This window comes from Anomaloglossus baeobatrachus, chromosome 12 (genome assembly GCF_048569485.1).
Source record: "Anomaloglossus baeobatrachus isolate aAnoBae1 chromosome 12, aAnoBae1.hap1, whole genome shotgun sequence".
Taxonomy (NCBI): Eukaryota; Metazoa; Chordata; class Amphibia; order Anura; family Aromobatidae; genus Anomaloglossus; species Anomaloglossus baeobatrachus.
Genome location: NC_134364.1, coordinates 101302159 through 101373263, shown reverse-complemented (window position 1 = coordinate 101373263; position 71105 = coordinate 101302159). Strand labels below are relative to the sequence as shown.

The window sequence follows — 71105 nt, the reverse complement described above, 5'->3', positions numbered from 1 at the left end:
TGTGTGAATAGAGGCCACATTGTAGGATACTGTATGTGTGTGACGGGTGCAGCCTGGAGCGGAGTCGTCAGCGGCAGCACAATATATTGCCGCCAGCCTGAGGTTTACTATGTGCAGTTGTAAACAGTAATGAATATGTGCACAGAGCAGAGATAGTGTTACCCATGGGTAAAGTAAAACACAATGTACTGATTACATTCCATCTATATACAGTCATGAGAAAAAATAAGTACACCTTCTTTGAGTTCTATGGATATAATAAAAGAAAACTCTAGAATATTTCTTTATACAGAGACGGGGTCAGCTCAATGACTGCAAGATACTGGTTTGTTGTGTTTCGTTTCCACTTTGGTCTCTTTTATCTAAAGGATATTGTTCCAGAAGTCTTGCGGCTTGTCCAGATTCAACTTTGTAAACTTTATATCCATGCCGCCATGTTTTTCTTAGAAAAGGCTTTCCTTTGGTAACCCTTCCATAAGAGCCATACTTGTTCTTCTCTTTCTAATTGTTCTATCATGAACTTGAGCATTTAACATGCAAAGGCCTTTAGAGTCTGAGCTGTAGCTCTTGGGGGTTTTATTTTCGCAATTTCTCTGAGCACCGAATGTTCTGATCGTGGGGTAAATTTGCTGGGACATCCACTCCTGGAAAGATTCTCAACTGTCTAAAATATTTTCCTCTTGTGAATAATTTCTCACTTGCTGATGAATTAAAGGCATTTGATTAGTAGAACCTGGCTGCTGCCCACCTTAATTATCATGAAAGCAGAAAGGGAATACTTAACTTTTCCCACAATACTAATGCATGTTGCTCCAGTTTTTGCTGGATAATGACATAATGTAATTTGTCCTGTGGTGTTCTTTTAAGGTTGTATGTACCTACTTTTAAGAACTTTTTAAGAGGTAGTTTCTCTACCAGAAGTGGGGGCAGGTCCTCGTCTATGTACAAAAAGTGGGGGCAGGTCCTTGTCTACCTACAAGAAGTGGTGACATATCCTTGTCTATCTACACGGAGCAGGGGCAGGTCCTTGTCTATCTACAGGAAGCTGGGCAGGTCCTTGTCTATTTACAGGAAGCGGGGGCAGGTTCTTTATTTACAGGAAGCGGGGGGAGTTCCTTGTCTATCTACAGGAAGCCGAGGCCGGTCCTTGTTTATCTACAGGAAGCGGGGGCAGGTCCTTGTCTATCTACAGGAAGTGGGGGCAGGTCAGTGTCTATCTACAGGAAGCGAGGGCAGGTCCTTGTCTATCTACAGGTAGCGGGGGCAGAACCTTGTCTATCTCCAGGAAGCAAGGGCAGGTCCTTGTCTATCTACAGGAAGCGGGGGCAGGTCCTTGTCTATCTACAGGAAGCGGGGGCAGGTCTTTGTCTATCTACAGGAAGCGGGGGGAGGTCCTTGTCTATCTACAGGAAGCGGGGGCAGGTCCTTGTCTATCTACAGGAAGCGGGGGCAGGTCCTTGTCTATCTACAGGAAGTGAGGGCAGGTCCTTGTCTATCTACAGGAAGCAGGGGCAGGTCCTTGTCTATCTACAGGAAGCGGGGGCAGGTCCTTGTCTATCTACAGGAAGCGGGGGCAGGTCCTTGTCTATCTACAGGAAGTGGGGGCAGGTCCTTGTTTATCTACAGGAAGTGGGGGCAGGTCAGTGTCTATCTACAGGAAGCGGGGGCAGGTCCTTGTCTATCTACTGGAAGTGGGGGCAGGTCCTTGTTTATCTACAGGAAGTGGGGGCAGGTCAGTGTCTATCTACAGCAGGGGTGGGGAACCTTTTTTCTGTTGGGGGCCATTTGGAAATTTCTACCAACCTTCGGGGGCAGGACAAAATTATCAATGTTTAAATGACCCTGCTATATTGGGTGAAACAATTAATTAACTGGGGGCATGGGGCTGGGGGCACAGGCACCACACGCGGGGCTGGGGGCACAGGCACCTCACGCGGGGCTGGGGGCACAGGCACCTCACGCGGGGCTGGAGGCACAGGCACCTCACGCGGGGCTGGGGGCACAGGCACCACACGGAGGTTGCGCTGCACACAGGACTGGGGGCTGGGCTGCACATAGGACTGGGGTGGCTGCACACAGGATTGTGTGGGGGGCTGCACACAGGACATTGGGGGAGGGGTGCACACAGGACTGGGGGAGGGGTGCACATAGGACTGGGGGGGATGCACACAGGATTATGTGGGTGGTGCACATAGGACTGGGGGGGCTGCACACAGGATTGTGTGGGGGGTGCACACAGGACTGGGGGAGGGGTGCACACAGGACTGGGGGAGGGGTGCACACAGGACTGGGGGAGGGGTGCACACAGAACATTGGTGGGCACACTGCGCTGAGAGTTTCATGCAACTCTGGGGGAGAGGGTTTACAGAACTGGGGTTTAGGCACAAAGCATTGGGCAGGGCACATAGCAGGAGAGGGTCCTTGTCTATCTACAGGAAGTGGGGGCAGGTCCTTGTCTATCTACAGGAAGTGGGGGCAGGTCCTTGTCTATCTACAAGAAGTGGGGGCAGGTCCTTGTCTTTCTCTACATGAAGTGGAAGGTGTCCTCTTTATAAGAAATGTGGGCCAAACCATGTCTATACAGGAAGTGGGGGCAGTTCCTTGTATCCTTACAGGCAGTGGGTGCAGGTCCTTTTCACTATAGGAAGTGAGGGCAGGTCCTTGTCTCTACAGGAAATTAAAGCAGGTGCTTATTTTGCTACAGTAGATGGGGCAGCTCTTTGTTACTTCACAGCAAAGTGGGCAGATCCTTGTTTTTAAAGTGGTTTTGGGTATTTATCTCTCTGCTTCTGTTTGTCAAACTGCTGTGAGGTAGCGTCGTCGGCTGCGCTGCAGAAGACACGGGATCCAGGCACCAAGGTTCACAGCACACGGTTTATTCCAAAGAAAAAGTCCACAATAGTACATATGTGCCTTTCCGGCAGAGAACTCAGGGAGATGTGATCACTCCCTCACACCCGGCACACCTGCCCTCCTTCCTGTTTCCATTTAACCCTTCCTTAAGCCTGTAGGGAAACAGCATTAACCCTGTAGTGGATTTACTTCCTATCATGGAGTGAGCACAACCGGGGCGAGACATACCGGCCGTCATAGATAACCCCGGTCACAGTCTCACATACCCCCCCCCTCAGTTCAAGCGAGCGGGGTTGAACTCCTGCCATCAAACACGGGCCGCGGGACAAGGCATCGGCGTTGCCCTGCAACCTACCGGCCCGGTGTTCAACCGTAAACCGGAAGTTCTGCAGAGAAAGGAACCACCGGGTAACCCGGGCATTCCGTTCCTTGGCGGACCTCATCCAGACCAGTGGAGAGTGATCCGTCACCAAGCGAAACTGCCGTCCCAGCAGGTAATAGCGTAGGGACTCCAAGGCCCACTTGATCGCCAGGCACTCCTTCTCCACTACGCTATAATTCCGCTCGGGAGGGGTGAGCTTCCTACTTAAGAAGGTGACGGGGTGTTCCTCCCCCTGAACCACCTGAGACAGCACTGCCCCCAGGCCGACCTCCGAGGCGTCAGTCTGTACTATGAACTCCTTCCGGAAATCAGGGTTTACAAGAACGGGCTGTCCGCACAGGACCCCCTTCAGGGCCCGGAAGGAGTCCTCGGCCTGCGGAGTCCAGCGCACCATGACGGACTTCTTGCCTTTGAGAAGGTCCGTCAAGGGGGCTGATAGTCCCGCAAAATCTTTTACAAACCTCCTGTAGTACCCCACGATACCCAGGAAGGCCCTAACCTGCTTCGTGGTCAGGGGTCTAGGCCACTTCTGGATCGCCTCAACCTTGTTAACTTGGGGCTTAATCACTCCTTGGCCTATTACGTAGCCCAAGTAGCGGGCTTCCGTGAGTCCCAACGCACATTTCTTTGGATTGGCTGTCAATCCGGCTGTTCGAAGCGCGTCCACCACCGCTTGTACCTGTTCCAAGTGGGTCTGCCAATCGGAGCTGTAAATAATGATGTCATCAAGGTACGCTGAGGCATACGCCTGGTGGGGTTCCAGCACTAAGTCCATCAACCTCTGGAACGTGGCCGGAGCGCCATGTAACCCAAAAGGCAAGACAACATAGTGGAAGAGACCCTCCGGCGTAACAAAAGCGGTTTTCTCCTTGGCGGACTCCGTTAGTGGCACCTGCCAGTACCCCTTGGTCAGGTCGAGCGTGGTAAAATATTGCGCCTGTCCCAGCCTATCAATCAGCTCATCCACCCGGGGCATGGGGTAGAGATCAAACTTGGATATTTCGTTCAATCTCCTAAAGTCATTGCAGAACCTTAAGGAGCCATCGGGTTTTGGTATTAGGACAATCGGACTAGCCCATTCACTCCGGGATTTTTCGATGACCCCCAGGCGTAACATTGTCTTTACTTCCTCCGATATGGCTTGTCGTCGAGCCTCCGGTACTCGGTATGACTTCAGGCGTACCTTCAGGTGGGGCTCGGTGACAATATCATGTCGTATCAGACTGGTCCTACCGGGCAGCTCGGAGAAGACATCGGGGTTCTGCTGAACCAACCGTCTGGCCTCTCGCCTCTGTGTCTTGGTGAGGGCTTCTCCAATCCTTACTTCCGGTTCGTCCTCTCCGGAGGTCGCTGGAGCCGGATGTGAACGACCCGAAGAGGAGGGAGGTGGGGAAAAAACAGCCATCAGGCTTTCCCGTTCCTGCCAAGGTTTTAATAGGTTGACATGGTATATTTGTTCAGGTTTCCGCCTACCGGGCTGCAATACTTTATAGTTAACCACCCCGACTCTTTCCTTTATCTCGTAGGGGCCTTGCCACTGAGCCAAGAATTTACTCTCCGCCGTGGGAATCAATACCAACACCCGATCCCCGGGATTAAAGGTCCGCACGGTGGCTTGTCTATTGTAGCGGCCGCTTTGCGCGGCCTGAGCCTCCTGTAAATGCTCCTTCACAATTGGCATGACCGCGCTTATGCGGTTCTGCATACCCAAAATGTGTTCAATCACACTTTTATGGGGGGTGGGCTCCTGCTCCCAGGTTTCTTTTGCCAGGTCCAACAATCCCCGGGGATGTCGCCCGTATAACAATTCAAAAGGCGAAAACCCCGTGGATGCCTGTGGCACCTCTCGTATGGCAAACATCAAATAGGGAAGCATCATATCCCAGTCTTTCCCGTCTTTGGAAATCACCCTTTTGAGCATGGTTTTCAGGGTTTTATTGAATCGTTCCACTAAACCATCCGTCTGAGGATGATACACAGACGTACGCAACTGCTTGATCTGGAGTAGCCGGCATAGCTCTTTGATCACTTTAGACATGAATGGGGTCCCCTGATCCGTAAGGATCTCCTTGGGCAACCCCACCCGGCAGAACACAGCAAACAACTCCCGAGCTATAAGCTTGGCTGCAGTATGTCTGAGAGGTATCGCCTCTGGATACCGGGTGGCATAGTCAACGATCACTAGGATATGCTGGTGCCCTCGAGCAGACTTTACGAGGGGCCCCACCAGATCCATCCCTATCCGTTCAAAAGGGACTTCTATAATGGGTAACGGTACCAACGGACTGCGAAAGTGGGTCAGGGGTGCGGTAAGCTGACACTCCGGGCAGGTTTCGCAGAACCGTTTTACCTCCCCAAAGACCCCGGGCCAATAGAACCTTTGCAATATTCGCTCCTGCGTTTTCTTGACCCCTAGGTGACCACTCATCAGGTGTTTATGAGCCAAGTCGAGGACCCGCCGGCGATACGGCTGGGGCACCACCAACTGCTCTACCCCTACGCCCCGTATTTCATTTACCCGGTAGAGTAAATCCTGCTTAAGAGCGAAATGGGGGTATCTTACCTGGGCACCAGGCAGCTGTGCCACCCCGTCAACTACTGTCACCCGACTCCGGGCATGTATTAATGTAGGGTCCTGGAGTTGGGCTGTCCCAAACGTATCCGGGGACGCCTCCAACTCCGGGATGGGCTCGACCGTCTCAGCCTCTCCTGCCAATACCTCTAGGGGCGACCTATCAGGTTCACATCCTGTCCCTATCATGGGGACCCCTACGGCAGGCGTCCCGGATTCAGGATTGTAGGGCTCAGGTCCCGGACTGACCAATATCTGAGGGGACTTAGGAGGTCCCTTCCATAAAGTCCAAAAATAGGGCAGATCCCTTCCTAGGATCACATCATAGGGAAGAGTATTAATAAGTCCCACCTCATGTTGCACCTGACCGCAAGGTGCTGTGATGGTGACTATCCCCGTGGGATAGTCTCGGCGGTCCCCATGTATGCAAACCACCCCCACGGTACGTCCTGTGGCCTTTACTTTAGCCCTTAGGGTTGATCGCACAAGGGTCACTAAGCTTCCGGAATCCAACAAGCCTGTAACCGGACATCCATTCACCTGAATTTGGCACAAGTGGGGCTCAGTCTCTGGGTAGACCAGGTCAGCGGTACACACCACCTGAGCATACATTGAACCCCGCCGGGTAACCCCACAATCCATGGGCTCCGTGGTGAGTGGACACTGGGCTTCCATATGTCCCACCCGCTGGCACCGCCAACATCTAATAGGGAAGGACACCCCCTTGACGAGTTGTCGTTTAGGGTACATAGTTTTCCGGACCTCAGGGACGGAGGGTGCGGCTTCAGACGGGACGGTAGCGGACTCCCGCACCGGTGTCAGCGGTGGGTCCTTGGCCCTAGGCTTGGAGGGGCCGGACCGACGGGCGGTACGCAAAGTCTCAGTGTCCCGTATCAAGTCCTGCGTAGCCACATGCCGCTCTACCAGGGACACTAATTGGTCCAGGGTACTCGGGTCACCCTGTCCGACCCACCGTTGAATGGTGACGGGTAAAGTGCGCACAAAACGATCCACTACTACCCTTTCCACCATTTGCGCCGGGCTCAGAGTGTCAGGCTGCAACCACTTTTTTACAAGATGTAACAAGTCATAGGCCTGGGAGCGTACGGGTTTGGCTTCCTCAAAGAACCACTGATTTACCCGCTGAGCCCGTACATAGGTATTCACCCCCAACCGAGCCAGTATTTCGGCTTTCAGGGTCACATAGTCAATGGCATCCCCGGTACAGAGGTCCAGGTACGCTTTTTGGGGTTCCCCCGTCAGATAGGGTGACAATACCTCAGCCCACTGCGGGGTCGGCAGCTTTTCCCGCTCGGCCACCCGTTCAAACACCGCCAGGAACGCTTCCACATCATCACCCGGGGTCATCTTTTGCAACGCTTGTCTCACCGCTTTCCGGACGCTGCCGTCGTCACCTGGTCCCGGGGTTGTTGCTGCCGGTCCGGCACGGATCGACTTGGCCAAGAGAACCATCTGTTCTTGGTGCCTTTTTTCCTGCAATTGCAAGGCTTGCTGCTGACGTGCATTGGCCTGCTCCATCTGTTCTTGGAATTTTTTTTCCTGCACTTGCAAGGATTGGAGCAGGTGTGCATTGGTCTGTTGCTGCTGTGCATTAGCCTGTTGCTGCTGTGCATTAGCCTGTTGCTGCTGTGCATTAGCCTGAGCCAAATGCTTTATTATGTCCTCCATGGCGTCGCCGGGTTTGGGCTGTAGTATAGCCGCTCGAATCCAGGACATGCGCAGCTGGGTCACCAGGGATGGATGCTACACCTCACCGGCTGTCATGCCCGCCGATTCTCCACCATATGTGAGGTAGCGTCGTCGGCTGCGCTGCAGAAGACACGGGATCCAGGCACCAAGGTTCACAGCACACGGTTTATTCCAAAGAAAAAGTCCACAATAGTACATATGTGCCTTTCCGGCAGAGAACTCAGGGAGATGTGATCACTCCCTCACACCCGGCACACCTGCCCTCCTTCCTGTTTCCATTTAACCCTTCCTTAAGCCTGTAGGGAAACAGCATTAACCCTGTAGTGGATTTACTTCCTATCATGGAGTGAGCACAACCGGGGCGAGACATACCGGCCGTCATAGATAACCCCGGTCACAGTCTCACACTGCATACATGCATAAAGGAGAGGCCGGCTTTTAGTTTAAGATAGGCGAGCCACTGGACAATAGTAGAAGCGATAAATGCTGGGAAGTTAAAGAAAATGACGTTCCAGTACCTATAGTGCTGACAGAAAGCGGATTAGGGAAATCACACACCTAAAAAAAAGTGCATTGGAAGTTGCAAAGTTTGAGAATCAGCACAGTACCTGGAGATCTGAGACCGACCTCTGCACCAAAAGCAGGTTTACCTTTAGGCCCCCTTCACACGTCCGTGAAAAACATGCCCGTGTGTTACGGGCCGTTTTTCGGGAATGTGTCCCGTTTTTGTGTCCGTTTTTATGGTCCGTGTGGCATCTGTGTGAATTGCGTATGCTAGCCGTGTTTGTGTGTAGAACGTCCGTGTGTGCGTGTGGAATTAACGTGTATGTGTACGTGTAATGTCCGTGTGTAATGTCCGTGTGTGTGATGCACAATGTCGTTTATAAATGTCGGCTGACAGCAGACAGAGTTGTGCGATGAGAATGAACTCGGGTGAACTTCACCCGACTTCATCCTCATACCGCGGCTCTGTCTGTGTCGAGTACTGATTAGCGGTCACCTGTGAAGGATTCACCGGTGACCGTTAATCCCCCGAGTGACTGAAGTTTCCCCCCCTCTCTCATACTCAGCGATCCCCGATCCCCGGCGCGGCGCTGCACGGCATTCACACCGCTGCGGCGGCTTTTACTATTTTGAAAAAGCCGGCTGCTCATTAAACAATCTCCTATTCCCTGCTTTCCCCGCCCACCGGCGCCTATGATTGGTTGCAGTGAGACACGCCCCCACACTGAGTGACAGGTGCCTCACTGCACCCAATCACAGCAGCCGGTGGGCGTGTCTATACTGTGCAGTAAAATAAATAAATAAATAATTAAAAAAAAACGGCGTGCGGTCACCCCCAATTTTAATGCCAGCCAGATAAAGCCATACAAAGGCTGAAGGCTGGTATTCTCAGGATGGGGAGCTCCACGTTATGGGGAGCCCCCCAGCCTAACAATATCAGCCAACAGCCGCCCAGAATTGCCGCATACATTATATGCGACAGTTCTGGGGCTGAACCCGGCTCTTCCCGATTTGCCCTGGTGCTTTGGCAAATCGGGGTAATAAGGAGTTAATGGCAGCCCATAGCTGCCACTAAATCCTAGATTAATCATGTCAGGCGTCTCCCCGAGATTCCTTTCATGATTAATCTGTAAATTACAGTAAATAAACACACACCCGAAAAAATCCTTTATTAGAAATAAAAAACACAAACATATACCCTGGTTCACCACTTTAATCAGCCCCAAAAAGCCCTCCATGTCCGGCGTCATCCAGGATGGTCCAGCGTCGCTTCCAGCTCTGCTGCATGGAGGTGACAGGAGCTGCAGAAGACACCGCCGCTCCGGTCACCTCCACACAGCAACTGAAGGGAATAGCACGATCAGCTGAGCTGTCACTGAGGTTACCCGCTATCACCGCTGGATCCAGTGACAGCGGGTAACCTCACTGACAGCTCAGCTGATCGCGCGGCTGTCTTCATTTGCCGCGTGGAGGTGACCGGAGCAGCTGTGTCTTCTGCAGCTCCGGTCACCTCCATGCAGCAGAGCTGGAAGCGATGCTGGACCATCCTGGATGACGCCGGACATGGAGGGCTTTTTCGGGCTGATTAAATTGTTGAACCAGGGTATATGTGTGTGTTTTTTATTTCTAATAAAGGATTTTTCGGGTGTGTGTGTTTATTTACTGTAATCTACAGATTAATCATGGAAGGTATCTCGGGGAGACGCCTGACATGATTAATCTAGGATTTAATGGCAGCTATGGGCTGCCATTAACTCCTTATTACCCCGATTTGCCAAAGCACCAGGGCAAATCGGGAAGAGCCGGGTACAGCCCCAGAACTGTCGCATCTAATGTATGCGGCAATTCTGGGCGGCTGCTGACTGATATTGTTAGGCTGGGGGGCTCCCCATAACGTGGAGCTCCCCATCCTGAGAATACCAGCCTTCAGCCGTATGGCTTTATCTGGCTGGCATTAAAATTGGGGGTGACCGCACGCCGTTTTTTTTTTAATTATTTATTTATTTATTTTACTGCACAGTATAGACACGCCCACCGGCTGCTGTGATTGGGTGCAGTGAGGCACCTGTCACTCAGTGTGGGGGCGTGTCTCACTGCAACCAATCATAGGCGCCGGTGGGCGGGGAAAGCAGGGAATAGGAGATTGTTTAATGAGCGGCTGGCTTTTTCAAAATAGTAAAAGCCGCCGCAGCAGTGTGAATGCCGTGCAGCGCCGCGCCGGTGATCGAGGAACGGTAAGTATGAGAGAGGGGGGGAAACTGACCGACAGACTGTGAGAGAGGGACAGAGAGACCGACAGAGAGACCGACCGACGGACTCAGGGAGATTGACCGACATACACAGAAATAAAAAGAATAGCCGACATCACTAGAAATAAAAACACCAAACGGACACGGACTATAGGTAGATGCATACGTGTTTACTAACGTGTGTGCACATACCCATAGACTTTCATTGTGTCCACGTGTGCGTGCTCCGTGCAGATAACGGACATGCATCCGTGCAAAACACAAACACATACGGATCACGGACACGCACACACGGACATAATGAAATAACGCACGTGTGACCACAATCATAGATTAACATTGGTGCACGTTTGGCCGTGTCTCCGGTATATACGGAAACGGACCAAACACGCACGTGTATCACGGACGTGTGAAGGGGGCCTTAGGCTGTGTTTTCCTATAGCATTTTATTACGACAGTAGTGAAGAGGTTACTGAAGTATAGAAGCTGTTCTCTAACGGGAGGGGGGATTCATAACTAACAGGAAAGGGTGGATAACAGCACAATGAGGGCAGCCGGTCACCTGATTCCCCAAATCCGCCCTTGTGCCGGTGAATAGAGCCGGATCACCACCCAGATACTGTTCATCAGCACAGCTCCATGTAAGTACTCCATGTGTCTTTTCAGACATCTACAACTGCACAGGTGAATGCATCTCATACCTGTGCAGTGGGGTGACCCTTCACCTTTGCATTATGAAAGGTAAAAGCTAGCAGTACTCTGCATTTTTTATCCTTTTTCCAGTTGCATAGCAAAAGTAAAGAAAACAGTCAGCAAGCTGCTCTGTATTACCTTAATTAATACAGCTGATCGGCATGTGGGGCTACCTGCTGTAGTTTTCCAGTGGAATCAGCATGTAAATTGCTTTAACAAATAAAATGTCTCTTACTGAAGTGGTTTGCAATTCCCCTATGGTAACATTTGCAGCCGCATCAACGACAAAGCAGATTTCCTATTCCAAACCATAACGAGCATTTAGTCAGTGGCTTTTCCTTGATTTTCAGCATGGAATGCGCTATAAGGCTAAATTCACAGAGGTTTTTTTATGGGGTTTTTGGAGCAGATCCTTTCAGAAAAACACTTCCTATTCATTCACTTTAAAGTTCATATGAGAAGGTTTTTGAGCCTTTTCTTTTTTTTTTTTATTCTCAAGAGGTATTAAATAAAAGTACTCCTTGGAAGCGGATCCCGAAGGAAACTTCTCCAACTAGACACTTTCATACGAAAAGGCTGGAAAAAAAAATAACACTTCAAGAAAAAAAACTTTGTGAACCCTTCTATACCGCTTTGCGTACATGTAGTTTTTGGAGAAGGAATTGGCTTTGCTCACTGTATATTTTTCGAGGAATTTTTGGAGCAGAAACTCCAAGTATTTGAGGAGTTTTAAGGTTTTTGAGGAACATTCTAATTGTTTCTTCTCAGCTTCTGCTCCAAAAAGACTCCCTGGGAATGTAACCACTGAGCAGAAAATCTCAATCCTCCTCCAAATCTCAAAAGTCGAAGGTAATGCTTAGTTTCTGTTTTAAAAACTTAGCAAAAATCCTCTTTGTGCATGTAGCCTTATGGTATATTCACACTGCATTTTTTTAGGAGTTTTTGGTGTAGAAAGTGAGCAGTACCTCCAAATTTAAGGCGTTTTGAGTGTGATTTTTGAGAGGATCTTCTCAGTTTCTGCTCAATTTGCACTCCAAAAAGACTCCCTGTGCACATAGCCGCTGAGCAATATCTGAGCGGAAACTCTCCAAAACTTTCTCAACTCTTTAAAAACTCAGAGGTACTTCTCAGTTTCTGCTCCAAAAACTAAAAAAAAATACTCTGTGTGCAAATAGCCTTACGGTATGTTCACACTGAGGTTTTTTTAAGGTGTTTTTGGAGCAGAAGCATAAGGGGAGCAGAAACTTAAAATTTGAAGAGTTCAGAGGAAGATTTTGAGAGTTTTTTTTCTCAGTTTATGCTCCAAAAACACTCCCTATGTACATAGCAAAGAAGTACAGTGCTGGCGGAAACTCTCAAAATTGCAAAACTCTTTAAAAACTCAGAGTTAGTCCAGTGTCACACTTGCGAGTGCCTCCCGTGTATCTCGCACGAGTCTCGCGTTGCATCACCCGGCACAGACTCACACTCTCCTCACAGGAGCGGGTCGGTTGCATGCGTCTTTATGCAACCGACCCGCTCCTGTGAGGAGAGTGTGAGTCCATGCCGGGTGATGCAACGCGAGGCACTCGCAAGTGTGACACCGGCCTTACTGCTGAGTTTCTGATCTGAGAGCTGAGCAAAAATACTCTGTGTGCTCGTAGCCTTAGGATATTTCCACACTGAGTTTTCTGAGGAGCAGAAATAGTCAAAACTCCAAAAATTTTGAAGAAGAAAACAGAGAATCTATATGATAATTTTTGGAGCAGTAACTCAAGTTTTTGAGGAGGATTTGGAGAGTCTCTTCTCAGTTTCTGCTGAGTTTCCACTCCAAAAAGATTCTCTATGCACATAGCTACTGAGTGGAAACTCTCAAAATCTTCCCCCAAATCTCAAAACTCATAAAAATCTTGTAGGTGCTTCTCAGTTTCTGCTCTGAATCTCCTAAAAAAAAAAAAAAAAAAAAAGACTATGCACATAGCCTTAGGGTACATTCACACTGAGTACGGTATGTTTTAGGAGTTTTTGGATCAGACAGTGAGTAGTACCTCCAATACTTAGAGGGTGATTCTGAGAGTTTCTGCTCAATTTCCAGTCCAAAAAAACTCCCTATGCACATAGCCATTAAGCAAAATCTGAGCAGAAACTCTCCAAATCCTTCTCCGAAGCTCAAAACGCCTTAAAAACTCAGAAGTACTGCTCAGTTTCTGCTCTGAAAACAGGGAAAAAACCTCTATGCACATAGCTATTAGGGTATGTTCACACTTGAGTGTTTTGAGCAGAAGCTGAGCTGAACCTCCATGTTTGTTTGGTTTTTTTTAGGAGTTTTGAGATTTCGAGGAGGATTTGGAGAGTTTTCGTTCAGTGACTGTGTGTATAGGGAATCTTTTTGGAGCAGAAACTGAAGAAGGAACTCTCTAAATCCCCCTCAAAAACTTAAGTTTCTGCTCCAAAAATTTATCATGGAGACTCAAGGTGTGCACTTACGTTAAGGAGGAAAAACTCTTCCAAAAATTTACAAAAAGTAGCAATAATTGGAGCGGCTTTTGCTTTAAAAACTAGTTGGATGTGTTATTTACAAATGTATTTTGCTTGACAAACTAGTTGGATCTGTTTATCACAAAATCCCTGTGTTGTAGCCTGTAGTAAAGCAGATAAGAAAATATTTCCCAGTCAGAAATTGAGGCTGGTGACAGCCCATATTTTCCTTGGTCTAATGGACATTTCTGATTCCCTTTCTGGGAGTATGCAACAAAGATCAGCGGGAATACATGGAACAATGCAGTGTATTTGTATAATATAGGTGGGAGGGGGTAACGCTATGCAAAGGTATGCATGTCATCCTGGACACAGCCTGTCACCGCATTTCTCAGTTACTTCCACATTCTTTGACATTTTTCCATTCGAGAGCAAAGTGTTGTCCACTCCCCTCGTTCCTCGCACTGGGACAGGCTCTGTGCTTGCTTAAGAACAGCCAAAACCTGTTATTCATAAAAGTTTGATCCAGGACTGCTGCAAACTTCTGCCTGAAATCACCAGGAATCACCGACAACTCCTCTATATTTCAGATAGACCGTTGAGGAGCAATGACGCTGAATCAAGAACTTTTTACCTCTCTACACCTGGTAGATAAGGTGAGTTATGTGATGCTCATGTTGCAGAGTGGAGTTCTGTTTCAGAAGAGATGGGGGGCACTCAAAGCCACTTAGAAGGGTCATGGAAGGTAAATGAACCCAACGATATAACTGAGCCTCCAATTGGCACTTGATGGAGATGGTTTTTGGTACAGGGTTTGCGCATTGCTCGGAGGTCATGCATGAGCATAAAAAAGATCTGCCCTGTTCCCTTACTCATTCTTGGGACTAGAAACTGTAAAGTACTGAATTAAGACAATGCCATTTCTTGTCAATTTACAAAATTTGGCACTTCTTTAAGCCAATTTGACACCTTCAATCTCCTACTCTATGGCGTTCGATAACTGGGGGTGGACTAGGTGTATTCTAGAGAAGAAACGATCAATGGTCCATCAAGTGGGATGCCGATCTTATCGAGTTACAGGTAGTCATCCATATCCCTAAAATGTGCATTTGTTGTTGGGTGTGTATGGACAGGGCATTGTCTAGATAGTTATCACCATATCAAATATACTTTGCATCAGATGAGTAGCTCCCACAGGGCAGGGGGGTGAGATACTCATCACCGGGCCGGGGATGCCGGGTTTGGAATGTCACTTGTGGCCGTGCCTGGCTTCGTGGCCCCGAGGTGTACACCAATAAGGGGATGGATGGATGGTGGAAGGGATTGAGAATGTTGGGAGTAGTAGTTGTGTAGTGACGTCACCTACGGTACGCCAGGAATTAGCCGCCGCTGCAGTCGCTGTCCTCTATGGTGGATGGTGTCGCAACTAGGATGATTCAGTTTCCCGCAGGTGAAGCTAGGCCCCAGAAAGGATGATGGCGGCAGTAGTGGCTGCTAGCGCCGAAGCGCAGGGCGCCTGCGCCAGCAATGAAGAAGCTGACACAGTGGTTGCGGTTGAAGGTCTTTTACTCACACTTCAGTTGTCACCCTTGGAGTGCCGGTTTCTGGTTGATGGGCCCCAGCCGTTCCCGGGTACCTCAGAAGTCACCACCGGTGTCGTGGAGTGTGGGCCCTTCCTTCTTGCGCTTTTTAGTGTGCATCCCCATGACCTGAAGTGTTTGAAGACCCCGGTTTAATGTTAAAGTTCCTGTCCCGTATGCAGGCAGCGCGAACCCTCTGGGCGCATGACCGTGATCACGACTCCGGGCTCTCTGTTGCTACTGTGCTTCGGGATCTTGTGGTGGCCAGAGGGACATAAAATCCCCTGTCCGGCAGATTCTTGTGGCGCAACCTAAAGTATGCACCACCCTAGGGCTCTGCATCCTGAGCAGCGCTGGTTCCAGGGGAGCAATTAAGCTCTCTCCTCGGCAACTGTGCTTCTCCTCTGTCCCACAACTTCCACCGGTGTCTCCTACTGCTTCCAGTCTGCCCGGTCCTAACTGTGGAAGCTCTGAAGCACTCTCCACAGTGACTGTGTTGTTCTGAGTCTCAGACTATTCTGAGGTAAAAACTGTGTGTTCTCTCACTTCCCCTGTGCTGCCCCCACCTTCCTGATGACTCACTGGTGGCTGGGAAAAAAACGGTGTTATGGTGACCACCTTTAGCCCTGTTTCAGTGGGAAAGCACCTGAGCGGTGTGTGCTGTGTAAGTGAAAACCAGTGGTTAACCTCTTCCTTACCCGGGATGAGTATTTCACCTTAAGTCAGATGCAATACCCTGTGGCGACTGAAGCCTCAGGGGCGCCACAGATGCTTTAAAATGTAAAGTGGTATTTTCCCGATGTAACCCTGCTATTCCACCTGACTTCAGGTGATCCTCCAGAAGACATAATCTGGGGATCATGGTTTGACAGCTTGACTTCGATGTGCTTAAAGGCCCTGTTACACACAGAGATAAATCTTTGGCAGATCTGTGGTTGCAGTGAAATCATGGACATATTGTTCCATTTGTACACAGCCACAAACCTGGCACTGATTGTCCACAATTTCACTGCAACCTCAGATCTGCCAAAGATTTATCTCTGTGTGTGACAAGGCCTTTAGGATGCCTAGCCGAGGGGTGAGCCATCCTAAAAGCAAGTATTGACGAGAACATATCACTGACTGAGTATTTTAGAATGAGTTTCTTTGTTGACAAAAGGGGGCTTTACACGCTGCACCTGGCCTCATCGTTTGTGCATCATGGGCAAATCACTGCCCGTGGCGGAGAAAATCGCTAGGACGCGTCACACATACTTACCTTCCTAACGACGTCGCTGTGGCCGGCGAACAGCCTCTTTTCTAAGGGGGCGGTTCGTGCGGCGTCACAGCGACGTCAAACGGCAGGCGTCCAATAGAAGCGGAGGGGCGGAGAGCAGCCGCATGAAAGTCACGCCCACCTCGTTGCCGGAGGACGCAGGTACGGTGTTGTTCGTCGTTCCTGGAGTGTCACTCGTAGCGACGTGTGCTGCCTCAGGAACGACGAACAACCTGCGTCCAGCACCATCAACGATATTTGGGATTTGAACGACGTGTCAACGATCAACGATTAGGTGAGTATTTTTGATCGTTAGCGGTCGCTCGTACACAGGGCTGTGGAGTCGGTAAGCCAAACCTTCGACTCCGACTCCGACTCCGACTCCTCAAATTCTCTTGCACCGACTCCGACTCCGGCTCCGACTCCGACTCCGGCTCCGACTCCGGCTCCTACATATATTGCTTATAGTTAGGTGAAAAATTTATTGTAGTACATGAATATGTGTATGTGAACATCAGACATTTAATAATTTTTATGATACAATAATCAAGATATTTGGATAGAACATAAAATATATTTATTGGAATACAACTTTAGAACACAAAAAACTGTAATAAATTGTAAATATGTAATACACTATGTAATATACAGTAGATTACATATATATCTTGTGTGTGTATATACACTGTATATATATATATATTATATATATTACATATTTACAATTTATTAGTTTTTTTGTGTTCTAAAGTTGTATTCCAATAAATATTTTATGTTCTATCCAAATATCTTGATTATTGTATCATAAAAACAATTAAATGTCTGATGTTCACATTGTACTACAATAAATTTTTCACTTAAATATAAGCATTATACTAAATGTTGTTATTTAGTAAAATATTCAGCACATTCTGCATTGCACTCCTGTCCCCAATTTATTATATATTTTAGGAGTCGGAGTCGGTGCATTTTATACCGACTCCGACTCCGACTCCACCAAAATGAGCTCCGACTCCGACTCCGACTCCACGACTCCGACTCCGACTCCACAGCCCTGCTCGTACATGTCACACGCAACGACGTCGCTAACGAGGCCGGATGTGCGTCACAAATTCCGTGACCCCACCGACATGTCGTTAGCGATTTCGTTGCGTGTAAAACGGCCTTTAGGGTTTCAATGTTCCCCAGAATGGGAATCTTTGAAGTTTGGTACCACAAGCTTTGAGATGAGCTTTAAATAGATGTCCTCCATATTTATAGGCTTGGCAGAGCAGCAACTGGTTGAGTCACTGCAAAAATTGTAGGTTGTAAAACATTGGCACTAAAAAAAACAAAACAGCCTGTGGGTCCCATTAAGTTAGTAGTCAGTAAAGTCCTGGCATCCTGTCAAAAGGCTACCACGACGTAGAGTGGTCCCTTCTGTTTCTGGTATCAGGAGATCACAGCGCAAGGCTTCATACACACTTGCTCAGGTTAATACTTGCTGGCTGTGCAGATTCTCCTTTATCCAGCGCTGCTTGGGTTACTTAAATCCTCTGGTCCCCTCTGAGTCTAAGCAATAGTCAGCTGTTCTCTATTGCTAATTAGCTCTGCTTTAAAGACTTCCCTCCTAGTCCAGGAAATTGCTGGTGATAGTTTCTGCTTTACTAGCATTCCCGCTGCCCTATGTACTATACAGGGCTGAGTCTAGGGAAAGACAGGGATAGGCATGTGATCGGTGACAGTGTGAAAGAACACGTATAGAGACGTTAGGGAGTGCAGGGATCAGTCGTATATGAGTTTAGGAGGTGACCCTGCTCCCCTTTCCCTAGTGCAAGTGCTCACCATTGTAACGTGTACCCTGTGAATCAATGATTCTTCCCTCCTGATGAAGCCGTGAGGTGGGGTGCACGTGCCCCCTCCTGGCAAAACATGTGTCGGTGGGCTGGGGGGTTATCTCTTCATTCTGGGCACCTATGTGGCATTGGCGATCCCTTGTCCTTCTCCCTACATAGGTATGTTATTCACTTGTGAACCTTTGATTCTTTTCAGGACAGGCCTTGCAGTCTTCCACATATGGGGTTAGCCTATGCAGAACACTTGCTTGTGTGTGTTGTTTGATGAACTCCTAATTATGAAATATTCTGCACTGTAGCACTTTATGTCGTTTTGACAGTTCATCTCACACTCAATCTGTAAGAGATCACTGCATCTCCTAGCAGGTCTTCTGCATACTCTTTATGCCTGCTTGCTATTATGTACAGTTAGGTCCAGAAATATTTGGACAGTGACACAAGTTTTGTTATTTTAGCTGTTTACAAAAACATGTTCAGAAATACAATTATATATATAATATGGGCTGAAAGTGCACACTCCCAGCTGCAATATGAGAGTTTTCACATCCAAATCGGAGAAAGGGTTTAGGAATCATAGCTCTGTAATGCATAGCCTCCTCTTTTTCAAGGGACCAAAAGTAATTGGACAAGGGACTCTAAGGGCTACAATTAACTCTGAAGGCGTCTCCCTCGTTAACCTGTAATCAATAAAGTAGTTAAAAAGTCTGGGGTTGATTACAGGTGTGTGGTTTTGCATTTGGGAGCTGTTGCTGTGACCAGACAACATGCGGTCTAAGGAACTCTCAATTGAGGTGAAGCAGAACATCCTGAGGCTGAAAAAAAAAGAAAAAATCCATCAGAGAGATAGCAGACATGCTTGGAGTAGCAAAATCAACAGTCGGGTACATTCTGAGAAAAAAGGAATTGACTGGTGAGCTTGGGAACTCAAAAAGGCCTGGGCGTCCACGGATGACAACAGTGGTGGATGATCGCCGCATACTTTCTTTGGTGAAGAAGAACCCGTTCACAACATCAACTGAAGTCCAGAACACTCTCAGTGAAGTAGGTGTATCTGTCTCTAAGTCAACAGTAAAGAGAAGACTCCATGAAAGTAAATACAAAGGGTTCACATCTAGATGCAAACCATTCATCAATTCCAAAAATAGACAGGCCAGAGTTACATTTGCTGAAAAACACCTCATGAAGCCAGCTCAGTTCTGGAAACGTATTCTATGGACAGATGAGACAAAGATCAACTTGTACCAGAATGATGGGAAGAAAAAAGTTTGGAGAAGAAAGGGAACGGCACATGATCCAAGGCACACCACATCCTCTGTAAAACATGGTGGAGGTAACGTGATGGCATGGGCATGCATGGCTTTCAATGGCACTGGGTCACTTGTGTTTATTGATGACATAACAGCAGACAAGAGTAGCCGGATGAATTCTGAAGTGTACCGGGATATACTTTCAGCCCAGATTCAGCCAAATGCCGCAAAGTTGATCGGACGGCGCTTCATAGTACAGATGGACAATGACCCCAAGCATACAGCCAAAGCTACCCAGGAGTTCATGAGTGCAAAAAAGTGGAACATTCTGCAATGGCCAAGTCAATCACCAGATCTTAACCCAATTGAGCATGCATTTCACTTGCTCAAATCCAGACTTAAGACGGAAAGACCCACAAACAAGCAAGACCTGAAGGCTGCGGCTGTAAAGGCCTGGCAAAGCATTAAGAAGGAGGAAACCCAGCGTTTGGTGATGTCCATGGGTTCCAGACTTAAGGCAGTGATTGCCTCCAAAGGATTCGCAACAAAATATTGAAAATAAAAATATTTTGTTTGGGTTTGGTTTATTTGTCCAATTACTTTTGACCTCCTAAAATGTGGAGTGTTTGTAAAGAAATGTGTACAATTCCTACAATTTCTATCAGATATTTTTGTTCAAACCTTCAAATTAAACGTTACAATCTGCACTTGAATTCTGTTGTAGAGGTTTCATTTCAAATCCAATGTGGTGGCATGCAGAGCCCAACTCGCGAAAATTGTGTCACTGTCCAAATATTTCTGGACCTAACTGTATACATTTTTGTGTTGACATCTATATCCGTTTTCCACTTCTGCCCTGCATACTTGTTTTAAATCTCCTGCCTTAACCCCTCCTTGTCTACAATAAATATATTTTTGCATTTAAAACTCCTTCTTCTCCTGTGTTTTTGAATTTTTGTTCAACAAAAGTTTTTGTTATATGGAGTTTGCGTTGGCATTTAAGGGACCTTGATTTGGTACCCTTCTGCCAATACTTTAAAATGTTTTTTTGGAGCTTTGTTTTGCTGTAAGCACAGAGTGCAGCGGGGAGACTAAAGGCCCAGTCACACTAAACAACTTACCAGCGATCCCAACAACGATCCAACCTGATAGGGATCGCTGGTAAGTTGCTAGGAGGTCGCTGGTGAGATGTCACACTGCGACGCTCCAGCGATCCCACCAGCAACCTGACCTGGCAGGGATCGCTGGAGCGTGGCTACACGAGTTGCTGGTGAGCTCACCAGCAACCAGTGACCAGCCCCCAGCCAGCAGCGCCACGTGGAAGCGATGCTGCGCTTGGTAGCTAAGGTAAATATCGGGTAACCAACCCGATATTTACCTTGTTTACCAGCGCACACCGCTTAGCGCTGGCTCCCTGCTCTCCTAGCTACAGTACACATGGGGTTAATTACCCGATGTGTACTGCAGCTACATGTGCACAGAGCAGGGAGCCGCGCACACTGCTTAGCGCTAGCTCCCTGCTCTCCTAGCTACAGTACACATGGGGTTAATTACCCGATGTGTACTGCAGCTACATGTGCACAGAGCAGGAGCCGGCAGCACTGGCAGCGTGAGAGCGGCGGACGCTGGTAACGAAGGTAAATATCGGGTAACCAAGGACAGGGCTTCTTGGTTACCCGATGTTTACTGTGGTTACCAGAGTCCGCAGAAGCCGGCTCCCTGCTCACTGCACATTTAGTTGTTGCTGTCTCGCTGTCACACACAGCGATCTGTGCTTCACAGCGGGACAGCAACAACTAAAAAATGGCCCAGGACATTCAGCAACAACCAACGACCTCGCAGCAGGGGCCAGGTTGTTGCTGGATGTCACACACAGCGACATCACTAGCAACATCGCTGCTACGTCACAAAAGTTGTTCGTTAGCAGCGATGTTGCTAGCGATGTTGCTTAGTGTGACGGGGCCTTAAGAGGATCTCGCTGAGGTGTATGATGAAGATGGTCCTAAGACCCGAGGATAAATTTTACCTTCGCTTCCCTAGATTAGAAGATACTCACTGTTCTCTTACTCCAGTATCTGTGTTTTATCTTTTTCTTGTCCGTCCTGCTGCTCTTGTTTTTTGTCACTTCATATATCTAGCTTTACCTATTCCAGGCCCCAATCTCATATACATACTTTTTCTTAGCTTTTTCCATACTTTTATACACTACAAAAGTATGAAACTGAAAGTTCATCCTGTGCCCTCTTCCTTCATAACTATAAAACACCAGAATTTCTTGATTCCAAAGACAAAGTTTTTTTCATAAAAATCTTGATGTTAGTCAACATATTTTCTTCATTGGTGATCCATTATCTTATTAGTGAAGGAAATCCGTGAAAAGAATAGGAGCTGAACACCCGGTGCTCCACTCTGTATACTGTTTTTATCTGGCTACGGCTGAAAGTGATAAGAGCTGATCTTCGGAGCCCAGGAGTCGGAACCTCACAACCGAGGTCCAAGATCTAACATTCTCCATTGGCTGGAGTTTTCTTAGCTCCCCAACAAGACAAAACATATAGCTGGGATGATTTAGGAGAACCTTGGAGTTGGACCCAATGGCACTTGAGTTCCCTTCCAACCCTACCATTCTATGAAAATCAAAAACTGTTCTTCTCACTTCTAATTTCCATTGTGAAGAATGTTCAACCACTATTTATGATGAGTCCATTACCTCCAGGAATGACTAGCTGGTGACATGGTCTGCATTTTTCTATCCAATTGTGGCTTTCCACCACTGATTAAGACTCCCACGTATAGTAGGCCAAAGTCAGGTGAACTCGCCGATATCTGCCAACAGTCTAATATGTATTGGGGCCTCCTGACTCTTGGGAATAGAGTATTAAACTGGCACATTGGCTATTCATCAGCTTCTGGGAGATATGCTGCCATGTCGCAATTCGTCCAAAAGATCCTTGTGTGTGCCACCCTCGTGCCAGCAGCCGGGCTGCTCGGATCCGAATCCGCGGTGGCTCGAGGGATCTCCGGACCCGGGGGTCGGGGTCGTGCGGCCACTCGAATAAAAGGGGGAGTATTTACATGGGACTGTTTGGTTAAAGTTCGTGATGCCCCCCGTGGTGTGTGATAAGATGGAATATCACCGCTGCGATGGGGAGTACCCCCATTGGCGATGGTGTGGGCAGCAAGGTGTTTGACCCCTCCACAGGTAGGGGGGATGCCCCGGGACTCGGTGATGGTGCCCTGATATCTTCAGAGGTGCTACACATTCAAAACTCCCAACTCTTCCCTACCAAAAAACAAGCCCTTAAATTGCTGTCTAAATGAAAAAATCAAAAAGGGAGGAAAAAACAAAAATACAAAAACAAACGGGTATTACAGATCCCATCGCACCATATTTTCCAGTATTTTTGGTTGGTAATCACCTCATTATGTACTTTTTTTTTCCCCTAAAATTATTAAATTGGGGGATTGATTTTTTTGTTTTTGTTTTGGGGCCCCCTTTTATGTAGACCTTCGATAGTGACTCTTCCAACAGCTCCAATCATGGGACGTTCTGATGAACACTTCTATTCTCTCTATGTAATCTCCTGATTTATTAGTCACCATGTCCCACGGCAGAGCTTTGCGTTATGCACCTGATGCATCTTCTTTTCCATCTTTGTGAATCCTTTTTTTGTCAAGCGCTCTATGGTGCGGGCTCAGTTCCTGAGCCCGTTCCTTACAGTGATGGCACATGGCCACCATACATATTCCATAGATGTCTGAAGCTCACCCAGCTTTATCTCACCCACATGCATGCTCACTTCATGTGTGTTTTAATACAGAGAGGGGAAAAAGTCGCTCACAGTCTTCGTGGAGTACAAAAGATTGGGCATGTTCAAATGTGACATGTCCAATCCTTCTTTTCTTCTGTAGTTGGGAGAGTCAGGACCTTATTTACATGTCTTAATTTTTATGAACAAACTTGCATGTAATTTCTAGTAAGCTATCTCAGCAACCCCAAGAATGAAAGTAATTAATTGCCGCCTTGACTCTTTCTTTAGGTTAGTGCCTGGGGAACGCTTGGCACCATCAGACCTCTGAAAAATTTTGAGCCAGAAGGTGATGTGGAAAAGATTGCAGAAACACTGGACAACAAAGGTGAGGTTGGTGTGTGCCCATGAATCATAAGTACATCATACCAGCCAATTGTGGGAGATAGGAAAGGCAAGGACAAACGTATAGGACCTGTAGTGTGCCCTGCATCGGGCTGGGGGTACACACGCCAAACCAAATATATTACTATAATCCTATAGCAAACATGCCTAATAATTTTTTTCAAGTGGACAACTACTATAATGCAGCTATAGAGTTCTAAGCAAAGTAGATATTTTTCCAAAAGACCCCCCAAAATAGTGGCTTCTATAGAGTCCTTGAAAACTGGGTTGTTCAGGATCAAATGCAATTGTGGTCACTGCAGCCAATCGCTGGCGGTACATCCATGTGGCCACTGCAGCCAGTTGTTGGCCGTATATCCATGCGGCCACTGCAGCCAATTGTTGGCCGTATATCCATGCGGCCACTGCAGCCAATTGTTGGCCGTATATCCATGCCGCCACTGCAGCCAATTGTTGTCTGTATATCCATGCGGCCACTGCAGCCAATTGTTGGCCGTATATCCATGCGGCCACTGCAGCCAATTGTTGGCCGTATATCCATGCGGCCACTGCAGCCAATTGTTGGCCGTATATCCATGCGGCCACTGCAGCCAATTGTTGGCCGTATATCCATGCGGCCACTGCAGCCAATTGTTGGCCGTATATCCATGCCGCCACTGCAGCCAATTGTTGGCCGTATATCCATGTGGCAACCGCAGCCAATTGTTGGCCGTATATCCATGTGGCAACCGCAGCCAATTGTTGGCTGTATATCCATGTGGTCACTGCATCCAATTGTTGGACATACATCCATGTGGTCACTGCAGCCAATCATTGGCCGTACATCCATGTGGTCACTGCAGCCATGTGGTTCCTATACCAACAATAGAAACAGTGCACTCTAGCCACTGATGGCCACAGAGTCCCACATCTTTATAGATATTCCATCTATATACAACTCAATCCCATAATGTTTTTTTGACAGATAATGTGCAGACGATCATCAACATTGTGACTAGTCTCAGCAATGATCAAAGACAAGAGGTGGTTCGACTCTACAAGACAGAGCTTCAGAAGGTATGGCCCTCAGGAAAGTCCACCGATGTTATACTTCTCTTTCAATAAGTCTGTGACGACATGGACTCTCATGGGTTAAAGTTTCTTAAAATTCAGCCAGACAGCTTGATAAATTGTTTATAGACGGGGGAGAAGTCCCTCGTTGTTTTTACAAGACTCTTGTTGACTCAATGTAATTGTATTGGCCACTGAAAGCCAGACGTATTGTTCTCCAGACTTTTCCAGTAATCATTATATTGTAGTTGTGTATATAATGTAATTACCTTAGTAGCCATTGTCTAGTCGGTGACTTGCCGACTCCATGTAGATATACTGAGTCTTTCTATGCACATCATTTAAATGAACATTATCCATGCAGCTTGAAATTCATCCAATGGGAGAAGCAATCTTGTCCAACCAATCAATGAGGACACAGTGTATCCTAAGGGAAGGTTATGGCTATAAAAGGGACTTCTTTAAGCCACCAGGGTTGATGAAGGTTGATGGATGCTGATGCATCCAGTCTAAGCTCTTTGGAGCTGACTAGAGGATCAGGATATCTTATGGCTTCAATCTAGGGACCCCGGTTCCGGTTGGAGACCATATCCACAGCCTAGGGATTTCGACTCCGGCTGCCAGGATTGTAACATCAAGCCAGGGACTACGAGACACTGGTTCCTCCATTACCCTGGTAAGCTCAGTTATTGTTTCCCCAGAAGACCCTGTACCAGATTCCCAATTATCCATCTCCCTGGCTGAGGGCCAGCGCTCAGACGTCCCTCTGGCATGTGTGCAGTTGGACCTAAGGACTGACCAGGGAGAGGTCGAGGTGGAGCTTGTGGACAGCCTCCCCACACCTGGTATTTTGGGGACCAACCAGGAAGTGATCGCTGTGGGGATTGTGAACAGCCTCCCCATACCTGTCATTGTAGAGACTGACCAGAGCAAGGCTGATGTGGAGCTTATGGACACCGTCCCCACACCAGTTATTTCGGGAAAGGACCAGGGAGAGGTTGATGTGAGACTTGTGAACAGCCTCCCCACACCTGTCATTGTGGAGACTAATCAGAGCAAGGTTGATGTGGAGCTTATGGACACAGTCCCCACACCAGTTACTTTGGGGTCTGACCAGGAAGAGGTCCATAAGGAGTTTATGGACAGCCTCCCCACACCTGTTAGCCAGGAGGAAGTTGAAGTGGGGTTCATAGATGGCCCCACCAAGCCTGTTGTTTCGGATACCACTCAAAGGGAAGTGAAAGTGGGGCTTGTGAATTACCTGCTCACACCAGTCATTTTGGAGAATGACCTAGGACAAGGACTATCCAGTCAGTTTGAAGCAGCCATCACCCACATCCAAGCCAAGCAGGACCCTGATGTGGATCTTTCTAACATCTTTTCCAGGGATGGTTTGCATTCCCGGTCTCCATCATCCACTTCTGAGCCAAGAACCGTGAGTAAGCCTAACCACATTGTGGCTTCGGTCTGGGGGCTCCGGTTCCGGTTGGGGGCCGTGTCCGCGGTCTGGGGATTTCGGCTCCGGCTGCCGGGATTGTGGCATCTTGTCGGGACTGCCTGGGGGGGACACTCAGGTTGGAGCGGTCCGATCACCTGGCTGCGGACTTTGCGGACCTCGCACGGCTTCCTGGGTCTGGCGCTGTTCCTGTCTCGGTGGGTGCCCGCCGAGGGTGGGGTGCTGCTGGATTGGAGTGGGCGGCCCTGGGGGTTGGGGGGCCCGGACGTTCTGGTCCCTGGTGGGCCGGCGGAGGGGTGGGACTCTGTTGCCTGTTGCATTTGTGTTTTGCTGGTTATGTGTTATGTGCCGTTACTACTCAGCCTGGTTTACCCAGGGGAGCTGCAGCGGACTGGTGTTTTCAGACATCGTCCATGGCTCAACAACCAGGGAGGCACATAAGCATACCCAGCAGGCCATAGGGGAGGCATTCAGGTTTCGGACGCTGCCATGTCCAACCCCACCAGCTCAGCCATGGGACAAGGACAAGAGAGGAGTTACGACCGCTGCAGTAAATGGATGCTACAGGGTCTGTGCCAGAGGCGAAAGATTATCTACTGGAACGCTGAGACTCGGTCGGACTTGATCCGGAAATTAGTCCGTTGGGATGCCCAGAATGATGCAGTGGACGATGAGGATCCCACCGCTGCCACCAGTTGTGGAGACACGGGGCTCAGTGGGTGCTCTCGTCCGCTAAAACCCGCCGCCTTTAGAAAGACAGCGTGGCTCAGGGCTCATCCCAACTGAACGCCGGCCTCCTTAACCGTGGGCGTAACACTATTCAGACAACACAGGGTGAGGGAACCACAATAATTAGACTTTATTGGATCCCCAAACAATTAACGGCACATAACACATAACCAGCAAAACACAAATGTAACAGGCAACAGAGTCTCACCCTTCCGCTGGCTCACCAGGGATTAGAATGTCCGGGCCTCCTAGCTTCCAGGGCCGCTTACTCAAATCCAGCAGCACCCCGTTTTCGGCGGGCACCCACCGAGATAGGAATAGCGCCAGATTTAGGAAGCTGTGTGAGGTCTGTAAAGTCTGTAGCCAGGTGACCGGATTGTCCCAACCTGAGTGTTCTCCTTAGGTAGTCCTGATATGATGTTACAATCCTGGCAGCCGGAGTCGAAATCCCTAGACTGTGGATATGGTCTTCAACCGGAACCGGAGTCCCTAGATTGAAGCCATAAGATGTCCTGATCCTCTAGTCAGCTCCAAAGAGTTTAGACTGGATCCATCAGCATCCATCAACCTTCATCAACCCTGGTGGCTTAAAGAAGTCCCTTTTATAGCCATAACCTTCCCTTAGGATACACTGCGTCCTCATCGATTGGTTGGACAAGATTGCTTCTCCTATTGGATGAATTTCAAGCTGCATGGATAATGTTCATTTAAATGATGTGCATAGAAAGACTCAGTATATCTACATGGAGTCGGCAAGTCACCGACTAGACAATGGCTACTAAGGTAATTACATTATCAATTCACAACTACAATACAATGAATGCCCCAAAGGGTCTGGTCCCAAACAATAGTTAAGCAAACATGAGTTACCACACAGTAGAACAATACGTCTGGCTGAATTTTAAGAAACTTTAACCCATGAGAGTCCATGTCGTCACAAAGTCTATCCAAAATTAACAGTGATGAGGGCCAAATGCCATATGGGTCTTCAGAAAAAAGAATTTTGAACAGAGAATAAATGAAAAAGTTAATGCTTGAGATAAATCAATAGATAGTAAAAGAAATGAGGAAGCTCTGAAGTTGCACAACTAGAGGCATGAGAAAAATCTATGACTTTCGATAAATGAAGTCCAGAATGTCTACACGATGACAAAACCTTGATTTTCTGTCAAAGTTGTAGCTGCCACACATACCATTCTCCCCATGAGTCACTAAAACATTTATACATATTTTTACTGCCTATAAAGTTGAATCCTTTTTCTACTCCAGAAGCCGCACGTCAGTAGTATTATAGTCAAGTCTGATCTTCTCTGTAGGAATTGGTGGAGGACATCAAGAAAGCCTTTTCGGGAGACCTAGAGAAGCTCATGGTTGGGTTGCTGAAGACTCCTGCTGAATTTGATGCCCAAGAACTAAAATTGGCAATGAAGGTGAGAGCATCTGATATCCTCAGATCTCTGCATTGTTTCTTTTCCTGCCCAGTAGTGCTCCTGAACACTTGCTGTGGCCTTTTCATTCTCAGCATTGGTGAAGTCCCAAAGTTCATACCACCACTGATCTTAACATCATGGCATATCGTGGGGATTGGAATATCCTTTTAAGAACCTGACCAGAAATGGCAACAACAAAACTACCTACTGCAGCGCCGGTGTCCCTGCAGAGACACTGACTTACTCACTACCCCAACCAGGTTGCATCCTTCCCCGCTCTCCCCTGGCCATCCACATGGTCTGTTGCCTCCTTCCCCTCCTGAGTCCTATAGATGACACACAGGGTTCTCGGGAGTGCACCTAAGACGTGCACGCACACCAGCCCTCCTCTTAAAGGGCTGGCGCGTCATTTCATGGAAATGCTTCTCAGCTTATGGCTAAGAAGCACTATGTATTTAAGGCACTCTCCCATTAGGGGAGGTGCCTGTGCAACACTCCCAGTCTGTCCCAGTCTGCTAGCTAATTGTCAGGTCCCAATATCCTTGTGTCCGCTACCTATACCTGAGTCTGCCTCCCCATACTTGTCTATCAATGCCGTGCCACCATTCCTGTCTGTACCCGCCTGTCAAGCCTCCCTCCGTCACCTGCCCTGGGGGTCAGCGGCCACATTCTAGGTCACTACCCTCAGAGTGGTACCTGGCATTCACCTCGCGGTGGGTGCTTAGTTAAGCCCCTCTCATTACAGGGTAAGCCCCGGTCCCCCCTGTGGTCCATTGGGTTCATTAATCCCGCTCACAGCCGTGAACATTACACCTACTAGCCCCTATAAACCCAGTCCAATGATAGTCAGGCCCAGGACAAGAGGAAGGACCATCTTCTTGACTTCTCCCAGAGCCTAACATATTTCTTCAACTTGGAAGGGTTTTCCAAAACTGAAAATAAATTTTGGCACATTTTATGCCCAGGCATAGGCCATTTGGACCATCAAAATAAACTCTTCCAAAGTTCCACCTTCCATGGGTTAGAGCTGATACTTAGGGAAACATAACAGGGATTTCAATAATATAAGCCATGAGGATCACTGTTCTAACCAAGGATGAGCTAAGACCGGAATAGAAGGACCTCCACAATTACTATTTCTTTTATCTAATGCAGGGTTTAGGCACCAATGAAGCTACGTTGAATGAAATCCTGTCCACCAGATCCAATGATCAGCTCCGAGAAATTCAGACGTGTTACAGACAAGGTAAGCTAAGAACATGAGGTCACAGCTCTATAAACTTTGAGGGTCTAGAAGATGATCTTAAAGGGAAGTAATCATTCTTATTAACCAAGAATCAGCAAAAACATTAGTGCATGCCCTAATCATCTCCCGCCTCGACTACTGCAACCTCCTGCTCTCTGGCCTCCCTTCCAACACTCCTCCAATCTATCCTAAACTCTGCGGCCCGCTTAATCCACCTCTCTCCTCGCTGTTCCCCGGCCTCGCCACTCTGCCAGTCCCATCACTGGCTTCCCATCGCCCAACGACTCCAGTTCAAAACATTAACCATGACATACAAAGCCATCCACAACCTGTCTCCTCCCTACATCTGTGACCTAGTCCGCCGGTACCTACCCGCACGCAACCTCAGATCCTCACAAGATTTCCTTCTCTACTCCTCTCTTATCTCCTCTTCCCACAATTGCGTACAAGATTTCTCCCGTGCATCCCCCATACTCTGGAACGCTCTACCTCAGCACATCAGACTCTCCCCCACCGTGGAAAGCTTCAAGAGGAACCTCAAGACCCATCTCTTCCAACAAACCTACAACCTACAATAGCCCTCAGCCCAGTAGACCACTGCGCAACCAGCTCTGTCCTCACCTATTGTACCATCACCCATTCCCTGTAGACTGTGAGCCCTCGCGGGCAGTGTCCTCTCTCCTCCTGTACCAGTCTATTTTGTACTGTTAATGATTGTTGTACGTATACCCTCTTTCACTTGTAAAGCGCCATGGAATAAATGGCGCAATAATAATAATAAAAATAAGAATAATAAGAATAATTTATATTAGTTCTTAGATATGTTTTTAGAAGTGGAATGGGGGTTCTAGTAGTCCGACCTCCACCAATCAGCAAGTTACCACCTACCCTGTGGATAGAATAAGAATAAGGACTAATCCTTTAAGGACAGAGAAATGTCATAGACTAGGATACAAATCAAATATAGCCAGAAATGGTCATGAAAATAGTGTCCCACTCGAAAAAAAATGCTATCATATTTCAAGCTTCAAGAATAGTTTTTGGAGCCCTGAGCGATGCGAGCCTTGGGGTTGTGTTGTAGTCACCAAACTTGGCCAATGTGGTCTACAATCTTCTTCTTATGTCTCCGTCTTAGAGTATAAAGCTGAGCTGGAGAAGAGCATTATATCAGAAACCAGTGAGCCGTTCACCGGGTTCCTCCTAGCACTGGCCAAGGTGACACCTTACACAGGTATCCACTTTCTTATGGTTTATCAGGATAAAGATGGTGATATATATTTCTTTCATTCCAGGGCAAGAGAGAAAGCGATTCTGGGATTATTGACTATGGCCTCATTGAGCAGGAATCAAAGGTTGTACGCGCATTCATATGGCTCCACCGTGTGGTGAAAGCTGGTACAGCAGCAAATGAAAGTGCTTTTTCTTTTTAAAGGAATATTCCGCATTTAATTTTTTGCATTGGTAATGGCAGATTCTGAGCGATCAGGGACCTAAGAACATGGCCAACAGCGCTCAGTGGATCAAAATTTTGACAGAACGGAGCCATGGACATCTTAGGAGAGGTAAAATGCCCACATCTGACCATCTAGGTTAGCATTTGTGCTATAATAAAGACTGGTGAGGAGGCATCTTTTAGGACCCCTGTTCTCTAGGGTTGTAGAATATTTATGGCAGCCAATGCATGTCAAACACTGATTGGCGTAATGTTCAATCCTTTGTTAATCATAATTAATTATTAAGAACTTCTTTAGAGTAATGCTGTATTAATGGGTTTTGGGTTACTTTGCCTGTAGCTTCAAGTCCGTGGCAAGGCGTGTAAATAAAACTGTGGTTGAGCATACTCTCTGCTGTTTCCGCCATTACCATAGACTTTGAATGGGGTGTTAGGTCAAGTATCCGACAGATCAGGTGGATAGGTGAAAAATGCTTCTTTCCAGAATGTTCCTTTAAGAATTTAAAGGGTTCTTTTCATCTTTTATAAATTTAGTATTTTTGGACAGTGCTTGTAGAAACAAGCAATTTTGCAATTTACTATTTTTTAAAACTTTCAGTCGTTCTTGAGATATTAACACTTTTTTCTTTTGTTTACAGCTGATTGCCTTGGAGACCGATCACCGCTGCTAGACAGCAGAATAGGCACAGTGCTTACAAACTTTATCTATTGAGCTTCTAAGCGCTATTTTGAAGCTGGTCAGAATCACTAGAGCGCGCTGTTGCCTCCTAATCCCAACCAGCTTCAGCACAGTGCTTACAAGCTAGACAGCAAGTGTGGTCGGTCTCCTAGGCAACAAGCTATAAACAAAAGAAAACTGGTAATATCTCAAGAACGGCTGAAAATTTTAATAAGCAGTAAATTGCAAAAGTGCTTGTTTTAACAAGCTCTATTCAACAATATACATTTATAAAAAAGTGGGAATAACACTTTAAGGTAGAAGGCTTTTTGATAAGTTATCATTGGCTATTTTGTTTTCTATTTTTAGTGTTTGATCACTTCAAAAAATCAACGTCAGAAGACATAGAGGAAAGGGTTAAGAAGAATTTTAAAGGCGACTTCCAGAAAGGATTACTAACATTAGGTGAGTTCCCAGATGACTTGTGTGCTCTACACTGACCTTAAAAGGTTTGTACCAAGTTAATAGGCTAAAAAAATAGAGAAAAAAGCTCTTATGTAGGCTCTCTGTAATGGAAAATCCACTGCTCGGAAGCTGCCATGCGTGACGTCAGTATATATTCGGGGAAAAGGATTCCAACATTAGGATATTCCTTAAAGTCCAAAATATTTATTGTGACAAAAAATTGTTTCATCCTTAAGGGGTACTGACAACACGACTCTGATCTGTAATGAGCCTTGGGGTACTCCGATCTAATAAAGGGGGGGCTTTAGCAGTATCATAACATGATATCTGAATATTTTTGCTGAACCGTTCTAACAAGAAAGGGAAGGTAAAAAACACCCTTCAAATAAAATGCATATTCTTGTGCTAGTGGCCGTGATCAAGGACACCCCTCTCTACTTTGCGGACAAACTGTACAGTGCGGTGAAGGTAAGGAATACTTTTTATTAGTCCTTTTTGACATCAGACATGCCATAGTTCTTGCTTTGGGGGCTCAGATCCCCTTTGACCGTGCCATAGCAAACCAGATGAGAGGCTGAGTATGACTGTATTTGTGTGGGTGGGGACAGCAGGACAGATAGGCTTTCTGTATGAATGAAAGGGGCAAGAAGGACTCACAGGCTTCATCTACAAGTAGGCGGAGGACGCAGGACTCACAGGCTTCCTTTATGTAGCGTCGGCACTCAGCAGCGTTATATCGCAATGTCTCAGATCCCTACTCTTTCCTGCATGGCCATACTCGTGCTGTGCCATCCTCTGTTTACCTGCATGGCTGTCCACGTTCACATGGTCTTCTGCACTCAAGCATGACCATCCTTGTGTTGCATGGTCCTCTGTTTACCTGCATGAATGTCCACATGTCGCGTGGTCCTTGGCTCACCCCCCTGGTGGGCATCCACGTTTCACGTGCTCTTCTGTGTCTCTTCATTGCCGTCCACGTGTCGTGCGGTCACCAGCTTGTCTACCCTGCGGATGCCCATGTGTGTGTCCTCAGCGCCTACCTAGGCCCCAGGCCCTGTGCATGCTGCACAGAGTTCCTGGTCTCCAGCCTACGAGGCACGTGGGCACGCTTCCTGTCTCTTGAAGAGGAATCTTGTGCACCTTGTGAAGGTGTCTCCAGCCTATGGTTGGGAGGCACCAGGTACTTAAGGCTCATGCTCCCTCATTGGAGGGGTCAGAGCAATGCATTAAAATTCAGATCCTAGCTGTGTTTTGGTCCTGTCTGTCTGCTCTGACCTCCCAGCCTCCAGCACCAGTCTGGCATGCTACCAATACTGCTCTGCTGTCCTGCCTGTTTTCTTTGACCTGTCTTGTCTGTGCCCTGGTGCCACTCTTTGTCCTGTACCTGTATCCCTACCCACCTGCACCTGTCGTCCTGTCTGCCTTAGCTGTCCCTAGCTGTCCCGGCTCCCGATGTTTTGTGCCTGTTGATCAGTGCCTGATGACCGGAGTTCCTCCAGGTGTCCTGTCCTGGGTGCAACTGTGTCCGATGTCCTGTGCCTGATGTCCCACACCTAGTGGCCTCAGCCTGATTACCCATACCAGAAGCTCCTTACCTTCCCCTGCTTGTCCAGCCTTTTCTCATTCAGACTATGCCTTCTGTTCCGCCCTGTTTGTCCTGCCAGAATCTGTCCTGTCTACAACTGTGTCCATCTGTCCTGCTGCCTGTCTGCTCCTCCCAGCTGCCCTGGGAGGTGTACCTGGCGTTCCGCCTCTCTGAGAGGTCTTAGTTTAAGCCCCTTCCACAAAAGGGGAAGTCTGGGTTCCCCCTGTGGTCCAGTGGGTCCACTCTCGCTCGATGAGCATTACACTCTACAAGTAGGTGGGAAATTAGTACTCGCAGGAGTACTGTACAATTATGTTGGGGGAGGAAGACTTACAGGCTTCCTTTTATGAGAAGACTGGGGATAGAGGACTCACAAACATCTTTTATGAGTAGACGGGGGCAGCAGGACTTCGAAGCATCATCTATAAATTGGTATGGGAAGCAGGACTCGCAGGATTTCACTATGAGTAGGTGGGGGAAGTAAGACTCACAGGCTTCCTCAAGGAGTAGATAGGGGTAGCAGGACTCCCAGGCTTCCTCAATGAATATGTAAGGGACACCAGAACTCACAGGCTTTCTCTATGAGTTGGTGGGGAAAGCCGAACTTACAGGATTCCTCTACAAGTAGGTGGGGGAAGGAGAACCAGGTTTCCTCTACAAGAAGGTGGGGGAAGCAGGACCAGGCTTCCTCTACAAGAAGGTGGGGGAAGCAGGACCAGGCTTCCTCTACAAGAAGGTGGGGGAAGCAGGACCAGGCTTCCTCTATGAGTAGGTGGGGGAAGCAGGACCAGGCTTCCTCTACAAGAAGGTGGGGGAAGCAGGACCAGGCTTCCTCTACAAGAAGGTGGGGGAAGCAGGACCAGGCTTCCTCTACAAGAAGGTGGGGGAAGCAGGACCAGGCTTCCTCTACAAAAAGGTGGGGGAAGCAGGACCAGGTTTCCTCTATGACTAGGTGGGGAAATCGGGACTTACAGGCTTCCTTTATGAGTAGGCAGGGGAAGCCAAACTCACAGGCCTCCTCTACAAGTAGGTGGGGGAAGCAGGACTCAAAGACTTTTTGTCGTTTATGTACAATTTAGCCAAATCTTTTTTGCCAAAAAGGCAGCAGACATCATTTTTTATTTTTTTTTTAACCGTATATTTAAAACTTTTCTAAGTTATGTTTCTGACCTCCTCCCACAGGGCCTTGGGACTGATGACAGTACTCTTATACGTATCCTCATTTCTCGGAGTGAGATTGATTTATTGAGTATACGGGTGGCCTATAGAAGGAAATATGGAAAATCCCTCTATTCAACGATTCAGGTAATGTCTACTTGATCTTTTAAAAAATCTTAAAGGAAAAGTCCACTTTTCAACGCATATTTTTTTAAAGCAATGAAACAAGGATATTTGTTACAGGCTGCTTAGGACAAATTATTAGGATTGCATTTTTTCCAATTCTATTTGAAAAATCAGAGCAGTAGTGGGCGCTGTTGCACTTATATCTCTAGAACTGAGCACCTGTGAACCATGGTGGTGAAAAGTGGTACTGCAAGTCACAAATTTATATAAGGATTGGGTTAACGATAAACCTTCAGAGAATTAGACATATATTATTTTAATCAGCGAGAGGCGTTTCAATATATACCTACTTTCTAAAACATATATTTTTACCAAAGAGGTCATATTCCCTTTAACCATCACTAATGTAGTGATATAAGACATTTCTCTTCCAGAGTGAAGCCAAGGGGAATTATCGATCTGCGTTACTTTTGCTGTGCAGGGCAGAAGACATATAATGGCACAGCATATTGCAAACATGACGATTATGTGATGTGATGTGGTCAATCAGCAGCAAATTTTTCCGCCATGCCGCCTTCCCTAGATGTCCTCTCCGGGGCTGGAGGGAACCATGACCAATGAATGTGCCCAAATGTATTGACCATTAAAAGTATCTTTCATAAACCTGGTGCTTCTCCATTATTCATAGTGAAAATTAGGATTGGTACCAACACGTATCCTACCAAAATAGCCACAATATGGCTGTGGGTGCCAAGATTTATGCACACTTAGGCTGTAAAGAAGAACCCACATTTGTTTTTAGAGAACACCATTGTCTGGCTTCTACTGGACGACTGGAATAAAATGGACTCTGATTCCCCCATCACAGAGCTCACCCCCTACAGTACTACTGAATAAGGGCACCAAGGTGAAGGAAATTAGTACATTGAGCCACAAAGAGGAAGATAATTAGTGTATAAAGGGAAAAAGAGGGAGATAATTAGTGTATGAAGGGAAAAAGAGAGAGATAATTAGTGTATGAGGGGAAAAAGAGAGAGATAATTAGTGTATGAGGGGAAAAAGAGGGAGACAATTAGTGTAAAGCAAAAAGAGGGCGATAATTAGTGTATAAGGGGAAAAAGTGGGAGATAATTAGTGTATGAGGGGAAAAAGAGGGAGATAATTAGTGTATGAAGGGAAAAAAAGGGAGATAATTAGTGTATGAGGGGAAAAAGAGGGAGATAATTAGTGTATGAAGGGAAAAAGAGGGAGATAGTGTATGAAGGGAAAAAGGGGGAGATAATTAGTGTATGAGGGGAAAAAGGGGGAGATAATTAGTGTATGAGGGGAAAAAGAGGGAGATAATTAGTGTATGAGAAGAAAAAGTGGGAGATAATTAGTGTATGAGGGGAAAAAGAGGGAGATAATTAGTGTATGGGCCCACAGAGAGCTAAATAATTCTTTTATGGGGCCAGGAAGAGGGAAATAATTATTGTATAGGGCCACCAATAGGGAGATCATTTCTATATGAGTGCTCAAAAGTACAGATAATTATCCTGTGGGGGCACAAAGAGGGAGATAAGTACAATCATTATTCCCCCAAATGATAATTATTTCCCCATTGGTGCCACCATACAATACTTATCAACCCCTTTGTGTTTGAGGCCTCAGACACACGGCATGAAAATCGGACCGAGTGGAATGCGATAAAACATTGCATTCCACTCGGACCAATATTAACCTACTCTGTGTCCCAGCACACAAGCGATTATTTTCTCAGCACCAATCGGACCGAGAAAACAATCGCAGCATGCTGCGATTGTAATGTGAGACTCTCTCTCACACCTATTCAAGTCTATGGGGCGAGACGAAGATCGCACTGCACTCACGGACACCGGTGTACTGAGAGTGCAGGGCGAGAATCGCAATAGCCGACTACGGAGGGGAGAGGGAGATAAATCTCTCCATCTCCTCCTCCGTGCTGGCCCGCCCATCGTTCGTGCCGGCCCGCTTCTCCTCAGAGCCGGCTCTTCCCTCTTCAGAGCTGGCCTGTCCCCTGCAGCTGTGGTCCGATTGCATGATCGGACATCAGTCGCAGTGACACTTGCATGACACTCTTCTCCCGCTGTGCTGCCAGCGTGAGCCGAGTGTCATGCGAGGATCGCATTGGTCCCCGTGTGGCCCCGGCCTAATAATGATCTCCTCCTTGGTTCCCCACATAATAATCTCACCCTTGTGTTGTCCTCTTAAGATAATTAACTCACCTCCCCCTTTGTGCCCCTATATGATAATTACCTCCCTCTTTGTGCCCTCATACAAAAATTATCTCCCTTTTGGTGGCCCCACACAATAATTATCGCCCTCCTTGTGCTTCCATACAATAATCATCTTCCCTTTTGAGCACTCATATGAAAACGATCTTCCTCTTGGTGGCACTATACAATAATAGCTTAAGACTAACAAAATTAAGACTTTGACGTGGCCTAGTGAAAGTCATGACCTGCTTAATCCAATCAGATTCTGTGGCCTCGACCCTAAAAAGGCGGTTCATGCTCGGAAACCCTCCAATGTGGCTGAATTACAAAAATTCTGTAAAGGTGAGTGGGCCACAATTCCTCAAGAGCTTTGTATGAGACTCATTGCCAGTTATCTCATACTCTTGATTGCAATTGTTGCGGCTAAGGGCGGCCCAACCACTTATTAGGTTTAGGGGCAATCACTTTGACACCCCTGTATATATCTTTGGAGCTACAAGTTGTGCACTGTCACTTTTGGGGACACAAAATTGCTGTATGTAAATGAGGGTGGGGGGTTATTACAATGTAGGACACTATTATGGAATTTGTTTAGCTATGGTAGAAGTGAGGAGCATATTGGAAAAATGATGAGCTAAATATTTTTGTGTGTTACATTCTGCAGAAACAAGAAATCGGCTTAGTAAAGTCAGAGAGAACGTAACTGGTGAGTTACAGGATTTATCTGTACAGTATGCACATAGAGTATACAGAGCGCCGGGGTACAACTGTTACCTACCACCTTATGATTACTGTATGTGTCACACGGTGTTTGGCTCTAAACCCGCCGAGTATCATGGCGGCATCAGACGCTGTTCACACTGCAGAATGACACTTCACACTATGCTTCTGAGCTGCACAGGCAGGCTCGGGCGTCGACCAGCTGTGGCCTCATCAGTGATCAGGCTAGCCAAGCTAATTTCTGCAAGCCTGCTGGTTACGTTTTGGATCACGTGTTGTGGGAAACCTATCACAGGTACTCCTCACCTTTTTAAGATGGAGGAATCGGTCTTCCCATGCCGACTATAGCTTTCGCTTACTTGGTCCATGTACTGTTGTGTTCCTGTTGCTGGTGATTTTATTGTGCGCTACTTGGTGTGCTGTTGAAAGCCTCTTGTCGTCTGGTTATTTCCTTCCTGCTCTTTATTATTTCCTTATCACGTCTTGCTTTATACATCTGTATGATAGAGTTTTGGTTTCCCTGTTTGTCTTTATCTTTGGGTTCAGCCACTCCTGTCCTGATCCTCCCCTGGGGTGGGGGAGAAGGGGTATTAGATCAGGGCTGACCAGGAGCAGGGAATGGAAGGTGGCCCAGACATCTTCACCATTAGACATATCTCTGGCAGTAGGGACAACTGAGGGCCCCCTAGCCTGAGGGCCAGTCTAGGAGCCCCAGTTCCTTCTTAACCCCTGTCACGCGCGGACATTATTGGGGTATTATTGGTCTTGGTACCGTGGTTTTTGTTAATGGTTTGTATAGTGGCATTATTTAGCCGTTATGTGGTGGTTATATTTTGTTTTTATATAGCTTTATTGTTGATAGTGCACTAGTTTTCGTATGGTGGTATTTGTCACTTGTATGGTTGTATTATTTGTACACTTGTGTTAGCTTCTATTTTTGAGAGTGGAGGAACATCTATTATGGACCCAAGTGTGCACACATCACAGCTACAAACTGGTGATTGTAGGAAAAAATCCAGGTCGAAACGTTGCCAATAGGACTTTGGTTTACGCCCCTGAGGAACATTTATAATACTTAATATAATTTTGAGGGTCACAAAGTCATGTTTCTGAGACGCATGTCTAAATAAAAAAAGAGCAACAACCACTTTAAGACAAATTTGATAAATGAGGCCCTAAAGATTTCCAGAATATATAAATGGAGCAACTAAACACAAAACATTACAAGATTCACTTAAGGAACCCAAGATAGAGCAAGATACGGTAAAAAAAAGGCACCATCTTCTAAATATATACCTGATAGACGTTGTGACATCCTGATTGGCTGAGAGTGTTAAGTGCATGAAAACATTATCCACCACCACCATATTGGCCCATATCAGATGACCGATAGAAAATACAGTCTCGGCATGTTCCAGTGCCAAGGGCACAAGTGTCCATCAAATGACATTCTTACAAGAACATTTTTGTTGTGAATATGGTAAATCCAAAGGTCAGAAAGAAGGTGCAGTACTGGAGGACAACAGCGGAGGCGCCGCCACAAACAATGCTCAAAGTGATGACAACTCCGTCAATGTCAAAGCTATGATCTCCAAAATTGCAGACGGAATCGGTTGCACAGCCCCGGATCTTGGTACCAAGACCTGGTCCCGCTGGAAGAAAAAAAATTGTGATAGTGTGATTTTTTTTTTTTTGTAAATAAATTACATAGTCACGTAGGGAAATTATGGGGTGTCAGTAGCTCTTCATAATGACACCATACTAACATCAATCAATCAATCAATCAATCTCTAGTATTTATTTATTTGCCCATCTAAGTATCTATCCATCCATTTACACCATCCATCCATCTGAACCCTCCAACCATCTCAACCATCAATCCATCCATCTACAACATCCAGCCATCCATCTACACGATCCACACCATCCAGCCATCCATCTACACGATCCACACCATCCAGCCATCCATGTACATGATCCACACCATCCATCTATCTACACCATCCACACCATCCACCTACACCATCCACCCATCCATCTACACCATCCACACCATCCATCTATCTACACCATCCATTAATTTACACCATCCATCCATCTATCTACACCAACCATCCATCTACACCATCCATTCATTTATACCATCCACACCATCCATCCATCTATGCCATGCATCTACAGCATTCACACTTTCCATCTAAGCCATCCATTCATTTACACCATCCATCCATCTACAGCATTCATCCATCTACACCATCCATTAATCTATGTCATCCATCCATCTACACCATCCATCTTCTTCATCCATCTACTCCATTCATCTACACCGTCCATCTAAACCCTCCAACCATCTCAACCGTCCATCCATTCATCTACCTACACCATCTGTCCATCTATACCATCCATCTATTTACACCATCTACACCATCTATCCATCTACACCATCAATCTAGCTACACCATCCACACCTTCCATCTCCACTATCCTTCTATCTACACCATCCACACATTCTATCTACGCCATCTATCTACAGCATCCATTCATCTACATGATCCATCAATTTATGTCATCCATCCATCTACACCATCTATCTTCTTCATCCATCTACACCAGCCATCCATGCATCTGAACCCTCCAATAATCTCAACCATCCATCCATTCATCTCTCTACACCATCTATCTACACCATCCATCTACACCATCCATCTATTTACACCATCTACACCATCCACACCTTCCATCTACACCATCCATCTATCTACACCATCCACACCATCCATCCATTAATCTATTTACATCATCAATCCATCTATAGTCCCTGACAGAAGTTCTGTCGCTTATCCATGTTATGTAAATAAAAGCTTATAACCAGACTTTAAATTCATCCATTGGTTTTATAAATTACTCTTTTGAAAGCTGAAACCCTTCCAAATTTGGTTTAGGTTATGAAAATAAAGTTGCTGCAAAGCTGAAATATTGATCATTTAATGAACACAGAAAGGTCAGATTTTGGCAAGACAAAGATTTGTCACCTTGTCATATAATGCACCCAATCCTAGTTTACATCCTCACCTGTGCTCACTAAATGATCGGTTAATTAGTGGGTGTGTGTAAAAAAGAACCCAGCACCCCAGACCTTCAGTTGAACTGCAACTTGATCTCTGACAACATGCCAAAAATCCACCCTGCGACCAAAGCCTTGATTATCAAGAGGCTGAAGACCAGATCCACTGCAGAGGTGACTGGCACCTTTAATGTGTCTCAGCATCAAGTACAAACAATTAAAAAAAGATTTGAAGAGACTGGAGATGTTTTTGACAAGCCCAGGTCCGGCAGACCCCGCAAGCCAACTGCTCAGGAGAAACTTTTGGTTAGAAAATCCAAAGCCAGCCTCTCTTCCACTGCAGCAGAGCTCCAACAGGCCTGGTCACCCCAAGTCCCTGTGTCAACTAGAACAGTTTGTAGGATTCTTTCTCAAAATGGCCTCCATGGTCGAATCAGTGCCCAGAAGCCAGTACTAAACAAATGGCAATTAAAAAACCATGTGGCATTTGCCAAGTCCCACAGCCTGCTAAACAGATGGACGCTGGAAAAGTGGCAGAAGGTGAATTTCCCTGATGAATCTTCAGTTTAATTACACCACAGCCGCCGCAAATATTGCAGGAGACCTACTGGAGCCTGTATGGATCTAAAATACACCCAGAAAACAGTTAAGTTTGATGGTGAAAAGATCATGGTCTGGGATTACATTCAGTATGGGGGTGTGCAAAACATTTGCAAGGTGGAAGGCAATATCAATAGCCTAAAATATCAATTAGTATTAGCTACCTCTTACATTCCCAGTAATAAAAGGGGTCAAATTCTGCAGCAGGATGGTGCTCCATCTCATACATCCATCTCTACAACAAAGTTCCTCCTGGCAAAGAAGATCAAGGTGCTCAAGGACTGCCCAGCCCAGTCACCAGACATGAACATCATTGAGCATGTTTGGGGTAGGATGAAAGAGGAAGCTTGGAAGACAAAACCAAAGAATCTAGATGAACTCTGGGAGGCATGTAAGACTGCATTCTTTGCTATTCCTGATGAATTAATCAATAAATTGTATGAATCATTGTTGAACCACATGGATGCAGGCCTTCAAGCTCATGGAAGTGACACAAAATATTAAATATGGCTCTAATAGCACCACAACTTCATTCACCAATGTTATGCAACATATCTTGGGAGAGGAAGTTAATTATTTGTTTGAATTTCACATTACTTTCTGTTAGCGACAAAACTTTTGTCTTGCCAAAATCTGACCTTTCTGTGTTCATTAAATGATCAATATTTCAGCTTTGCAGCAACTTTATTTTCATAACCTAAACCAAATTTGGGAGGGTTTCAGCTTTCAAAAGAGTAATTTATAAAACCAATGGATGAATTTAAAGTCAGGTTATAAGCATTTATTTACATAACATTGATAAGCGACAGAACTTCTGTCAGGGACTGTACACCCAACATCCATCTTTCTATACCATCCATCTATCTACGCCATCCATCTGTTTATGCCATCCAACTATCTACACCTTCCACACTATCTATTTACACTATCCATCTATCCACATTATCCACACCATTTATCCATCCATCTATACCATCCATCGTATTTACTTATCCATTCACAGCATCTATCCATCTGTCCGAAAAAGACATTCAGGAAAAGAAGTAGTACTCCACTTCAGTAAGCTGGAAAAAAAAATCGAGGCGTCAGGAAGGTTAGGTATTGTTATTAGAGTCAAAAAGTGTCGTTTATGTCGTGGGCGGAGGGGACGCACTCACCACGCTCGGGTCCGGGGCTTCTTCTGCTGCTGCTCGTTTGCTCCAGTGGTGGGCCGGACCCGGGGACTCAAGCAGCGCTCCTCACCCGTGAGTGAAAAGGGATGGTTTGTTTGGGGAGAGAGTCCGTGACACCACCCACGGGACGTGGTGATGATGGCACCACCGCTGCTGGTGACGGGGATTCCGGGAGAGATGGTAGGGAGCAACGAGGATGTTGTCCCCTCCGTGGGTAGGGGGTTGGTGTTCCCGGGGCCCGGTGGTGTAACGGAGAGGCTGGATGGCTGGGGTGCAGGGTTGCAGGGACAGCGCGGCGTGGTGCCGGACGGCACTGGTGTACTCACTCAGACAATCAATGACAGAGTCTCTGGTAAACCAAAACGGACGGATGGACGGGTTCCGCAGCCGGCTGCAGTCTTGTTGTGCTCTCCCCGGACGGCTGATGGTGGCTGTCTTTCCCTGCACCTGTTAGAATGTTCTGACTCCTGTGGTTGCCCACCGGTAATCCGCTCCCCGGCGTATAGGTGCCGTAGGAGCCCATTTTGCCCGCAGGTGCTGGCCCTTGGATCTCTAGCCTGTGGCGGTGGCTGTATATCCTCATGGTGTGGACTGTTGCCTTCTGTCGGGTCTTGGTTGTTGGGAAACCACTGGGGTTGATGTCACACTTGGATTTGACTATTGTCGGCGGCTCCAAGCCTGGTTGGGGTCCGATGGCCCTGCCTGTGTGCTTAGCTTCACTCCGCTCCCTGGTTCAGTACCGGTGGGCCACCGCCCAACCCCGGTCCTACGGCTCTGCAGAGTTCCACTAACTCCTGCAAACGGCCATCACTGTCTGCCAACCTTGCTGTCGGTGCCTGGGCTCCGACCCAGACACTTGCAGTTCGTGTCCTCCTACTTTCACCTCCAAACTCTATCTACTGCTTTTCCCGCCTCCAGGCCTGTGAACTCCTCGGTGGGTGGGGCCAACCGCCTGGCTCCGCCCCACCTGGTGTGGACATCAGACCCTGGAGGGAGGCAACAAGGGTTTTTGTCTGACTGTTGTAACTGTCTAGGGGAAGGGGTGTGTATGTTGTTATGTCTGTGACTACCTGGCTAGTCCAGGGCGTCACATTTACACCACCGGTGAATATACAAAATCTCCTTTTTTTAATGTTCGTGAAGTGAGGTGCGCCTCTTTTCTGTCCATCATCTCTGAATTCTCAGTTTTTTCCTCCTGGATCACACACACGTACACACCGGTGAACTCTGCCCTGTCCTATTAGTGCTGCCGGCTGTCTGACAGGAGCAGAGGTCAGAAACTCTACACGGTCTCAAAGTACAAGAGATGAAGTGATAGACTCAGTCCTATCCTCGCATGACATGGAAAGAGTCATCATGAAGCTGTTGGCTTGCTATACGGTTCCACATTTGGTGAAAAAGGCAATGAGGGGCGCATTCATCTCCTCTATTATCTTCAAATATCCACATTGTTTTCGCAGAAAAAATTGTGTGTGCTACATTTGTTTCCGAAACATCCAAGCCACATAATTACCTGTGGTGAGGTCCACGCTGGCGCAGTTTTTCTCACCTCCCGTGCATTCAATCTTACACTGGTCTTGTGAGGATGAGGCGCAGGTGTCGCAGGTCACGCCATTCTGCTGTGTGCTGGTGGGTGGCACTGGAAGGATATTAGATAGTCTAATATTAAAGTGATATTCCACAATATTCTGCATAGATATTCTTAAAGGGGCTGCCCACTTTAAAAAAAATAAACAAAAACCCCATACTCCCATACTATGTGCTGCATCTGGCAATGAACAGAAGACCCATCAGTGACAATCAAAAGGGTAACAATGTTTTGTACTTTTGATTTTCCGGCTCCATATCTCACCATCCACTACAGCTTTGAGCGTGAGATGACCTTCATTTTATAGACAACCATCTTGGCTATCTCATACATCAATGTGACTTGCAGCTATTTAGCATATGATTAGTTGTCCAGATCTTTGTCATGTCACTGCATTATTACTGTTTTTCTCCTGGTGTTGGAAAAATCTTTTTCTTCCTGTATACTACAAATTACAACCTGTTCTAATAGCTCAGTGTGCTATTAGGTTGATTCCCAAGTGAAAGGTCACTTGTTCGCATAGAGGAGCAGCCATGTAGAAGATTTCCCAAGACAACAAGAACAGCATCATCCAGCTCATCGATAGTGGTCTCTCGGCCAAGAAAATTGCTAAACTGCATCATGTGAGGCCATGATAGTGGGAAGTATAAGAAATGAAGTCCATGCATTCAGAAGCCAAGAGGTGACGTCGAGGCAAAATATCAGAGTCAACAAGTGGTCTGATTACATGGTCTATCAGTTCTGGAGAGACAAATCCGGCAGTGGAGGTGGCTCGTATGCTTCATAATAGTGACATTACAGTAGAAGTAGAGGATTGGAAATGGGTGATTTGGAGTAATTAGATGAAAGTCAATAGACAGCTCTGATGGGGGCAGATGGGTTTGGAACTAAGAAGGATAAAGAGGCTAACAGGTCAAGAAATTGAAGGAACCGTCAAGTTCGGTGGAGGAAGCCTGATGATATGGAGTTGTTTCACAACTAAAGGTGTTGGATACTTGTCCAGGCTGGATGGTGGTCTCAATGCTGAACTATGTGTGAGTATCCTACAAGACGAGTTACATCGTACACTCAAGTACTATGGGTATGAAAAGGACAACATACTGTTCCAGCAGGACAACGACCCATAGCATATGGCGAGACTGGAGAAAAAATCACTCAATGACAGGGAAGTAGAGGTGCCCCCATAGTCCCAGACCTGAACCCAAGCGAACACTTGAAGAAAAAGCTGTATACATACCCAAGCGAGTCTCCCAGCATACACCAACAGTGGGAACGTGTAGAAGAGACCTGGGATCAGATTTCAGTGGAGACATGCTTGAATCTGATCGAACATATATATATACTTTTTTTTCCTCCTACTTGTTGAACATGCCGCTGATCTCCGGAATCGGATGATGTTTTTCTTTTGTTCCTGAGCCTCTCCGTTCCCGAGATATGGTCCCGTCTTCTCTGAATATAAATCTAGTCTTGTTAACCAAGTGGGTGAGATCCTTAAGAATATGCTCACTGACTGTTGTTAAGGACCACTCCCACTTGGATAGCAAGACTAGATTTATATCAAGGGAAGAGTTGGACATATCTCAGGAACGGGAAGGCGTAGGAACAAAAGAAAAATAACTCCAAATTCTGAAGAAAAGCGGCATTTACACCAGGTAAAAAAAATACATATTTATGGCAAACGATGGGTTTTCTATTTTTTTGGATATGTGAAAACATTGGCTTTAAAAGGGTTTTCCGGGGGTAAAAATTAATTGTTGATTTTTTTTTTCCCCTGTTCCATGTATGACACTGTTTCTGGAAGAAAGCAGCTCCATTTAGTGGACTTTTTTATGAAGCCATAATATGGTGCTCATAGAAGACTATGAGGCCCGACTACTTGTCTGATTTAATTTAAGGGCGTATAACTTTTTTTTCCCCCTAAAGGTTTCTGTATAATGTAGGCAACCTTCCCAGAAACACCTCGTAGACTCTTTATGGCACCATATCGGCTCCGCACAGGTGGGTTTGATGTGTATATAGAGAATGAAAATAACCTATACGTACATTTCAGCTCCTCCGGTGTACAGCCATTGGTTGTGCAGCAAGATGTGGATAACATAGCCCGTGATGCCGAAGTAATACTTCCAGATATCCCACATGTCTCCTTGTTGGGTGCACATGATCGTCCAAATAGAGTGTAATCTCCTAGAGATGGGCAAGAACATACATTATGAAGAATGATAAGGTAAGTGATCTGGGCTATTAAAAATTGGTTTTGAAAGTAGTCCATTCCCTGTTATCAGCCATTTTAGACTAGTGACGGGTATTTATTTGGCAGTGAAATGGTTAAAAAAAACCTATTCTTGTTCCTTCTTGACCTACTTCCTCAGTCAATTGTGCAATAGATCCAGGACTATTATCTAATTTATATATAGCTGTACCAGATTATCTTCTAGATTGGTTAAACTTTAACTAGAGCAAATCTGAGGATGATCACCTTTATCATTGGGAGCATTTCAGATCATATAACTGGGGATCCAGACAGGGAAGTCAACCACTGGGACCCTTACCGGTACTGAGAATGGGGGTACTGTGGCCACCATGAAAATGGAGTAGTACAGTCTATGGGAGCAGTGTGCACTGCCTCTCACATAAATACTTAATGCAGCAGTGGTCATGTATCAGCATTATGACTCTTTTCACAAAGGGACCCCCATTCTCAGTCTCGATGGAGACCCTTAGCAGTTGGACTCCCAGTATTTATCAATTGATGGCAGCTTTACAAATTATATAGTATACTAAGTGAAAAGAAGAGGATAATTAATTTCAAAATCATGTGAAAAACGAAGATAGCTTTAATAATTTGTTGGAGCTCCGCCTCTTCCTCAGACAGACCACCCACGAGGAGCCACTGTGCTTTAAAGTCAATAAGAAATGTTAGCATACTCACTCGACTGTTTCCATTTCTTCTGGGTTCTTTTAACACAGATGACCTTTCACTAAATTTTTCAATTTAAACTGAGTATCCTCCAATTAGTGCCGGTCCGCTGATTCTGAAATATTTTTTCTTGTTTGCCCCTCTTTTCCAAAGTTATTCCGCCCAGTAATATAATGTCATGGATGTCTCTTATGCCAGATTCGGGGCTAGAAAGTAATTTCCATGCAAGGCTCTCAATATGAAATGTATTCTCTTTCTTTTGGCAGTCTTAGGATTAATGTCAGTTATCCTTGCTGGCAACCTTTTCATTACCTTTTCAGGTGCTTCCGGTTTGGGACCACTCGCAGTCCCTATATATACTCAGGTCTCCCTGTAGAGGATGCCAGATATACTGAAATCTCAGTCTGAGACTTGGCCTGGAGGTGGAAGGAGCTGTTGGATCCCTTTCTGTCTGTTGTGGTGTAGGCTGCAGTCCTGGTGCCTGACTGCAACCAAGACGTTGGAGTTTAACCTTTGTTCATTTCCCTGTTTGTCTTCCTCCCCTTCTGTGTTGTTTTAGTGTAGCGGTGGAACTAGTGATCCTTACCTTCCCACTCACTAGCCAGGACTATTGTAGGGTCACTCAGGGTTATAAGTCCCTGCTCGGCAACTGGTGAGGAACCTGTATAGGGACTGGATAGGAGTGCAGGGTACAGTTGCTGGAAAGTGGAGAAGGTATCCATCTTGCCTCTCACTAGCGCTAGGGCCCACCGTTGTTGAAGTGTCCCTGGTATACCCCTTGTTTGTTGTGGTGAAAGCCCTGTTTGTTGTGTGTTTTGTCCCACGCCGGACCTTCCCCAAGTCAGTGTGTGACATGTAATTACAATTTTTCCTTTCAACGTTTTGGGCGCATACCAAAACACCTTTGTGGTTGTGGCCATGTTTTGATTGGACAGCATCAGTGAAGATAATGTAAACGCCCACAAGGATGTTCTGTGGTATACGCCCAGCTGGTTAAAGGGAAAGCTTGCTTTTTTATATTCTGAAGACTTTACTTTGAAACAGCTGAAAAAAGAAAAAAGTTCCAGAATCAGTGGAGCAGCACCTACTGGAGGGGGTACTCAGTTTAAATTTAAAAAAAAAATCCATATAAGTGTCCTTTTTAAAGGGATCAATAAACCCCATTTTAAAAGACTGAGGCCAATTTGGCTTCTGTTTGAAAAGAAGTTGAGGAGTTAAAATTTTGGGGGAAGGATTTATAAGGAAAGCACAAGACCAAAAAAACATGGGTACCTCCTTGACGATAAGTCATCCATATCAGATCGGTGGAGGTTTGACACCCAGCACCCCCATTAATCAGCCACAGTGATGGCCGGATGAAGACAGTATACGGAGCTTGGAAACCACAGCTCTGTAACCTGTACTGCAGGTGTTCCTGGTACTGCATCTCAGCTTCTATTAAACTGAATAGGAACTCAGCTCCTGACTCCATAGATTGTTTATATCTGGCCACCGGATGAATGATAACATTTAATCGAAGGGTCCTGGCTGTGTGATATGGATATGTTCGCAATACATATTAGTAACGTACAACCCCTTTTAAAGAGTACCTGTCACCAATTCATAATTGATCATTTTTTTGTTTATATTTTATTCTCTCGGTTTCTCTGAGTATGCCGTTTTTTGTTTTTTTATAATCTGCCATACGGTTCCAGAGATATGGGCCTTTTTATTTCATGGTAATCTTTCTGATGTTGCCAAAGGGGCGTTCCTGAGGAGTCTAAAGACTTGCCCCCAGAGAGCCCTGTAAGCCACGCCTCTGAAGACCATAAATATAAGCACAAAAAAGTCACATATCTCTTAAACCATATGGCGGATTTAAATTAAAAAAAAACCTGGAGAACTCAGGGGAGTAGTGGGAATAAAATAAGAGCAAACACTGACAACTTTTGACCTGGTGACAAGTTCTGTTTAAGAATGGAAGACATACCAAGTGAAATGAGTCCAGACATACAGATACCGCCATCACAATCCTTGGTGTGTCCAGTGCATTGTGGTGAAGTTATGTTGTAGCATTCAACGCATTTCAAAGCGTAGCCTAGAAAAAAAAAGAAAACAGGTTAATTCCAGTGGAAACCCTGAAAAAGAGGGGTAAATCAGGACCTATGGATATTGTTAACAATTCCTAATATAACTTTTGGTCAGTTGACTATGCCATTTCCATAACTTCTTTTGACTTCTAAGGGATTGACGGAAATGTCATAGTGCCCTGCTAGACACAAATATTCTTGTCTTGTTGTTCCAAATATCTTAGAGCGCTAACCACTGATCTATGTATGAGGCTTGTACAGATCCTTTCATATCTTCATGTGATCCCAGACTGGATTATAGAAGATCCAGGCTCTGCGGGGGCCGGATCACCACTTCCAGGACTCCTTGTTCTTCTTTAAGCTGAGGATTGATCTTAATGACATTGGCTGTAAGTTTGGGGTTATTGTCCAGGTGCAGAATAAATTTGGGGTAAATCTGAAGCCTCCCTCATAATATTGCAAGATGGATATGTATCTACTGATTAGCATTGAGGACTGCAGAATTAGAGGTCAGTTGAGGAAATTTAGTGCTGCAGATGAAAGACCTATCATGCTTCCCTTCAAATTGGGATGATGTCCAGCAGTGCCATCAATTCAGAAACGGCAGCAATCAGTCAGACGCAGCTACACCCACATACTGTTCGGGGAAGTCTCGCCAGAAATGGTCTTCATGGAACAATTGTGGCCAAAAACCAGACCTTCAACATGGAAACAAGGACAGGCGACTACACTATGCATGAAAATAGGAACTTGGTGCAGAAAAATGGCAGCAGATATTCTGGACTAATGTGTCACAATGTGAAATATTTGGCTATAACAGGAATTAGTTGGTTCCTGAGGGGCTGGAGAGCGGCACAATAATGGGGATTTGCAGAAACACTGAGGTATGGTGTGGGGTCCTGCAAATATAGTGCCATATTTCAGTAAATGGGTTAGGGATTTGGTCAGGATTAATTGTGTCCTCAATGGTGAAACATAGAGGCGGAAACGTCATGTTATTTCATCAGAGGCTCCAAATTTATTTTGCATTTGGACAACGCCTCCAAACATACAGCCAATATCATTAAGGAGGAGGAGTCCTGGAGGAGAAGATCTGGCCCCCGCGGAGCCATGATCTCACGTCTGCCTAAAGAATTTGCACAGTACTGTATATTTCACTTGTGTAAAGTAATAATACACATAAATACCCACGAGACCACTGGACAATCCCAATATCACAAGATAATTAAATTCCAATCGTATTGTAACAATACCTCTAAGTTATAAAATATTATGAGAAATTTCACAAAACCTCTTCTTAGCTATCTAAAAAAAAACATTTTAAGTGGAAAAAAACCCATAAAAGTACAAGATCTAACTTATAAAAGAAAACATTCAGGCAACACCGGTCAGTTACCCCTTTTGGTGTGAAAGAATCCTTAGTAATAATAAAGTATGCCTCCATTTGGAATAGGTGTATGTGCACACTGGTTTGGGTTTTTTTTTGAGGTTTTTGGCATAGAAACTCCAAATATTTTAGCAGGATCTGGAGGGTTTCCGCTCAGTTTCTGTTGCAAAAACTCTGTGTGCACATATGTGCCTTCGTAAAGATGTTTAATTTTAATTTAGAGAAGAGTTATCCTAAATCACATTGAAAGACCCTTTTTAACAAGTGGATATTGATTTTTTAGATTCCTAGGAGGAGCATTGCATGGTCTATAAGTCCCCTTACTCCAACATGGCACTTCCCATAAGGAGAAACATTACCCGTTAAACCCACAATCTCACCTAGACGAATCAGACCTTCTGCTTTGCACTGATGAGCGGCAAACAACCTGAAACACGTATCTACAAACTGAGTGTCTGGTTTGCTTTCTTATCCTAGGCTCTTTTAAAGGGTCAATATTGACTTTTAGAATTGCTTATTCACATGTCAGTGTCTGTCGCCTAGGCACTATAGTCTGCAAAAGAAAACACGTCCATATCTAGCCCATTTTGCAGTGAAAACTCGCCTATTTCCATAGAATCAGGCTGTACATGAACAGCATCCATGGGATGTCTTGTTTACAGAGACTGATTGATTTTGGAAGCCTCCATCCATTTTTTTGGGACATACGTGAAAAACGAATAATGCAGAAAAATGTAAAAAAAGAACAAAACACACAGACCACCAAAAATGGATGAATTCCCAAACCATTCATTACCAATAGGAATAATAGAAATTTGTTAAAGAAGTTATCCAACTTTTCAAAACTTTCATATAACTTATAAGTCATGTCCTATGGGCTGTTTGTCAGTTCTTTATTTTAGTAATTCCACTCTGTAACTGAATCAGAAACATCTGGATGAACAGTGCTACAAGCTGCCACTTCGTACATGTAACAGTGAGAAGACATAGAGGGAAAAGGCGTAAAACTGCTAAAAAAATAAATAAAGTAAATCTTTTGTCTTTTATGCAGAGCGAAACTGCAGGGGCCTCAACTACGGGGAAAGCTCTTAAAGTGTGCCACGAGCCTTCAGCTTCAAAAGCGAAGGGAAAACTCCAGAGAAAGCAACAACATAGTAGAAAACAGCATAAAAAAACCCAAGAGGGCACAAAATACAACAAAAACAAACAAACATGCTAAGTAAATACTGAAATAAATAGAAAATAGAGTTTTAAGAAGTCAGTTACCTGGACTAACCAGATGTAGGAGAATCCAGAGAGTTAGCAGCCCTGAGATCATGGTTTCTTCTGAGACACTGTGATGTGCTGCGGATCTTAGTGCTGCCTATAGGAGGGGTCAGATGTGACTGCCCCCGTGTGACAGTACCATGTCTTCGACAAGCCAGGAAGATCATTGCAGTAAAAAGTTCCATAAAGAAATGTCCTAAAACATTCCAAAACATTCTTGACATTTTTTTCCGAGTTCTGGAAGACTAGCCAGGTTAAAGGCATCAATACAGGCTTATACTTATGGGGGGAGGGGAACAGAAAAATGAAGGGGGTGTTCACAGCTTTCTAATAGGGCAGTCTCATCTTGGGTTTGAGCCTTTTTTTGGAATGATTTTCTCTTTTTTTGCCTAATTTATAATCTGTTATTGCACTTTGTTTGACATCCTTTTAAACTCTCACTTTTCATTTTTGCTCGTCAATGTTATAATGATCTCCATTTGCGATCAGTGAGTGGATATATTGATTATAATACAAGCAATCTTCTGTATCACAAAGTTACTGAAGTCTACAAAGAGTTTAGCAAAAATAGTCACAGGACCCCAGTCCAGGGGCCACCTCGGTAGTTTGTGCTCGCAGGTCCATCCTGCTGACTTTCCCAGCTGAGCCTCAGACCACTAGCCACCTGGGTAGTCTGTGCTTGCAGGTCCATCCTGCTGGCTTTCGCAGCTAAGCCTCGGTCCAGTGGCCACCTCGGTAGTCTGTGCTCGCAGGTCCATCTTGCTGGCTTTCCCAGCTGAGCCTCAGACCACTAGCCACCTCGGTAGTCTGTGCTTGCAGGTTCATCCTGCTGGCTTTTGCAGCTAAGTCTCGGTCCAGTGGCCACCTTGGTAGTCTGTGCTCGCAGGTCCATCCTGCTGGCTTTTGCATCTAAGCCTCGGTCCAGTGGCCACCTTGGTAGTCTGTGCTTGCAGGTTCATCCTGCTGGCTTTCGCAGCTGAGCCTCGGTTAAGTGGCCACCTCAGTAGTCTGTGCTAACAGGTCCATCATGCTGGCTTTCCCAGCTGAGCTCTGGTCCAGTAGCCATCCCGGTAGTCTGTGCTCGCAGGTCCATCCTGCGACTTTCCCAGCTGAGCCCCAACCCATTAGCCACCTTGGTAGTCTGTGCTTGCAAGTCCATCCTGCTGGCTTTCCCAGCTGAGCATCTGTCCAGTGGCCACCTTGGTAGTCTCTGCTTGTAGGTCTATCCTGCTGGCTTTCCCAGCTGAGCATCTGTCCAGAGGCCACCTTGGTAGTCTGTGCTTGCAGGTCCATTCTGCTGGCTTTAATAGCTGAGCATCGGTCCACTGGCCACCTCTGTAGTCTGTGCTCACAGGTCCATCCTGCTGGCTTTCTCAGCTGAACCCCGGTTTAGTAGCCACCTCGGTATTCTATGCTCGGAGGGCCATCCTGCTGGCTTTCTCAGCTGAACCCCGGTTTAGTGGCCACCTCGGTATTCTATGCTCGGAGGGCCATCCTGCTGGCTTTCTCAGCTGAACCCCGGTTTAGTGGCCACCTCGGTATTCTATGCTCGGAGGGCCATCCTGCTGGCTTTCTCAGCTGAACCCTGGTTTAGTGGCCACCTCTGTATTCTGTGCTCGGTATTCTATGCTCGGAGGGCCATCCTGTTGGCTTTCTCAGCTGAACCCCGGTTTAGTAGCCACCTCGGTATTCTATGCTCGGAGGGCCATCCTGCTGGCTTTCTCAGCTGAACCCCGGTTTAGTGGCCACCTCGGTATTCTGTGCTCGGTGTTCTGTGCTTGGAGGGCCATCCTGCTGGCTTTCTCAGATGACCTTGGTGGGACATCATAGTTATGGCACAGCTACTAAGCAAAAGAGGGGCCAGGGATGCCGACAAAAAGGAGGAGGTTCTGACAGATACAGACTAAATTATTTTGGTCAACCCAAATTATTTTTGTTGCCAACTGATTTGGCACAAAATTTCAATTTACTAATTTGATATATTCCTTGAATGGAATTGTGTACTAAGCATGAAATCCATTCAAATAATCCAATATTCCTTAAGGAGGAGCCATCACTGGCCAGGAATATGTGATTTTCTTATCTGGTGTAAATGTCGCTATTCTTCTGAATCCGGCAATGCATTTCTTTAGTTTCTGCGCCTCTCCGTTCATTAGATACAGCCCTTTCTTCTCTGTATAAAAATCTAGTCTTTTTTTGCCAATTAGGTGTGATCTTGAAGCCACTCATAGAGAAAAAATGATAATCATGCCTTCTTGGCTAAGTAGAATAGATTTTATATAAAGTGTCATATCTCAGGAACAGAGAGGTGCAGAAACAAAAGAAAAACATCTCCGGATTCAGGAGAACAGCGACATTTACACCATGTAACAATTGAAAGTCCTCTTTAAGGAATGTGGATGTTATATGAACCAGAGTAGATAGCTGCTACTGAAAACTTTGTAGTTCCTCTGGATTCTCATGTCTACTGGTTGACCACTCTAAAAAATGATGGCACAACATTAGGACACTTGCAGATCTAGTTGGCACCTTCATAGTAACACATGTCCAAAATTAATTACTACAAAACCTTTTTAATGTGGACTGGATTGACTTGGCAAATTAAGACAAAATATTGCTTGGGGCATTGACAGACTTGATGGGTGACATTCTATCTTGATTGCTGTTATAGGGAATCATCCAACCAAAATTTTCCACTCTCTCCATAAAGAGCAGAAAAGTAACCTATGGACAGATAAAGACTAATTAACGCTCTTCTTGTTCCTAAAGAATTCATACATTTTACTCTGTATGGACATGTAACAACAGTGACGCCTATAGGTCACCAAAAACCAGACGCTAACAATTCTACATCAATTTCAAGCCGTGAGCCACCATTTATAATAAAAAAAAAGAGAACATTTTGTAAAACACAAAAAAAACAATTTATCGTTTGTGGTTTTTGTCACTTTTTTGTTTTGACCTTAATGACTTTTTTATTTGCATTGTAGATTTTGTGCTAAATTAATGAAAAAGATAAATTTAGTGCAAATTTATTTACTTTTTATTTTTTTGATCCTCTTTTGGAGTTAAATGTTGCACGACCCCTTCAATAATGTCACAAGTGTGTCCCGTCCACATGTTACCTCTTGGTGATCTGGGATCAGGAGGCCTCAATGCTTAATTGATCACAGGTCCTCTGTGGAGTCTACAGAGTATTGGAGTGGATTTACTTTAATTTGATGTTTGATGCTGAAATGGTTACGGACCTTTTCCTTTCTGGCTGAGATTACTGTTAGGCTATGTGCGCACGTTGCGTATTTGCATGCAGTTACGCTGCGATCTGCACCGCAGCGTAACTGCATGCGTCCTGCGTGCCCTGCATAATCTATGAAGGAGGAGCTGTGTGCACGTGACGTCTTAGAGCACAGCGCTTCGGCTGCTGCTCGAAGCGCGCGTTCTAAGAAGTGACATGTCACTTCTTTCCTGCGCTCTGCCTACAGCCCTCGCTCACTCTATGGGAGGAGCTGCAGTCAGAGCGGATGGAATCTGCTTTTTTTTTTCTTCATTACGGAATGTTTCTGCAGCGATTTGAAGCGCACGTGTGCTGTTAAAATCGCTGCAGAAATTTCTGCAGGGACAGTACGCAACGTGCGCACATAGCCTAAAGGCTACTTTACACACTGCGATATCGGTCCCGATATCGCTAGTGTGGGTACCCGCCCCCATCTGTTGCACGACACGGGCATATCGCTGCCCGTGCCACACAACATCGCCCAGAGCCGTCACACATACTTACCTGTCCGGCGACGTCGCTGTGACCGGCGAACCGCCTCCTTTCTAAGGGGGCGGTCCGTGTGGCGTCACAGCGACGTCACTGAAACGTCACTGAACCGCCGCCCAATAGCAGCGGAGGGGCGGAGATGAGCGGGACGTAACATCCCGCCCACCTCCTTCCTTCCGCATAGCGGCCGGGAGGCAGGTAAGGGGAGCTTCCTCGTTCCTGCGGCGTCACACATAGCGATGTGTGCTGCCGCAGGAACGAGGAACAACTTCGTTACTGCTGCAGTAACGATTTTTAAGAATGGACCCCCATGTCGCCGATTAGCGATTTTGCACGTTTTTGCAACGATGCAAAATCGCTTATCGGTGTCACACGCAACGGCATCGCTAATGCGGCCGGATGTGCGTCACAAATTCCGTGACCCCAACGACTCCGCATTAGTGATGTCGCAGCGTGTAAAGCCCGCTTTAGCCTTAATCAGAGCTGCATTATCTTATCATCACTCCCTTCAGTTATGTTGATCCACTCCTGGCTTCACTCCATGCTAGGGATAGATCTTCTATACTGATCACTTTAAAGGAGCCTGTCTTAGGAGTAGCTGAGGTATTATTTCAGCTGCAGCTATGAAGTTTGCTGCTGGAGAAATTCAGGAGTGAATTTTGTAGTATCTTTCCCCATCCATTTGTCTTAACTTCCTCATGTTATTTTATTGTAATAGCAAGACTGGTGTCTCGCTGGCCTACACACTAGTCAGGGTTAGTTGAAGGCCAGAAAGGGCCTAGGCACGTGATGGTGCACAGGTGGAAGTACCTGTCTAGGGATGTTAGGGAGTGCAGGGATTGATCGGATTCAGGTGAGTGTTAGGAGGTGACACCGCTCCCTTATCCCTAGTGCCAGGACCTTCCATTATAATGCTTCCCAGGTTTTTCCTTTGTGTTGCGCTGCTCGCTGGGTGTCCTCTTGTGTGACGTTATCATAGGCACTATTTTTTCAGGATTCCAATATAAATCCAGTTGCAGCTTTTGCACAACAGATGCACCGTTGAAAGAGCTAATTGCGGATATTTGGTCTTAGCTCACAGCCGACTCCATCAGTATCCTCAGAAGCCAGGGTAGCCCTCCTGGACAGGTTTGCTGGGGTGATGGATAAATTTGTGGTTTTCAGAGATGCTTGTAAACTTAATATCAAGCTTCATCCTCGCTCCTCAGGGAGTGAGGAACAGTGAGTGGGGATTGTTGTCTCACTCCTTCAAGGGGATCCCCAGTCCTGGGCTTTCTCCCTTCCGACCAATTCTCAGTACTTTTGGTCGGTAGATGAGATTTTTGTGATTCTGGGCTTTGGTAATGACCCAGATCGAATCTCCCTTGCTGAGTCCAAGCTACTTAGGCTTCGGCACAGGGGTCACTCAGCTGAGGAGTTTTGTTCAGTATTCCACACTTACACTAGGTGGAATTACCCTGCCTTACAAGCCATTCTTTTCAGGGCCTGTCTGAAAGGCTAAAATATGCCCTGGCTGTGCATGAAAAGCCTGAGTCTTTAGAGGCCGCCATGGCATCTGGATTGACAGACGCCTCATGGATAGATCTATGTTTACCACTTTTTCTATAGACCTCCCTAGGGGTGAAAGCTCTCCCGTGGTTCTGGATGAAAACATGCAGTTAGGGGGAGCCTCTCCTTGGTCTGTGCCTCCTGTGGTTCACTGCAAGTTGGGGATTTGTTTATTTTGCGGTCAAAAGGGTCATTTTGTTGGTGCCTGTCTTTCATTACTTAAACAGAAAAATAATCCGTCTGAAAAACTTCTGACCCCAGTCTGTGTGAAGGATTACAACCTGGGAGTATATATCTCCTCCACATGTGAATCACAGTTTATTCTACCTGCAGAGGATGTTGTAGGTACAAAGGCGAAAACAATTTCTGTTCTTCTGGATTGTGCGGTGAGGGCCAATATGGTGGCTGCTCGGTTCTCCCAGACTCACGGTCCCTATTGTAGTATTCTGGCAAAACCTATGCCCATATTTCCCTTCAACTCTGCGCCTCTTGTTCAGGGGTGTTTGACGTGAGTTGCGCTTAACTTGAACCCTCGCACAGGGGTTCTTCTTAATGAACTTATTTCATGCCATGTTCTTGAATGCCTTCCTACCCCAATAGTACTGGGTTTCCCCTGACTGGTTAGACACAATCCGGTGGTTGATTGGCAGTCCAGGGAGATTATTAGGCCGGGACCACACGGGGCACTAGTGCGATGCTCGCATGACACTCGGCTCACGCTGGCAGCACAGCAGGAGCCGAGTGTCATGCTAGCATCCCTGCGATTGTGGTCCGACTGTGTGAGCGGACCTCAGCTGCGGGAGGTGTGCCGGCTCTCAGGAGGGGCGGGCGAGCGCTGTGGAGGGGCGGACCGGCAAGGAGGAGGGGAAGGAGGGATTTATCTACCTCTCTCCTCCGTAGCCGGCTATTGCGATTCTGGCTCTGCACGCGTGGTACATTGGTGTACCGTGAGTGCAGTGCGATTTATCTCTCGCCCCATTCACTTGAATGGGTGCGAGAGAAAAGAGTCTCGCATTACAGTTGCAGCATGCTGCGATTGTTTTCTCAGTCCGATTAGGGCTGAGAAAATAATCGCTCATGTATGCTGACACACAGGCTAGTATTGGTCCGAGTGGAATGCGATGTTTTAGCGCACTCCACTTGCACTGATTTTCTCGCCGTGTGGCTTAGGCCTTAGGTGAAGTGATTTCTGTAAAAATAACTGTCTGAACACTCCTCTCTACTCTCTCCACCGGGACCCTAACCTCTATTCTGTACAGTTTTGAGGATGTATTTACAGAAGGTGTCGAGAGCTGCCTCTTACATTGTGCTTATGATTGCTTCATTCACTTGCTCTCTGCAGCAAAACTAACCAAAGCTGGATTATACAGTCTTTCTGGTCCTGAAAGGCAGGCTATGAAAGATTTTATCTCCAAAAGACTTGCTAAGGAACACATTAGACCCTCCTCTTCTCCTGTGGCTGCAGGGGACTTCTTTGTTAAGAAGAAAAATGGAAGCTTAGGTCATTGTTAGACGTTTGTGAATTAAATCAATTACCATCCGGGACTCTTTACTCCCTTCCGCTCATTCCTGATGTATTTAATCAAATTGTTGGTTCTAAATGGTTCTCCAAGTTGTACCTTAGGGGGCCTATAATCTGAGCAGAAAAAGGGAAGGTGATGAGTGGAAAATGGCTTATAATACTCCTGAAGGGCATTATGTAAGTCTGGTTATGCCATTTGGTCTGACCAATGCTCCTGCCGCTTTTCAGCATTTCGTCAGTTACAGTTCTCGCCATTTGGTGGGCAGGTCTGTAGTGGTTTATCTCGACAATATCTTTATTTACTTTCCTGATTTTGAGCCACATCAGGTACACGCTGTCAGGCAGGCATTACAGATATTACAAACTAATAAACATGAAAAATATGTATTTGCTGTACAGTAGGTGCAATTTTGGGGGTACCTGGTGTCATCTTTAGGTTTCCGGATGGACCCTGATAAAGTCCGTAATGTATCACAGGGGTTGTCTCCCCAGAGTTTCTGTGGGGGAAAAGTTCTGATGACATTGTACATATTTTGCAAAAGGAGGTGGTCGTTTCTGCTGTATGCTCTGATTCTGAGGGCGAGGTGTTAAAGATTTGGGGGTCACCCCTGCTGCCAAGGTTCAGGAGGACACCCCTGCTGCCAAGGTTCGGGGGTATGCCCCTGCTGCCGAGGTTCAGGAGTATGCCCCTGCTGCCAAGGTTCAGAGGGATGCCCCTGTTGCCTGTCCTGCAGGGAAATTATTTGTGCCTTTTTAAATTTGCTTCTTAAAACCTTAGGTGAATGTCATAATTTTGTCTTTTTTCAGGTCACTTAAGTTGTAAAACAACTTTTGACCAACTTTCTCTTTGTTTTTGGTGGCCAAGGTTGCATCACAATATGGTTGTTTCTGTGTCCACCTGCAATATTTGTGTGCATTCTAAAGGCCACTTTACACACACAGATAAATCTTTGGCAGATCTGTGGTTGCAGTGAAATCATGGACATATTGTTCCATTTATACACAGCAACAAACCTGGCACTGATTGTCCACAATTTCACTGCAACCACAGATCTGCCACAGATTTATCTCTGTGTGTGACAGGGCCTTAAGACTCCACATACTCGTCCATCTGAGTCTCTCATTTCTTTGAAACATATGTCTGATAAACATTTGCCAGGTCCGGACCTGTGTGTGAATGACTTTGTGTGGTTATTTATCAGAAATATTAGATTAAAAGTTCCTTCTTGGAAACTGGGTCCTAGCTTCATTGGTTCTCACAAAGTTATTGCCATCATTATCCTGTGGCTTTTCGCATTGAGTTACCTCAAGCACTTAAAATCCTTAATTTATTCCATAGGTTGTTGCTCAAGAAATATGTTGGGTCTTTTGAACCATCCCTTTTTCCGCCACTTCCACTGATTGCTGACTGAATGCTAGAATTTCAGGTGGCTTGGGTTGTTGATTTTCGTTTTGTTCACCTCTCTCTACTATACGTGGTACATTGGAAGGGATATAGTCCGGAGGAAAGCATGTGGTTCCAAGCATCTGAAGTTAATACCGGTTGGTGCATTCCTTCCACGTGTCTCATCAGACAAACTTGGCTCTGAGGGTCATGTCTGCATGTTAGCTCTGGCGATCTGGGAGGAGGTCTCAACTCTTAAATGATCACAGGTCGTTTGTGGAGTCTACAGAATATTAGAGTGGATTTACTTTGATTTGATGCTGAATGAGTTAAGAACCTTTTCCTTTGTGGCTGAGATTACTCTTAGCCTTAATCACAGCTGCATCATGTTATCATCACTCCCTTCTGCTATATTTACCCCTTCCTGTCTTCAGTTCATGCCAGTGATATATCTTCTATACTGACCACTTTGAAGGAGCCTGTCTCTGGAGAAGCTAAGGTGTTGTTTCAGTAGTAGCTGTGACGTTTCCTGCTAGAGAAACTCAGGAGTGCTATCTGTTGTGTCTCTCTTTACCCATTTGTCCTACCTTCCTCATGTTCTCTTGCTGGCCTACATACTAGTCAGGGTGAGTTCAAGGCCAGCAAGGGCCTAGGCATGGGCGGAAGGATCTATCTAGGGACATTAGGGAAGGCAGGGATCAGACTCAGGTGAGTGTTAGGAGCTGACCCCATTCTTTCTCCCATTTTCCCTGGTTTTCCTTTTATGTTGCACCACTCGCTGGCTGATCTCTAGCACCTGGTGTGACAAATACAGTGCCTACAAGTAGTATTCAACCCCCTGCAGATTTAGCAGGTTTGATAAGATGAAAATAAGTTAGAGCCTGCAAACTTCAAACAAGAGCAGGATTTATTAACAGATGCATAAATCTTACAAACCAACAAGTTATGTTGCTCAGTTAAATTTTAATAAATTTTCAACAAAAAAGTGTGGGTCAATTATTATTCAACCCCTAGGTTTAATATTTTGTGGAATAACCCTTGTTTGCAATTACAGCTAATAATCGTCTTTTATAAGACCTGATCAGGCCGGCACAGGTCTCTGGAGTTATCTTGGCCCACTCCTCCATGCAGATCTTCTCCAAGTTATCTAGGTTCTTTGGGTGTCTCATGTGGACTTTAATCTTGAGCTCCTTCCACAAGTTTTCAATTGGGTTAAGGTCAGGAGACTGACTAGGCCATTGCAACACCATGAGTTTTTCCCTCTTGAACCAGGTCTTGGTTTTCTTGGCTGTGTGCTTTGGGTCAGTGTCTTGTTAGAAGATGAAATGACGACCCATCTTAAGATCCTTGATGGAGGAGCGGAGGTTCTTGGCCAAAATCTCCCGGTAGGCCGTGCTATCCATCTTCCCATGGATGTGGACCAGATGGCCAGGCCCCTTGGCTGAGAAACAGCCCCACAGCATGATGCTGCCACCACCATGCTTGACTGTAGGGATGGTATTATTGGGGTCGTATGCAGTGCCATCCAGTCTCCAAACGTCACGTGTGTGGTTGGCACCAAAGATCTCGATCTTGGTCTCATCAGACCAGAGAACCTTGAACCAGTCTGTCTCAGAGTCCTCCAAGTGATCATGAGCAAACTGTAGACGAGCCTTGACATGGCGCTTTGAAAGTAAAGGTACCTTACGGGCTCGTCTGGAACGGAGACCATTGCGGTGGAGTACGTTACTTATGGTATTGACTGAAACCAATGTCCCCACTGCCATGAGATCTTCCCGGAGCTCCTTCCTTGTTGTCCTTGGGTTAGCCTTGACTCTTCAGACAAGCCTGGTCTCGGCACGGGTGGAAACTTTCAAAGGCTGTCCAGGCCGTGGAAGGCTAACAGTAGTTCCATAAGCCTTCCACTTCCGGATGATGCTCCCAACAGTGGAGACAGGTAGGCCCAACTCCTTGGAAAGGGTTTTGTACCCCTTGCCAGCCTTGTGACCCTCCACGATCTTGTCTCTGATGGCCTTGAAATGCTCCTTTGTCTTTCCCATGTTGACCAAGTATGAGTGCTGTTCACAAGTTTGGGGAGGGTCTTAATTAGTCAAAAAAGGCTGGAAAAAGAGATAATTAATCCAAACATGTGAAGCTCATTGTTCTTTGTGCCTGAAATACTTCTTAATACTTTAGGGGAACCAAACAGAATTCTGGTGGTTTGAGGGGTTGAATAATAAATGACCCTCTGAATAAACTTTTCACAATTTAAAAAAAAAAAAAAAAAAAAGAAATAACATTCTTTTTTGCTGCAGTGCATTTCACACTTCCAGGCTGATCTACAGTCCAAATGTCACAATGCCAAGTTAATTCCGAATGTGTAAACCTGCTAAATCTGCAGGGGGTTGAATACTACTTGTAGGCACTGTAAGCTCTGAAATGTAAAAAAAAATAAGTAAAAAACTTGTGCATTTGATTTAGACAAATTTTGAACTCCACTACGGTGGTGGAATATAAATGCACAAAATTTTTACAACATTTTGAAAAGTTGCACATGATGAATTGATGAATTAGCTGAAATATTTGTTTAATATAAATAACATCAAAGAGTTATCAAGGGAACAAAAAAAAATACTTAAAAAAACCCCAGCATAAACATAGCACAAAGGCCATAATCAATTTGATGCAAATATTAAAATGGCTAAAACAAAGCACTTACCCTTTAAAAGAGTGCAAAATAACAAATGAATCATTGTAAAAATACATAAAAAAGTAATTAAACTTAGTAGTCACATAACAATATACTGGTAACAAAACAGTAGTTTGTACTTAAAAAGAACCCCTTTATTTTTGTTACAAAATAATTTATATTTTGTGATTTTTGTGTCAGCAAATTGTCATCACGATACTAAAGGATGTTTTAAAGTAGCAGAGGCATGTACAGTGTGGCAGTTGTGGAGTTAAATCCCTATACTATTTGCAGTATACTTTTATCAGGTTGCTCCCTGCAGCCATCACTAGGGGGCGCTGAATGCGTGTGTGTTTTTACCACTTTAGGCTTCAGTGATGGCTTCTTCACAATTGTTAAGTTAACACCTGAGAACTAGCATATAAAAATTGTAATATTTTGCATAATGGTGTTTATTAAAAAGTACGTGGAACTTAGAGAATCAGTGTGTGACAAAATCAATAGTTTACATATATTAAAGCATAAATTAGTACAGAAATCAACTCTTGCTCGTAGCATAGTTGAAAACATTTTCGCTTTCTGACAAAGAAGAAATTGACATAAGAGGGCTTACAAACCGTGCCCATTACGGTTCCATTTTTTAGGTGACATATAATCATAAATGAAGAAAATATTGAATATGTCTACTCAAATTGGTTGCGATTAATCATGTGAATGTTCCTAGTTTTCAAAAATATCTGTCAGCTATCCTATCAAGCTTTCCTATTCTTTTGCCTATTATAACTTCCTAGGTACATAGTGGTACATTTTCTGTCCTCATATCAGAAATGTTGGAGGATTGTCTACTCAAAAATAGTATCAAATTTACCTTCAAAGATTTAAGAGTCTTAAAAGACAAGATAATATATCTAAAATGTACTAAAATCTAGGTTCCCCCTCCTAAACCAATCAACTTGATACACTCACTTTTTTACCCAGTCCTGAATAATATTATCTTAGGATATCAAAATTGGGGAATGTAATACATCTTAAAAAGAAATCTTACAATTTCAAACTGCAGATTGTTTGTTACTGTTAATTTGGGCATCTTTATTTTGTATATTCGATGCCGTATATTGTGTAAAGTAAGGCTGGTTTCACACTACGTCTTTTTAGCATCCGTTGAAAACGTTTTTTTAACGGAAGTACGGATCCTGTGCAAATCCGTTTTGTGTTTAATGCATTTTCAATGGACTTGCGTCCACTTCCGTTTGCATTCGTTTGCGTCCGTTAGACGCAGGATCCGTCATTGTGCGTTAATTTAACATGTTTCAAAAACGCAACATGTAGCGTTTTTTGGCTTTGTCAAATTAACGTATGTCACAGGATCCTTGACATTGCGCCGCGAGCTGCAATGCATGTCAATGAGTGCTGGATCCTGCCTACCAAAAGTCGTTCAGTGGCGTTATAACAGGATCCTGATTCTGTACTGAGCATGCCCGGTACAGGGGGTCTCTCTCTCTCTCTCTCTCTCTCTCTCTCTCTCTCTCTCTCTCTCTCTCTCTCTCTCTCTCTCTCGCTCTCGCTCTCGCTCTCGCTCTCGCTCTCGCTCTCGCTCTCGCTCTCGCTCTGCTATGTGCACGCAGCCCGGCTCTGCTATGTGCACGCAGCCCGGCTCTGCTATGTGCACGCAGCCCGGCTCTGCTATGTGCACGCAGCCCGGCTCTGCTATGTGCACGCAGCCCGGCTCTGCTATGTGCACGCAGCCCGGCTCTGCTATGTGCACGCAGCCCGGCTCCTAGCAGCTGTAGACACTCGTAACCAAGCTAAATATCGGGTATCCAAGGCCGATGTTTACCTTGGTTACCAGCGTATGCAGCTGTCAGAAGCCTCCTCCCAGTCTAGTTCCCCTCACTCCCGATCACATGACTCCTTTGCCCGCCCCTAACATCCAGTGCAGGATCCTGCAAAATAACATATGCGTTTGCATACGTTATTTGCTGTAAAAGCAGGATCCGTACTTCCGCTAAAAAAACGTTTTCAGCGGATGTTAAAAAGACGTAGTGTGAAACTAGCCTAAGTGAACAGTGTTACAGTTTTTTCCTGATTTGTCTAGGATGGGGAGGGGGAATGTGTGTCCACCAGGTTGCACTTACCCTTTGCAAAATCCTGGCTGTTCTTATTCTGGAGAAGAGCCGCCTTGACTTGGCTCCTGGTCTCACTGGGGTGGTAGCTCAGGTGGATGCCAGGAGCATGATTAGTGCTTCATTTAGCTTTGGGAAAGGGAAGCTTCTGATCCCTGGCCATCACTTTGGCCTTTTGGTCCAGAGGGACAGGGAATGGTTTATTAGGGGCCCCTCCAACTTCGGAGTGATAGACTTCATCCTAGTGTACTGTTTTGTGGCACTGTCACTTTTTATGCGCTTGGGTGAAGAGAGCTTATAAAAACTTCCCCCAACATCATCTTTCTGGGATACTGTCTTCACTTAGTCCAAATATTTTTATTTTTTTTAAGGAATACACTTAGCTGGATGATAGACGTGCTGTTATTATTTAGCGTACTTACACCAGCATTCATTGCATTACCAATAACGAGATTTAAAATGTGTTAAATGGAAACCACTATTTTTGTAATTGATTTGACTGGACATGATTTTAATGGTCAGTGTGTGATTTATTTGCAGGGGGCGCTGCAGACAGCAATACAGTTAACATTTGTGTCATCTGTAAATATATATGTATATTAGGACTTTTGGAGCTATAGTATAGAAGTGAATGGGGCCCCAAACAGGAGTTCCAATAGGTGGCGCTAGAGTTCGTGTCCTTCCTCCCTGGAGAGACAATTTGATTATTTCCCAGAGGAGCATTGCAGCTATAGACTCCTCACTGGCAGCCAGATTGGATTGTCAGGTCTCCGCAAGGAGGAAAGTTTTCCCCTTAGAATGCACACTGTGTAATGTTACCTGTGGGGGGCGCTGCAGATAGAAATGCCATATAGCAATAGCCATGTCAAGTTAACATTTTCGTCATCTGTAAATATGTATGTATATTAGGACTTTTGGAGCTTTGGTAAAGAAGTGAATGAGCCCCAAACGGGAGTCCACCACGGGCAGTTTCCGCCCTGATGCAAACATTACATGAAACCACCAGGTGGCAGTATTGATTGTCTTTTTAAAGTGTTCTCAAAACTGCCAGGTGGCGTATGTGATGGTGAACAAAGAGCAGTCAGCCTTGTGACCGCAGGGAAAACAAGTTGGTGCATGATTATTATTTTCAATAACCTTCCTTGTATAAATGCTAGTTGTATCTGTGGAGTAGACAGTGGGCAAAACAATTAGTAATCGTGCAAATTATTTTGGGACATACACCCCGAGACCCTGCCCTGAGCACTTCTACTTGTCCTCACAGTGTAATAATTAAGGCTGGGTCTGTACTCTGACCATAAGACACATTGGTGACCAAGCATCACGATATGTATGGCAACATGGTCCACTGAATGTGGTGACGTTGGGATCCAACTTGCCACCTCCATTGCGTTGAAGCACGGGGGAACATTACATCTTGTATTCAAGTGGATTTACTTTCAGTTGATGCTGTAAGGGTTAAGGACTCTTTCCCTTCTTGCTGAGATTAATCTCAGCTGCAAAATCTTGTCACCACCCCTTCTGCTAGATTTACCCATGGCAAGGGGGGAGGGAGGATCAGAAGGATTGCTGGTACTAATTGGTTCCCCATGTTTGACCTTAGTCAGGATCGCTGCTGCATCGCTACATGGTCGCTGGTGAGCTGTCAAACAGGCAGATCTCACCAGCGACCAGTGAACAGCCCCCAGCCAGCAGCGACGTGCAAGCGACGCTGCGCTTGCACGGAGCCGCCGTCTGGAAGCTGCGGAGACTGGTAACTAAGGTAAACATCGGGTATGGTTACCCGATGTTTACATTAGTTACCAGTGTGAGCAGGGAGCAGGGAGCCGCGCACACTGAGCGCTGGCTCCTTGCTCTCCTAGCTACAGTACACATCGGGTTAATTAACCCGATGTGTAATGCAGCTACATGTGCAGAGAGCAGGGAGCCGCGCACACTGCTTAGCGCTGGCTCCTTGCTCTCCTAGCTGCTGTACACATCGGGTTAATTAACCCGATGTGTACAGCAGCTACATGTGCAGAGAGCCGGAGCCGGCACTGGCAGCGTGAGAGCTGCAGAGGCTGGTAACTAAGGTAAATATCGGGTAACCACCTTGGTTACCCGATGTTTATCTTGGATACAGCTTACCTCAGCTGCCAGACGCCGGCTCCTGCTCCCTGCTCGCTTCATTTGTCGCTCTCTTGCTGTCACACACAGCGATCTGTGTGTCACAGCAGGAGAGCGGCTTTGAAGAAAACGAACCAGGGCTGTGTGTAACGAGCAGCGATCTCGCAGCAGGGGCCAGATCGCTGCTCAGTGTCACACACAGCGAGATCGCTAATGAGGTCACTGCTGTGTCACAAAAAGCGTGACTCAGCAGCGATCTCGGCAGCGAGCTCGCTGTGTGTGAAGCACCCCTTAGGAGGGACATATAATCTAATCAGAATCAGGGAAGAGGATGTGTGGAGAACAGCTTTTAATACTCCTGAATGGCATTATGATAGTCCCGTCATGCCATGTGGTCTGACCAATGCTCCCGCCGTTTTGCAACATTTTGTGAATGATATTTTTTGCCAGTTGGTGGCAGGTCTGTAGTAGTTTATCGGGATGATATTTTTATTTACTCTCTCGATTTTGAGTCACATCAGGTACAAGTCACGAAGGTATTACAGATATTACAAACTAATAAACTGCATGCCAAACTTCAAAAATGTGTATTTGCCAAACAGGAAGTGCAATTTTTAGGGTACCTGATGTCGTCTTCAGGTTTCTGGTTGGACCCCGATAAAGCCCGCACTGTATGACAGGGGTTGTCTCCTCAAAGTTTCCCTGGAGGACAAAGTTCTGATGACATCAGTATGCAGGGGACGTTCACGGTTACTAGGACAACCACACCTGGGGGGTGTTACGGTTGCTGCGAGCACTGGAGACTATGTCCAGATTTCTTGCTACTGCACATGTGCGAGCGCTGGAGACTAAGTCAAGATTTCTTGCTACTGCACATGTGCGAGCGCTGGAGACTAAGTCCAGATTTCTTGCTACTGCACATGTGCGAGCGCTGGAGACTAAGTCCAGATTTCTTGCTACTGCACATGTGCGAGCGCCGGAGACTAAGTCCAATCTTGGAGCCATTGCACATGTGCGGGTGACATCATCGCTGACACGAGGTCACATGTCTCTGACACCTTCTATGCCGATTGGTCGCTGGTCATGTGCTTGTGACGTCTTGCTCGGTGATAGGCCAGCATGACGTCACTCCTGTCGTTCTGGAAGCGGATTGGCTCTGGTGTCCTCCATCTTGGATGAGGCACAGAGTCTATATAAGACCCTGACACACGCCGCATGGTGCTCAGTCCTCTTGGTTCATGCATATGAGTAGACGCTCTGTGCGCGTTCCTCTAGGCATTCCTCTGTCTATGCTAGGTGAGCGCTACCGGCAGGGTAGCGTTCTTATACCTTACAGCTTCGGCTGCTGTCCGTATCCTTACCTCTTAGGGGAGCGGACATAGGCAGGTGCCTGAGGCACATGGTCTGGCTGGGCCTTGTGATTGTACTCGTAGGTGGAAGTTGCCGCTAGGGTAACGTTCCTTATACTGCGTCTGGCAGTTGTTCGTATCCTCGCACACTAGGGGAGCGAACAGAGGTAGGAGCTTTGTGCGGCTTACGCTGCTGTTCGTCTCTTTTGCACCACTAGAAGAGCGGACCTAGGCAGGTGCCATATCTAGTGGTTCGTGTCCTCGCACACTAGTGGAGCGAACGCAGGTAGGAGCTTTGTGCGGCTTACGCTGCTGTTCGTCTCTTTTGCACCACTAGAAGAGCGGACCTAGGTAGGTGCCATTTCGCACACATTGCCTTTGTCTCTGTGATTATTAACAGAGATCATTCTACACACCCTCCAAGTAAGGGAGGAATTGCTTTACTTTCTTATTATATCCTTCTGTGAGTTAACAGAGGTATCGCACTCTGCCATAGTCTGCAGCAAAGTCTTTGCACGGTGGACCCTGACTGTCTGATACTCCTTTCGGTTATTATCAGACAGCCCCCCGTAACAGGGGGTGGCACCACTTGGGGTAGAAGTAGGCGCAATATTTCCACAATAGTTAGTCAAGCCCTGGGCTTCCTGAGTGGAGGGGGGAAACTCTAGCTAGAAAGACTCTCACAGGCACCGGTGGTGACCACCAACTGATCCATATTGGCTGGAGCCCATCTTGGCAACGACCGACACTTCGGGGGTAGCGTCTCATAACTTGGCAAGTAAAGACACCTGAAACCGCACCCGCAGCCTCTGACTTTCGTTACTGGTGCCGGCACCTCACGCATCGGCACCAGCGGGATCCATCACTGCCCCTATCTCCATGCCTTCCCGGGACCCGCTCCACCTTTGGGTAGCGACACCATCCCTGCTGCGACCATCACACCGACCTCAGAGAGCAACACCTGCAGTGGTGGCCGCATTCCTGGCCGCGTACCACAGGTGGCGTCACGATAAGAGACATTCCTCACTGTCACCTCCATCATCCATGTATATATATAAAAAACAACAACAAAATGAGGAATAAAAATCCTCCAAAAGCTAAGCAAATACTCACAGACTAATGGCATACTATACTCACTGTCCCTGCATGGAGCACATATATAGTACTGGCGCAGCCCGCTTGCATCTATTGTGATGGGTGTAACTAATAAGCTGCTAACCAAATACTGTGAACCTGCATGTGTGAACAGTGACCTATGCAAGCCACAAGTGTGCAATTTTACCATCAAGCTCCTTTTGCACCTGTGATGTCTCCATTGAATGGAGGTTTTGCTGCATCCTGGCAGTGCATTAGTTTTTTGGCCTGGGCAGTTTACATCTTCTGCCATTAGCCTGTGAGTATTTGCACCATCATCATCCACCAGCAACTACCCGTCCCATCCTGCCTTCCATCCTCCACCTTCCCATCCCTGTATGCCTCAGGGCCATGGAACCGAGTCAGGCCACCCCCCGAGTCAGGCCACCCCCTGATGACGCAGAGGACCTGCGCCACCGGCCCGGCGACGAGAAAGGTCAAGCCCTTGGCCCCCAAGACGTTACAGATGCCCCTGCTGCCAAGGTACGGGGGATGCCTCTGCTGCCAAGGTATGGAAGGATGCCCCTGTTGTCAAGGTACAGGAAGACACACCTGCTGCCAAGGTATGGAGGGACACCCCTGCTGCCAAGGTACAGGGGGACGCTCCTGCTGCCACGGTACGGGGTGACGCCTCTGCTACCAAGGTATGAAGGGACGCTCCTGCTGCCAAGGTACAGGGTGACGTCCCCTGCTGCCAAGGTTTGGAGGGACACCCCTGCTGCCAAGTTATGGGGTGACGCCCCTGCTGACAAGGTACAGGGTGATGCCCCTGCTGCCAAGGCTTAGATGGACACCCCTGCTGCCAAGGTCTGAGGGGATGCCCCTGCTACCAAGGTACGAAGAGACCGTCCTGCTGCCAAGGTTCAATGGAAACTCCTGCAATCAAAATTCAAGTTGACGCCCCTGTTGCCTGTCGTACAGGAAAATTATTTGTGCCTTTTAAGTTTGCAACTTCAAACCTTAGATGAACATCATAAATGACTGCAAGATAGCAATGAGATAAAGAAGCTGTGGAAAAAAAGCGCAATAGGGTCTTACCCCAATATATACGGGGTGAAACAATGAGCAATCCTACTCACCGAATGGAGTTGTGAAAGTCACAACTCCTATAAAAGCATGTAAAATCCGGATCACGTCAGCAGTACCCCAGGCGGCTGATAACAGAGAGTAATAGAGAAGAATCTCATCAAGTGATCATTGGTGCGGTGGATGAAAGCCCTTCTCTACTACTCTCTGCAAGATAGCAATGACAGGGGGCTACTATGTAGTCCCACACAGTAGGGGACCCTAGGCTATCCCTGACCTCTGGATTCCCCTTCAAGATGGCGTTGCTTGAGTCCTACGCCTTACTATTCTTCTGAATTGAACTAATCTGTTGCCCCCCTCCAGGAAAAGGGAGGGGTAGGAGTGTGATGGAAAAAGATTAATACAGACAAGGGAATACCAAAACTCAGACACAGTGCAATCTCACAGGAACAAACAGTAAAAGACTAAGGAGGAAAGCAAGAGCAAGAAGGCAGAAACAAAAAGACAATAAGGGTTAATACCACAAACATACACAGCAATAATGCACAACAACCACCAGTAAGTCTGGATAACAACACCTCACCAGACCAGTATAGGTAAGCTAAAGCTGGCATTAAT

The 71105-nt window shown here is 46.2% G+C and overlaps 2 protein-coding genes across 3 annotated transcripts; one reads left to right on the top strand and one right to left on the bottom strand.

The window, feature by feature from the left end:
• The first annotated feature begins 10869 nt into the window (after positions 1-10869).
• ANXA9 (annexin A9) lies at positions 10870-35510 on the top strand. 2 transcript variants are annotated; one of them, XM_075331277.1, is made up of 13 exons: positions 10870-10911; positions 14011-14076; positions 23378-23474; positions 24456-24547; positions 28043-28156; positions 29312-29402; positions 30538-30617; positions 30695-30754; positions 30874-30964; positions 31883-31978; positions 32388-32446; positions 34746-34868; positions 35282-35510. In XM_075331277.1, the coding sequence occupies exons 2-13, from the start codon at positions 14029-14031 to the stop codon at positions 35342-35344; spliced, it is 1014 nt and encodes a 337-aa protein (XP_075187392.1). In that variant the 5' UTR covers positions 10870-10911; positions 14011-14028; the 3' UTR covers positions 35345-35510. The 2 variants fall into 2 exon arrangements, with proteins under 2 accessions (XP_075187392.1, XP_075187391.1); XM_075331276.1 differs by lacking the exon at positions 10870-10911 and having other exon boundaries at positions 13896-14076.
• Positions 35511-38842: 3332 nt separating this feature from the next.
• LOC142257731 (phospholipase A2 inhibitor and Ly6/PLAUR domain-containing protein-like) lies at positions 38843-51938 on the bottom strand. Its single transcript, XM_075329890.1, has 5 exons — positions 51865-51938; positions 49112-49219; positions 46269-46409; positions 44151-44276; positions 38843-39453 (listed from the first exon to the last, which is right to left on the bottom strand). Exons 1-5 carry the CDS (start codon positions 51914-51916, stop codon positions 39254-39256), a joined length of 627 nt encoding a protein of 208 aa, XP_075186005.1. The 5' UTR covers positions 51917-51938; the 3' UTR covers positions 38843-39253.
• Between the last annotated feature and the right edge of the window lie 19167 nt (positions 51939-71105).

Excerpts from the sequence above, each read along its gene's own strand:
- ANXA9 (XM_075331277.1), top strand. The coding sequence starts at position 14,029 with ATGACGCTGAATCAAGAACTTTTTACCTCTCTACACCTGGTAGATAAG. Across the intron at positions 30,755-30,873 it reads TCATTGAGCAGGAATCAAAG|ATTCTGAGCGATCAGGGACC; the intron begins GTTGTACGCGCA and ends TGGTAATGGCAG. Across the intron at positions 31,979-32,387 it reads GAAAGGATTACTAACATTAG|TGGCCGTGATCAAGGACACC; the intron begins GTGAGTTCCCAG and ends TTCTTGTGCTAG.
- LOC142257731 (XM_075329890.1), bottom strand. The coding sequence starts at position 51,916 with ATGATCTCAGGGCTGCTAACTCTCTGGATTCTCCTACATCTGGTTAGT. Across the intron at positions 49,220-51,864 it reads CCTACATCTGGTTAGTCCAG|GCTACGCTTTGAAATGCGTT; the intron begins GTAACTGACTTC and ends TTTTTTTTCTAG. Across the intron at positions 46,410-49,111 it reads GTCTGGACTCATTTCACTTG|GAGATTACACTCTATTTGGA; the intron begins GTATGTCTTCCA and ends GCCCATCTCTAG.